Below are 65,068 nucleotides of genomic sequence, written 5' to 3'. Positions count from 1 at the left end.
TTTTGGACCAATGACCCCCTTTTGAAACTGCGTGAACAGTGTCAAAACCACGGCCTACTACATTAAAGCGTCCGCCGCGCCACGGATAATCGTGGCGGCAGCCATAGGAACTAGTTGTGTGAGTCCGCTCGGTTCTCGAGGGCTATTCCTACGCTGTTCGTACGCTTTCAATCGTCACCTTGCTTCGGTGACGCCGTGCCTGAATTGATGGCTGCTAAAAGTAATGCCGTTCCGCACAAACTGTTGCGTCGTTGGGTGCACAAATACGTATGAGAATGCCGGGTGTAGGAAGAAATGGTCCCTGATTCAATGGTTCCTGCATCTTTTCCTGTTTATGGACAATAAAAGCTGTCGCCTTCTCATTCATTGTTTTATTGGCTTTCCAACTCCGCTTGTGCTGAAGATACGGTTCATCGACATAGAAAGTATGACAGAACAATTGTAAAACCTGTCTGACCAGCAATAGGAAGACACTGACATCCAGATTGAATTGGGGACGACCCCCCCCCCCCCCCCCCCCCCCGTACAGCGAGTGGGAGGTGGGAGCCAGGCTAGTGAGCACAGTGCAAAGCGTTTATGTGTGTTTTATTTTATTGGTACGAATACAGAACGTAATGTTCCGCATTGCTTAGTCCTCTGTAATCTGTCGTGTTATAAAAGAACGCGTGCCGTGCAGTTTTTATTGTTCATTAACATCAATGTTAATTTAAAAGCCTAGGTCTCCCAATTTTAATAAATCAGGAGGGCGAATGATAGCACTTGGTCGGCAAGGATCCGTTTCATCGGTTCTCCAGAACGGCTGCTGTATTTTTGGGCGCACGGAATCCCGCGGGACCATTATTTCCGCCCACGCAACCAGGGACCATTTTTTTCGGGACCCGAGAGTGCCCCACTGAGTACAAGGTTCTGCAGTTTCCCGCCAAATCCACACGAAGTGGACAGGAGAAGAAGATGGGTGTCGGCCGTCAAACGTACGTGTCACAAGATAAGCTAGTCCGTGAACTCTATCTGTCTTTTTTGGGCCAACGATCCTAATTGGTTGCCGTAATCAGACCGTATATCGTTCGTGTTGTGTTGAGTGATGTGACGTGTTCTCAATGCAGACATGAACTTCCAACTAGCTTGGACCTTATAGCTTTGTCCGACTCAGGTAATGAGACTTCTGCATCTCTGTGGGGTAGGTGCAACCTTTGAAGGTTGTTGTAAAAAGTATAAAAGACAACACACGCAAGTGTGGTGCACACGAAGAAAAGCTCAAAGAATTGTAATAACGCTGACATGCCTGCTTCTGCATATAGTCTTATGCTTTATTGACCGCTGAGGACAGAAATTAGTCGTTCGGAGTTTAAAGTGATTGAAATCGGCAAAGTTACACAACCGATTCACACATTTTTGATTTTCATGACGCCCGCCACATACACTTTTCACTGGTTTCGATATCGGACGACTCACACAAAAAGTTCGCTCTCCCATCGCTACGTGGCCTCGCAAAGCGCCACCTTTAGTCTGTGCACGAGGCGTATAACGACCATGTCATAGACACTAAAGTCCCTGGATCGCTCTTTGGGAAGTAGCGACAACCCTTCCCTCGCCCTCTTTATTTTTCTCTCTTTCACTCCTCCGCCCGCCATGTTCTTCCCAGGTATCGAAGCCGGTTCGGTTCGCTGATACATCGTCTTGCTAGCCGCCTGCTAATTTCACTTCAGCAGACCGAAATTTTGTGTATGTGCATGCGTTTTGAATGCTAAACGTCCTTGGCTTGCTTTTGAACTCCCAAATCAGAAGTAGGAGCATGCCGCTTAGTGTTACAGCATGATGAAGAACCATTTGGCTGTGCAGTGAAACGCTTGAATGAAAACCAAACGAAAACGTCTTCGAAGGAAGGCTTCTTATCTATTTCTCGGAAGTGCTGTTTGCCAGTCCTGCACGACTCTGTTTGCTTGTTATGAAGATAAAAAGACAAAACATCTGCACAAGCATGACCGATAGTGACTCTCTGTAATGCGTCTGCTAGGGAATTATAGGGAACCTATAGCCTTTTCGTTCGTTTTTTCCAGAATCAAACAGACTTCAACCTCAACTACGCCAAACTTATTTCATTTTCTGCACAGCGTCTTGTAAGGAGGTAGCTGTTCCAAGTAATGCCCCGGTTTACCGTAATTTTTCCCACTAATGTCCCTATGCCTGGCTACTATAATTTTCCCACCCTCAAGTATGAGGAAAAAAACACACTTATTTGGGTTTCCTGATAACACAGCTGCAAGCCTCATGCTAATTGGCTTTCATTTTTGAGTAGTGCGCTGGATTTATGCACTCCTTCGTCAGGCGTGGAGCAAGCTTTAGTTCACTTTCTTCGTCAATTTCGATGAGTTCTTCAACGCATGAAAGGGAAACTTTGTTTGTGGGAAGGCTGTTCTTGATGACCACATCACTCAGTATATATATCTGTTGGCCGCGTGATAAATGGTTTCTCAAATTCTTTAACAGGTGGGGAACGTCAGTAGAGAAGTAGAGACGGCGGCTTGGACCACAAGGATGAAGACAATGACACTGGTGCTTTTCATTGGCTTGAAGTTTTTTCGTCCAATCTTGTGCAGCCACGCCTTCCCCTTGCTACTTCTTTACTGCTTTTCCCCATTGGAACGGCAAACATTGCCTGTCCTGTTTCAGGACGACTATTGCACCGGAAGGCACAGCAGCCGGTCATTTTCAGTCGGATGTGACAGGCGATTCAACGCGATAGTTCGGCCTTCAAAAACTACGCGCAAAGAGCACGAACGCGCGAACTGAGCGAGGAGCGAACTTGGGAAGATCATGGCGGACGGAAGCAAAGCGACACGGCGGAAGTGGCGCAAAACTACCACGTGAGCGCCTTCGACCAACGAACGCTCCCTGTCGGCGCCGCAAGGGTTGTCGCTACTTCTCAAAGAGCGATCGAGGGACTTTAATAGACACCCCTTCCCAGCGCCGTATTTCGAAGCTAGCGGAGGCGCTACTCATCGTCCCGGTAATTGCTTCCTCAATTTCTACAATACTTTGTACTTCGGCTTACTTAACCCTTCCAGCCCTGGAATTATTTATTTTGAGCCAATTTTTTAAAATGCACTTTTTGTTACTACTGTGCACCCATATAGTATGCTTACATCAAAAAAATATTCAGTTCATAGTTATTTCGTAAAATGGCTACGTGTCGTAAAAACAGGACATCAGGGCTCAATGGTTGTTGACTGCGGGGGCATATGGGAGACGAAGGCTGCGAGTCTAGTGAATGGTAGGACTGACTGAACGCGCGTTTAATGACGATAGTATTCGAATACAAGCAGCATGAACATATGAAGTCGAAACAGTCTTCACGTGATACATATTTGAGGACACTGGTACGAAATCAAATGTCTTCGTATGGTTTACTTGATTGCGTCGTTTTCGTAGAGTTTACCTACAACGATTAGGATTTCTGTCGACGCTTTCTATGCTGCACTTATATACTCACGACAACTGGGCAATATGGGTCTTGCATAGCATTTGTCAAGCTTGCTCCACCGACATTGTGTAACGTATTCTTCCCAGAACAGACAGCAGGGTGCTGTGGTTTATCCAAGATCCCAAGCATGGGCGTCTTGCAAAAAACTTGGTCCGAACATTGGATAATTTATTCCATGAGCAACACGCTTTTTGGTATGCAGCCAGAAAAGAAATGCATCGATATGGTGCGTCACTCTTGTAGATTGTTGCAAGCTGTCAGCTGAGAAGAGCTGTGACACTGGCGCACATTTCTTCTCATTATCACGATGGTTCACTACGCGTACCTTCGTACACTTCTGTGCTCTTTTCGGTGCCTTCGCTGCTTTATCTTTGCTCAATCGTCCGTTCGCCTCGCCCCGACCTAATCCAGCAATAAGGCATGTCCGTACCCATCCCCCTCATGTACGTCCTTCGAGAAAGAGCCGTCCTCCACCCAGAGTGATGGTCTCGAAGGCAACTATTTGAAAATCATGAGAAAGTACCCAAATGAACAAGATGATCGCAAGTTATGTGACAAGTGCTGCATGAACCATCGACATACGCGCCCTACATGCACAAGCACTGAGCCCTGATAATGTCAAAATCGCCCAAGTAGTTAACACCCCGGAATACAAAATGTAAGCGCGCACCGATCAGTTTCTCAATGCAGTGATGTTTCATAGGTCTCACTTTATGTCATAGGTCATAGAAAAAGATCAATGTCGTTAACCCGTAGAGAAAGGCACAATAAAATGACAAAGGTCACCCATTCCGCGTTCACAACCACGGCCCTGCTCCGCCATGTTTAGCGATTCGCCTTCGTCTCGGCACGCGGCTAACGAAAGAAAATTGATGCTGTCGACGAGTGGTATGCCCAACATAGTTATATGTCGGTTCCAGTGGTTTCGGTTCTGTTCTTCGGCCGCACGAGCACTTTTTCTGACCTGTCCGATTTTGACGACGCCAGGGCCGAAAGGGTTAAGTATGTTTGTACAAGCGGTGGATGTCCCACGGCAGATGCTTCTTTCTAAAGTTGATTATCATCATCATTCTACGCGCTTTCATATGAGCTTGTAGAGCGCAGTACACAAGACTAGGTAGACGATGGAACTGGATTTTAATGATTGCTGACGAGCGCCTATCAAAAACGAAACCTCGTGTGCACCGGCAGGCGCGCCCGAACGTTGATGGCAGATGACGATATCGGCACCGGTGACGGACAGTGCGGCTGCTACAGGGCTTCCCCCGGTCAGGAAAAGCTGCGGTGGCTGTTGGAGACAGAAGGGTTCCAGTGGACACGGCGAAGACGCCAGCGACGGGGCGGGGGAGGGGACGGCGGAGCAAGCGGCCCAGGCGCGGACGTGTCTCCCCATTTCGCCTAATGCTTTTTAGCGGATTATCTCGCCGTCCCTCAGCAGGTTCACCGACCTTGAACTACAGGGGGTCTCATTTGGCCTAATGTATGCTGCAGACAGTCCCACTTCGCCTACTAATCCGTGGCACGTGAGGATAGAAGGCTGTCCCCTCACTTGCTGCCAAATGTCACTTTCGCATCCTCATATAGCTCTACAACCTTGTTGGATTTACTCCAGCATAGCCTTGCGTTGACTTTTTTTTTTCTTTTTTCTTACAGAAAAGTCAATGTGAGAAATTCGTTATTCTATACCGGAAGTCGAAGTTAATGAACCTTTTCCATATTCGCGTCGCCCCTGGCGGTGGAATGTCGAACGTCGTGTCTTTCCCCTCTATAATGGTGACGCTTTACGAACTGGCACGTACGTTGCGTGGGAAAGTAGCAAAAGAAGATTGGAAGAAAAATGCAGAAAGAGTGAAAGCGTATTGTACTCATTACCAGACCTCAAACGTCCGCGTAACCTTGAAACGGATTACCTCCCCACAATGAACGTGACAGTTGCCCGCAGGTGGGTCCATGGCGATGTTTTCCGCTCAAAGATGGCGGACTCAAGGGCTGGGCATGCGCATACGCGTTGTCAGAAATGGTCCATTACGCATCTCCACATAACAACTTTATCCCTTTGCTATAGTTAATCATGGACGATGAACTTGTAACGGAAATACCTTTTCGATACCGATTTTTGAAAAAAAGTATCGCGATCCGTACTCCGATACCTAAAACGTATCGATTACTGCAACGGCTGTACTGTACGGATTACGGAACGGATTACTATAACGGATTATTTACGTGCCTTTCTTCTCGTAAGTTAGGTGTCGTGGTTTGCAGCACAGTATAAATAAATAAATGTTTGCCACAGGCGAACATACCTTGTTGTGGCTTGGGGGGGTACTGCTGGGACCCGAGAAACATCAAATTTATGCGTCATGCTTTCAGTTCTAAGAGAGGAATCGCAGTGAGGGATCCCAGACGAATCCAGGATGAAGACGGAATGGCGATAGACGATGAACCATTGCACCACAGCAGTGGTTCATCCCCCACTGCTATTCCTATCTTAGAATGTCCTACCAACAAGTCCAAGTACTTACCCTCCATGTCTTCAATCACGCGCATTGTTGTAGCTGTATAACAGCAAAATAATTCATAAGCGTGCACAAGCATAGAAGCAATGTAGGACTCACGTGGCGCCAGTTTCTCCTTTTGTTTTTCTTTTTGTCACAAACACTCATTCACGCACGCATGTGCGCTATATCGGCGAAGGTGGTGTATGAGTGGTGGGCATATGCTTATTGGAAAGTGAAAGGGAGGGAAGGCTAGTCAAGCGTAGGCCAACTTGCTATTCATTAAAAAAAAAATGAAAAAAGGGGGCCTTAGAGGCTGGTCAAGAGGCTGGAGGCATGAAGACAGTGAAAGGGAATAAAGATAATGTGTATCGGTGCTGCTTTTACGAAATGCTGTGAGAATAATATATAAGGTTCAGCGCTAAGTAGACTACAGTCCAGCCACAGACCTGAGCCCTGACTTCGCGAATGCACGAGGCGCGCATATAATCCGTGTGGTCGTGTCATGAAAATTTGGAGCCAAAATTAGAGCCTCGAAATGATTTTTTTAATACAGCTACTGCAAGGGATGGAAACTCCCTGGGTACCTAAACGTTAGAAAGGTCTCTTGGTACTTCATAACTCAGTTTTCTCGTTTCTTGAAAATCAGTACCACACAACTGTCGACTAAAATTTTGTGTTCAGTACCTCCAAAGAACAAAGAAAAGCGAGCTATGGCCACGGCTATAAATGGCCAAAACGACTGACAGCATCTAAGATTGTCATAATTTGCGTTATCGATGTCATTACTTCCACCAAGGGAAGACCGAAACTGTCTGTTTTATATATAAATATCAGCTGTCGGACGATGCTGTCGTTTCTAAAACGTTCGAAAAATAAAATTTATCTGGAAAGTACAACACTTACTATAATTCACTGTTTTACACAGAAGGAAAAGGTGACGATAAAGATTATGCAACTGTCAGGGTGGGCTCATGGTAAAAGAGAACGGGGTGAGCAAATGTCCGGTCTCAGCTCTGAACTGGTGAGCAAACGTCCGGTGAGCAATTGCCCGCTTTCCATCGCGCACACCTTCATTTGCAATGTAAAGGGTCTTTGTTTCGGGCGGCATAAGGTTGTTGTCGGACGAGCGCATTCATTTATTACAGACGTCACCATCGGGGTGGGTCGTGTAAGTAACGCCCACCTGCAGACAGTCCCGTTTCGCCTAACGCATGTCACCCCTCCGACCTCTTTAATCCGATAATCCGGACTAGGTGAAATGGGAATAGGCGAAGTGGGATGTAACCGGCGCGGAAGCAGAGGTAGAGTCGACATACGCCGGCTTGAGGCGGTCGATGGCGATGGAGTCGGGGCCACGGGGAAGTTGCAGGCGAAAAGTTTTCGGGTGCCGAGCCAGGACCCGGAACAGGCCGTCGTAAAAGGCCTGAAGAGGAGGGCGGACAGCATCTTGTTGTTGTTGTTTATGGGGTGAGGAAGGTTAGCCATCCTGGGTGGAGGCTTACGAATGAACACGTGGGGAGCGGTGGCCATCCGGGGTCCGGGCTCCGAAAAGCGTAGCGGCGGGGCGAGGAGCGGGGTGTAGAGGGCCGAAGGTCTGCGAGCGTAGAGCGGAGGCGGGCCAAGTAGGAGACCCGGTCGGGCACGGCGTCACGGCGCGTGGGGATGAAGAAGGCGCCCGAGAGACGAAAACAGGAGCCGTAGACAAGCTCTGCCGGAGAACAGTTCAGGTCCTGCTTGGCGGCGCTGCGGAGGCCGAGGAGTACCAGTGGCCACCGGTCTAGCTCGGGAAGCTGGGAAGGCCGGCATAACCACGCAGTACTTCGCGTCATGCTTCCAGCTTCTGAGACGCAAGAACCAGGTTAGAAACCTGTAAGCTGGAGTCCTTCATCAAAAATACGGAGGAACACGGAAGCATCTACGCATTTTATCGAAATATTTTATGTGGCGTTTTTACGCATGATAATGAATCACGGAACAGACATTTTATTTTAATCTCTGTACAACATCCTTTTCCTGGAAATTATTTACCAGAGTGACAGATCATGGGAACAGATGTCTCCAGACAACCTGGATATGAGTTATTTTATTTGGGGAATTTAGAGCATGCTAAGCACAACCTTACAGTACATTTTACTATGAACACTACAACAGGTACTGCCCTTGCTGAGGGGCGACCATTTGAAGGCATGCGAATATGTTTTTGTGGTATCCAATTATAGCCAGTGACTATGACAATGACAAAGAAGCCAAATTAAAATGAGTTCATTCCAATCATTTTTTCTTTGTGCTCTATGATGTTTGCATATGATACAGTACATTATATGCATTACATACATTATATTAACATTATATTAACCTGCTGTTGTCCAACAGTCACCAACACCATGAACATGAACATGAAAAGCCAAATAAATGCATGTTTACAACACTGTACAGAAAGGCCTCCATAAAAGTGAACTAATGAAAACTAGGCTTATGTTTCAAATTACAGCAAGCAGTAAGGGAGCGCACTACTGTTACATAGTGGACTTCATAGCTGAACCTTTTACTGTCCTTCAGGTTCCAGTGTGGCATAATCAACTGAGCACTCCACAGAGGTCAGTGCAGTAGAAGAAACGCATGAACTGCATCAATTCTGTTTGCATATGATTCTGATAATTGCATATGCAACGTAATTCTGAGTTTGACTGCAGAAATCTGTTTGAAGTGCTTGTGCAAGGTTATTCCCCTAACGTGTCAAAAACTGTATTAAAAAATCTACTTGTCTGAGAATTATGGGATCAACTTTGTTTACCTTCAAACTTTTGCCGTGACATACAAGCACTTTGATCAATTTTCGGTCACAAGAAATAGAATTTTCTGAATGGAACTCGGAGATTTGCCAAGCTATTATCATGTTTTTGCCAGAAGCTGAAAGTGTATGTCGGACGTACTCCATTCCGACACAGAATACATTCTCAACTAGAATGGTAACAGCTGGGAAAAAGTTGTAAAAAGCTTTGTTTCGAGAGGTGCAAATTGTTGGCCATGCTCAGTTCTCCGCCAAGTTAATGCAACAACCAGCGAGAAAAAGAAAAAAATGGTGGTTCCCACCTATTCCTGTTTTCTCCTCAGTGTTGTTTCAGACGACTGTGGCACTTGGACCCTGCTGCTGTTGTCAGCAGAAGCAGGAAAAAGGAAACTGAAGTGGAGGGTCACCGTTTTCTTCTACTCCTTGCATTAATTTGACGATGTACTGAATTTAGTCTACAATTTGTGCGTCTGGGTTTGTGCGTGTGCGTCACAGTATTTTTCCAAATATTGCCATTGTAGTAAGGAATGCATTTTGTGATGGAGTGGACCAAAACCAACATGTGCTTTTCATTCATGGCAAGAAAAGAGACATCTGCATTGGGTTGGCAAATTTCAGAGTTCAATTCAGAAAAATCAATTTCCTCCGATGGAAAATTAATCAAAGTGCTTGTATGTCACACTAAAAATGCATTGAACACAAACACTATTGGCCCTATAATTTTCAGACAAGTAGATTTTTAAATAGTACATTTTTGTGACACATTAGGTGAAGTGCCCTGTATTGACACAATTAATTTAATGTCCTGTTTTCAGATCACTATACTCTGCAACTTCTGATAATTATAGTTCAAGACAGCTTAACACCAAATTGCCAGAATTTAAATACATCTTTTCTACCTTGCTCGGTGCTTAAGACGCCTTCTGCATTCTTCATCAGCAATAATTCTCAATACCCACCTGCCTCATTTGGGGGGGGGGGGGGGGGGGATATGTTTATGATATTAAAAAAAAAAAAAAAAACGAACTGCAGCTGCAGTACACAAGCACTTATGAGCAGGTTATCACACCATTCACCCAGTGTAGCACAATGTGATGTGCAACACAGCTCCGCTACCACTACTGTGTTTTTTTATCCTGTTGAAATCTAGACGTGGCTTTGACCAGACTGTGTAACGATTCCTGTATACTTTTCTCTTGCAATCATTGCATGGTGAATCCTTTAAGAATACCATCTTCAACACTGTGACATCTTTCACCGTTGTTTGTTTGTCTGTTGTTGTCTGTCATGTTTTGCATGCACCTGGTGGAGCTCAAAGTTGAGCTGGAGTTGAGGTAACAAATATTTTTATGATACAATACCACCAGCAAGACAGGAATTGTTAGGGGACTCTTTTGTAACGCATATGTTTGATGACAACTGAAAAAATATATGAACAGTTTATGCTTGCTGAACCAAATTCTCAAACAGATATCAGTTTGCTTTAGCAGGCAGCAGCACAGAGGTTCCTCATTGTATACAAAAATGGAAGTAATGCTTCGTGATGTGCACCTGGTATGGAGCTATGTGTTTATTGCCCTTATGCTCAACCCTCATTATGATAATGTCATGTCAGGATAGGGAAATGCATTAATTAGGAAGGTAAGCCTCTGAAAACGTGAGATAAGCAGTGGTGCTTACCTTTCAGAAGTGACACTGTACACAACATCATCATGTTCCCTTTCATAAACACCCTGCAGGTGCCAATAACATTCTTTAAGACTGATGAAGTTTTACCTTTCACTGCATCAGCACAGCCTCAAATGAACAAGGTTTCACTATACAGTATCTGGTATACATATTTTTACCTTTCACAGTTTTACCTTTCAATGAAACAGCACAGTTTCAAATGATCAGCATTTCATTGTACAGTATTTGACATACAGATTATGTAGTGTCACAAAACATTGAGTGACGCGGCATGCGAGTCATTAAATATGTTTCGAAGGAAAGGCCAAAGCAAAAATCACACATAATGTATTTACAATGTGATTTTTACTTGTCCTTATAAAATGAAATCATTGGAAGGAACCCAACTTTCAAATATTAAGTACATTATATATGATTAAGCACAGTACTATGGTATAACAATGAAGGACAATTTAGCTTTTTACAATATGTACAGAAAGTTGAGCTTGCACATGTTGACATACAATGACATAACTAGTAAATACCCTCAAATGTATGTAAGCCTTTCAGATGGATAAACATCAAATATTGGATGATCAGATGACAATAGGGTGGCTGCAACCTCACAGAGTGCATTTTGGATTGAACCCAAAGAAAGTATCATCTGCACCTCATCAAGCCTCCTCAAGCAGGCAATCTTCCCAGTTCTCGTTGTTGATTTAGTGAGATGCCACGTATAAAACAGCGCAAGCCCCCCGCAGTGCAATCACCATACTATGTTGCACAATTCACTCCATATGACTATGAGCAATCAACAGACAGCGATGTGCACAAGCCACGCATCACCACAACATCATTCCCAGTTTATAGCAGCCCCAGAACTGGAGCTTTCACTGTAATGAACCGGTTCTGAGTAGCCAACTACGTTCACATTTTGCAGCAAAATGTCTGCGGGATTCTATTACAATACCCAATGCAAATGCAGAGTACACACACTGCTCCACTTTGAAATACATTAATACATGCAACAATATCTATGGCATTGTCAGGCTCGTGTCTACAATGTTTCATTCACATTTTCCTCTCAATCTTTTCCATTAATGCTTTGCTGCTTTAGGCTCCTCACGTATGTGACACTGTGTATACATAGGGCCCTGTGTTTTCGGGGAAAACCCGGTAAAAACCTGGTAAAACCAGTTTTTACCCCCCGATTTGCATTATGATTAGAGCTGGGCAAATAGCAAAATTTCCAATCCGAATAGTTTACAAATATTTTGCTTACACTGCGAATCCAATCAGAATAATTTCTTAAGATGGTGCATCGAATTGAAATAATCAGAAAAGTCCCAATTCAAATAATTTCGAATAGCTCATGGTGAAATATTTTGTGATGTTCTGCTCCAAACATGTGAGCCTTTTCACCCAGCATAATATATCGTGAGAGAAGGGTCCCTCTGTGTTATGTATGGCAGACTGCATTAGTGGGATCAACTGCACTGAGAGTTACTCAACATCTTCCATGCAGCCTGCTTTGTGTGCATCTCCTCATTTCTATGTCTAGCTTGTGAATTCCCTGTACTTTTATTAGAAACTGCACATATTTCCATCTGTTACTGAACATAACTCTGGAAGTTGGGAGTACATCTACTGGAACATGCAATGTCCAGAGTACAGTGTTGACCAGGACCTCTTAGTATTTGTAGACTATAGTGACAGAAAATTGTAAACAGTGTAAATCGGGGCTCACTTAACGCTCAAGTGTAATAAGGTCAAGCCGACTTGCAGAATGCAGCTGCACACCAAAAGGACAATGGTGGTAATGTAAAGCGTGCTTCACCTAACTCTTGGGTGTAATGAGGCGAAGCCAACTTGCAGAATGGCACTAGCAATACCCGCTTCAATACAATTAAAATTTAGTAATTATTATTATTAACTATTAATAGTAAAATATTCGAAAATTTCAAATACTGAAAATAGGTTGCGAATAGCATTCGAATAGCATTAGATATTCGTTTCATATTCGAAATTTTGAATATTTGCACAGCTCTAATTATCATCGGTTAGGGCAAAACCCGAAAATGAACTCTGAAAAGTACCATTTCAGCCACAGACATGGGCAGTGCGGAATACTAAGCATTGGACACTCAGTACAGCTGTTCCGTATCTCGTGTTAATCTAAAATGCGAGAAGCCTTTTTTTTATTTCCCACCCCAAAATCTACTTTTCCACCCGAAATCACCCAATTTTAGCCTGTTTCTGTTTTATGGCTCAAGAAATAAAACCCAATTTTTACCCCCCCCCCCAAATTTCAAGAACAAAAAAAAAAAAAAACGAAAGCACACGGCCCTATGTATAGTACATAATTTTATGTACTTCGTGAGAACAGCATTAGATACCCAATGTATAGCAATGAGACAGCCACATATGTATAATATTACCCCATGTTGCCCCCATATTTACAACTTTTATCAATAACATGTCATTCAGTGTGTAACCATACCTGTAAGGCCAGTCGGACAAGCAGCGCACAGAAGAATGCTCTACTCTATAGTACAGACACAGCCTATAACAATAGTTTCATGAAGGTTAAACACTAGAGCTTTGTGTTTTAGGGTTAAGTCAGTTAAGTCTGTTTTTACCCACCAATTTGCATCATCGTGACTTCAACCCGAAGACAAACTTGCTGAAGTGCAAATTCAGACACCAAAATGGGCACTGGAGAACGCTAAGCACAGCTGCTTGGCATCTTGATGTCACCTGAAATGTGAGAGACGCTGTCCTTTTTTTTTTACTTTTCCACCCGATATTGCCTGACTTTACCCCACTTTACAGCCGCTGAAATGAAACCCATTTATTGCCCCCCCCCCAATTTTCAAAAATCATAAAACCCGAAAACACAAGAGTCTATTAAAGACTCATGGCCCTTTGCACGGACGCACAGGTGAGATGTGCAAGGCACACTGGGGATAGCACACAATTCTGCATGGGAGGAGACATTTTGATATGGTGTGTCATTACAACTGAAAACCATGAAACTTAAGACAAGCAAAGCCGATGAGAAGTGTCCACCTTCCTCAGAAGAGGGCAATTTGCATGAGTATGCTTCTGAGCATGCCACATGTGGGGCCAGGTGTGTTACCTCTTTGCAGTGACATAGTCTCTTGGTAAAGCTCTTTCCCTCAGGGAAGCTGCTCAAAATGATTACTGCAGTGAGCAATTCTCATCACTTGTCTTTACGGTGCTTCTTTTTCTTCTTCTTGGCAAGTGCTCCCTGTCTCCTTGCAATGCAGCGGTTGCAAAACCAACTCTCCTCTTCCTTCGGTGGCACCACTATACCGACGCACACCCTGCAGAAGCAGCGTACATTGCGTTGACAGGCTTCACCTCTTATTACTAAGTGGCACTAATTGTGGAGTCAAAAGTGTCACCCGAAAGCGGCAACTTTACAATACTTTTCAGACGGTCATAGTCTGGTCTGGATTACACATAGACTGGATAGTAATTTCTGTATAAGTGAATTCAAGAACTTTCTAGATAAGAAACCCAGTATGTAGTCCTTTAACCAAGGCCTATTACTGTTTACAGCCCAACGGGGGGTCCTCTGCCCGGCCACTCCTCCCATGAAGGCATTCTGTCATCTGTGAGGACACCGAGTAATACTGCACACTTTCGCAACAAAACTTTTGACCAATCTGCGACAAACACAACTTGTGCTTTTTAACGCTCTTGTTCTGTGTAAACTCTCTTACACTCCAATTTATGGTTCAAGAATTATGCTTAAAGTATGCAAAATGTGAATGGCAATGCAATGCTGAAACAGAAACTTACCAGTGGTACCAATCGTCACACTCATCACAGCCAATCATTGGGCTACCATCATCTGGACGCGCACAAGCAGGGCAGATCCAGATCTTGTTGCCGCGTTCATCCTGGAATAGGACATTTCCTGCATCAGCAACATCCTTATACCTCCAAACAAACAAGTACTGATGTATCCATGTCACAATCCATGGCCGATCAAACACCCCGTTGCAGTTGCAGTACAATTTCCAAATTTGAATTTACAGTAATTTCACTGGTGTTCACGAAACACAAGAACCATAGACAACGTAGAAAGATGAGTCTATTTGACAACGTGACACTGCTTTTACCCCTCCCCAAATTGAGAAGAAAGTAATGGCTCATGTGACATCCACAAAATTTCTCTGAGCTCAGCCATTCACATCTCCGTTACATATGATTTAGCCTTTCCTTGAGATGCAAATAGTCAAGCCGATTAACGAGACAAGTGATACACTGAACTACAACAATGCAAACTTCGCACGCATGAATAGACACTGGCGCTCAGGCACGCAACCTGGTGTCTGATGAATAAGACCGTAAAATGCACTTGTGTCTAGTGGACTTATAAATGAATCCATCCCCAGCACTTGCTTATCAGTCATTTCTGTATGTGGCACTCCTCACAAGGCAACAGTCTTAAGTGTTGTAAAGGCATGACAAAAGCAGCAGTCACAGCCCTAGGGGGGCAGGACAGGCATCCCTACGATGGTCTACTTGATATTGTCGTTTGATGATGCAAACAACAACTTTATATTACTCCAAATTTTGCCCAATACTTTACCTGCCATAAACTTTTAATGAAGAGCTGTTGTGTCAATGTTATCTGTTCTTCTTGGACACAATCTGTCTTGGGACGCATGCGTTAACACTCTCTCCACTTTTGATAAAAAGACCGCAACTGTTGAACCGGGTGTTCAAGTGTCTTTGTCTAGCATCGATTCCTGATGTACAGTCATGTGTAGTAAAAGTTACAAACGTAACAAAAGCATTGTTAGGGTTGGCGTTCACATCAATGGCATCACCCTGCAGACAAACAAAAGCCTTGGTTCACGGATATGGAGTGGCAATGGCCTGTGATGTGAAGTATTTGATATATGATACCTGTATACTGTTGTGGATATGTTTTTCACTCTACAAAAGTGTGGTACAGGACAAAGGAAAAAGCTTCCTGACTGAAGACCTCTGAAAGGTCTGGAGTCAGCTACAACTGCTACTGTGCACCCGAGAAATATTACGAATATGCCACATTATGTTTTCTGCAAATACCTTGGGTACTAGAAGTGGTTTTCTCAAGTGCTCTGCTCAATTCAAGTCTGCATCATTCCAATGTTCACTATTCTAACAACCCTACCAGTTTTATTGGATTCAGTTTATCAAACATCATGACTTTAGCAAAATCCACAAATAGTAACTTACATACAACATATGGTCATGCCATATCATGATGATGCAACAAACCAGATAAGAATGTGACCTCACACTAGTCCAAAAAAATTGGAGAAGTAAAGGGCAATTGTTTTCTAGCACACTCTGCGATACCTATCCTTCACGCACCAAAGTAAATACATAGGTATACCAAACAGGAACATCACAAAATGGGGAGCAAACTACATATACCATAGGATCAGGGGCGGATCTAGAGGGGGGGACCGGATGTCCTGACCCCCTCCTCAATTTCTGTCTTCACATAGTGTTTAAGTGAACCCTAGATCGCGTATATAGCATGTTGTCCATGGCTGGACCCCCTCCTCAGAAAAATCCTGGATCCGACCTTGCATACGATGAATGCACATACATCACAAAAGGGCTGTAGTAACCACGAATTGTGTAGGAAATAGGTTAGCCTGCCTAATAAGTGCCTAAAATAACTCAGGCATAAATCATACTACAGTCGAACCTCTGAATAACGAACGTCTATTTAACGAAATCCTCTATTTAACGTACATATTTCGTGACATTTACGCGTCCCCATAGACCTCAATGCATTTCTAAAGTCTATTTAATGAAATGCCTTCATTTTGTTGTCTCCATTTAACGAAAGCCGCGGGCAACAGAAAGCCGCGGGCAACAGAAAGCCGCGGGCAACAGAAAGCCGCGGGCAACAGAAAGCTTCCACACGGGTCGCTTCCCCCGTCGCGCAGGAGAAGGGAGGAGTTTTGACTCTGACCTCACGTGAGTTCTCATTGGTTATTGGCGTTTCCACGTGGTGTAGGCATGGCATTCTATTGTGGTGTGCGATAGCGAAAGGAAAAAGACACGTGGTTACCCATTTTATGACATTTCGTCGTCTGTGCTGTGTCGAGGTGGTTGCGTCGTTGCGTGTTGTCATGAGTGCAAGTAAGAAACGCAAAGTTTTGACACTGGATGACAAAGTCGCGATGATTGATGCGGTGTCCAAAGGGGAAAAGAAAAAGGATGTTGCAATTCGTTTCAACGCCCCTCCAAGCACGCTGTCCACGATACTGAAGTCCAAGGAAGATGTTCTGAAAGCTGTGCGTTCCGGGTCGTGCAGCGGCCAGCGCAAGAAGTTGAAGGCAGCGACCTACGGGGACGTTGACAAGGCTGTCTTCAAGTGGTTCACGGACATACGTGCGAAGAACATTCCAGTCAGCGGTGCCGTCCTCCAGCAAAAGGCAAGAGACTTCGCATGCTTGCTTGGATGCGATGATTTCAAAGCAAGCACCGGGTGGTTGCAGAAATTCAAAATGCGGCATATGATCGTTGGAAAGACCGCAAGTGGAGAGTGCCACGCCGCGGACACTGAACAGGCATCGGCATGGCGTAAAGATCGCTTGCCAGAAATTATGGCGACTTACAAGCCATCTGACATCTACAATGCCGACGAAACAGGCCTGTTTTTTCAAATGTTACCGAAAAAGACTCTGGCGCTTAAGGGTGACCGCTGCCATGGTGGAAAACAAAGCAAGCTGCGTCTCACGGTTTTGCTCTGCACTAACATGGACGGCAGCGACAAGCGCATCCCGCTTGTTATCGGGAAAAGTGCAAGACCACGATCGTTCAAAAATGCTGCGAGAATCCCCGTAAAGTACGTGGCGAACTCTAAAGCGTGGATGACGCGCAGCATTTTCGTAGAATGGCTGAACGAGCTCAACAGCGACATGAAGAACCAGAGAAGAAATGTGTGCCTGCTTGTGGACAATTGTTCGGCGCACCACATTCAGGGTCTGGAACTAAGCAATGTGCAAGTGCACTTCTTTCCCGCAAACTGCACATCGTTGATTCAGCCTTTGGACCAAGGCATAATAAACAGTGTGAAGTTCGCGTTCCGGCGTCGCCTGATCGACAGGCTCCTCCTAAACCTGAGGTTAAACTTGCCCACAAAAGTGGAAGTCTCCCATGCGGTGGAGATGCTGTCAGCTGCGTGGCAGTCAACGGGAGCGGTGATCATCGCGAACTGCTTTCGAAAGGCCGGGCTTGGCCTCTGCGAGCAGGAAACAGCAGCAGAAACTGAAACTGTGCAACCTGGGCTCATTCAGGCATGGGAATCTCTGATGGATTGGGAAGGTGCAGTGCCGGCGGGCGTGGAACTATCCGACTACATCAACAGTGACAGTTGTGTTGTAGCTACCGAGGACCTCGACGACGACGACATCGTGGACTCAGTGCGTGACACGGGGGACGCCGGGGACACTGTCGAAAGCGATGGACCGGACGAAGAGCCGCCGCCTACAGCTGCTGATGTCCTCAAATCCATCGACACACTGCGCCGTTACGCGACAGCGCAAGAGAACCAGGAAAGAGCAGTGGAGGCGATCTGGACTTATGAACGTTGCGTGCTTCCGACGTGAACAAGGACGGTCCAGGCAAAGCTCACGGATTACTTTGTACGGCCATGAGTGACATCTGCATTCAGTTGTAAATAAAGTACGTGTTATTTGCTAATGTGACTCCCTAATTTGCCATTTGTTTGTCCTTCAGTGTGGAGGACTGTTTTATGGCGACTTACGCATTCTACTACGCGTATCGGTGGATCGGCCGTGCTTTTTTTTTTTTTTGCGTGATCGGTTTAACGAAGTCCTCTATTTAACGAATTAAAATGCAAACATTTGCAATTTCGTTATATAGAGGTTCGACTGTATGACAACACATTGTACCAATCATGGTATCATCATGGTACGGTATCATTCACGGTTGACCGAGACTTGTATTTCTTTAAATACAATGGAAAATTCATGATGCACCAAACTGTGTCAATTTTTCAAAGTATTCACCATGCACATCTAGACAGCACTGCCATTGCTGTGGTAACTCTCTGATGCCTTTGGCGTAGAAAAAAGTGAGCTGCTGTCGCAGTCACTGCAGGACATCAATCTGGAGGGCTTCATCTGTGTGGAACGTATTTTGTCCAAGGAGCTCTTTATGGGGCCCAAACAAATGGTAATCACTTGGGGCCATAAATGGGCTGTAGGGAGCATGGGGCAAAGGCACCCAGTGCCTATCGGCCACGGTTGCTACTGTCAAATTCGCCATGTGAGGCCGGGCATTGTCATGATGAAGAATGACCCTCCTGGACAACATGACAGGCCTTTTCTTGCGAACTGCATTTCACACGGCACCCTTTGTTAACATGTAGTAGTACTGGGCATCAATCGTGACCCCTTGCTCCAAGAAATCTACATGGATGACACCCAGCATGTCTCAGGAGACATGGACTTGCTATGGATCTCCCAACAGACGGCTGCATCTTGCTTTTCTTTGGTGGTGGAGAAGCCTTATGTTTCCATTCCCTGGTGCTTCTTTTTGTCTCTGGGGTGAAAATGATGCATTCAGGTTTTATCACATGCGATGATTGATTGCAAACATTCGTCCCACTCAGACTGATACCGGTTCAGCAGCTGCTCGGAGACTGCCGTGCACACTCCCTTCTGGTCACAAGTGATGTGTAGGGGAACCCATCTTGCACAGACTTTGCATAACAGTAAGTGCTCGTGAATGATTGCCTCCACACTGCAGACACTAACATTACGCTGGGCTGCAATGTCTTCAACTGTTACTTGCCGGTTCTCGAGGATGGCTTGCTCAATGTGATGTTCACTGGCGCTACTGGAGTCGGACGAATATGCCCATGTGGTTCATTCGTCACCATATCCTGTCCTTCGCAAAACTGTCTGCACCCTTCGTACACTCTTCCCCTTCATATTGTTTGTTCCCACACTGTGTCTGTAATCTTTGCATAATCTCTGCTGATTGGACATTCTCTTTCACAAGGAATTTGATTATGGATCGCTGTTCACCAGCTACACACACACTGCTCTCCCCCATGATAGCTGCCGCTGCTGCGCGTGCACTGCTGCATGTGCCCCTGACCAGAGAATGATTGCGCTTTCTCCTCTGAAAGTTTTATTCTATTACATTCATTCACTGATTTTTTTCAAGCTAAAGTCTCTGTCAACCTTGAACAACCCTTGTATTAAGACACACAAAAGCATTGGGTCATCTCATGTGTAATGATGTTTTCTAGCACCCTCAAGGGAAGAACGCAAATGTACAAGAACACAATCCTCAGTCAGCATAATCGTTGTCACCTGATGACACCACCACCTGTCAACCAGTTGCTGAATCCCTCTCTGGATTTTGATGTGAAAAGCTCGGACGCTGTTTGCCGGATGTCCTCCACGTTTCGCAGTGTTTTCCCGGTGAATAAGCTGGGTGGGCAATTTTCTCCCATTGAAATTCTTGTAATTTCGTGCAGGTCATCCTTGCCGTTGCAGTTATCAGGCATTGTATCCATGGATCCACACAGATTTATCAGTGCAGGGCATTTCTCCAGCAATGCGACCTGTGGTCGTTCCAACTGCTTACAGTGGACATCCATTGCAACTGTCTGGTTCGATGGCAAAAATTCAAGATGGATGGTAGTGTGCATATTTCACCAAACACATAGCATCACTTTCTGTGGGTGGAGCAGAGTCGTAGCAATGAGAGGGGCGAGAGGGGCAGCCGCCCCGGGCGCCCTCGCCAGCGAGGGCCCTGAACAGCAGGTCCTGGCAGGTTGGTTGAACAGTATAAAGCGGGAACGAAAAGAATATGAATTTACAATCTCGGCAGTGCAAATAAGCGTTTTCTTTTCTTTGTCTACTGAGCTTCTGACAGCAGTGAGGGGGGGGGGGCTTCACGTTTACCCTGCCCTGGGCGCAAACTCGCCTCGCGACGACTCTAGGGTGGAGTTCTTGTCTTGCCACTGCCCACCACACCACCTGTAGGCACCCACTGGCATTTCTGTTTAACGTTGCAGATCCATTTTTCGTCTCCCATCACCATTCTGTCCAGAACTGGCTCCCTTCTGTGACAAGTCAATAGGGAACTGAAAACGTCCACACGCTAATGCTTCAGCTATGGTGTCAACTCATCCATTTTCCCAAGTTGGATACATGACCAAGGTCCTGCGGATGCCAGTGAATGACTGAAGAGGTCGAATGGGGTACTGTGGCTGCAGTGAATTCTCCCCAACAGCTGCTCACAGAAGGTCGTTATCCAGCTCGACCTGTCTTCCGTCCCATAGGATATATCAATAAGGCTAGTGTTCCCTGCCCGAAATATTTTTAACCATCTTTGACATTTAGGAACATCAAGGGTCCTCTGTCTATGTACAGCACTGATGTTTTTTGCCGCTACGGTCGCTGAATGTCCCTGATGGAACTTATAAAGCATAACATGCTGAATGTGTCCTTCAGACACTACCATATGTAAACTCGTGCCACTGGCACACAACTTGCTGTAGACTGATCTTGCTCCATGCGTTGGTACACAATGAACAATCTTATCCAGCACGAGCATCAAAACCTTTGTGTAGTTCGCAATCGGCAATCGTATGGCGTCGGTTACACGAACATGCGAAAAACGACGTTACTTATGGGATTACACTGAAGGAAGGTAAAACGGGTAGGAACACTTTATTACAATTAAGATGAACAAGGCTTTCGTGCAGAGCCTGCACTGCAGGCTCTTCACGAATCTGCACATTCTGCACGAATGTAATCACAGTTAATTGGACTTTGGCATTGCTTTTTACTTTGTATTGTATTGTTACTTATGGGATGACCGGACAGATATGCTAGCTTGTGCAAGTGCAAAAGTACAACAGATAGATAAAAAAAAAGCTAACAAAGTGTTCTCCCCAGTTTTCAGTCCTGCCCCACAGCAATCTTCAATTTTGCAGTACTGGATGCCGCCCTAATTAATGTACAGTGAAACTGCACTTGTCCTAATTAGAGAGGTGTCCAAATTAGAGAATCAACCGTAATAAACCAGTAAAAGAACATGTCATGTTGCCACAACATGCATGCTTGATGAATTTTCTTGAGAAATTTATATAAAATTGGGCCATTTTTACACAAAGAATGCTGAGATCTTACTTTAGACCATGGTTTGTATTGCAAGTTTAACCAAAGCACTTTCAAATGCACACTCGAAAGCACAGCAGTTGACACTGCACTGTGGTGTCATAGATGCAGTCACCGCAGTTAATGAGATTTAATATGCAATCACACTAAATCAAGTTTTTATACTGTTAGCAAGATATCCATCAACAGCGCATACGACATTACTCAGAATTCACTACGTATCTGTATGCTATGATATCCACATAAGGCCCAGCCACACGAGCCATTTTCTCAGCGTTGAACTGTCACGTGTGTCTTGCGGCAAGCTCAGCGGCAAAGAACAACAGAGACGCGTCGCTGCCGAAGTCAGCGACGAGCAGGTCTCGATGGCAAGCGATTGAAGTGGCACGCACAAGTGGCCAATCAGTGATTAGCCTCAGGAAGGTTCCATCTAGTTGCACCACTTTCTGGGAAAGTCTCTGGCTCTTGAGGTCCAGCCATCTGTTGTAATGGCATAGCAGCACGAAGATTCTTCAAAGATCGAACGTAGTTCGCACTCCACGCGCTCTTTAGCTTTCTCAAACCTTCTCTCAACCCTCTCTGTTATCAAAAGAGTCTGCGAGGAACTCTGTGCTAGTTTCGGTTTGAAACCACTGAATGACGCAATGTCGTCTTGCGCATGCAGCTTCTTCACTGCGGGATGAACGGTTGCCGTTTGCGACTTCAACCTTCGAAGCATTCACACTCAGCAGGATGTCGTCTTAAATGGTTCAGAAGCAGAGTTGTTGTTACTGTCGGCATCTTTAACAAAGCCCCGCACGTTGAGCACTTTGACTCTCCATTACGCCGCAAGAAGAACTTCTAAATGAGGCTCCTTCGAGCCCCATCCGGTTCATCAGTAGCACGAGCAGTTGCCATTCAAGTCAGCAAGAAACCCCCGATCACACGAGGTACAGCGTGCAGGTTGACCGGAGGGTCACTCCATGCCAAACGTCCCAGACATTGCGCTCGACCATCCCCGATTTCTTTCAAATAAATTGTGGCTGATTGTTGCCACGCAGCCAATGCTCTCATGGCTTATTTTTGCATCAAAAAATTTTTTGCACCATGGTCACCGCTTGAAGATTGCGATTTGACATGTAACCTACCTGTTGAAAAAAATTTCTAACAAAATAGCTTTTGCGCAAATGCTAACCAACTCTCTTCCGAGTGAAGGCAAAGCATAGTACAGTGAAACCTTCCTATGTTGGACACCCGCGGTGCAGCCGAAGCGTGTCCTACTTACAGAGGTGTCCGAGTTACAGAACATGAGGGAAACAAAAAATTGAAAGGATCACAGCTCTGTTGCAAGACATGTCCCCCTTCTTCAATTTATGGTCCTTAGTGGCACCTGGTGGTAGTGGTACCTCTACCCACTCTTCACTGATAATTATTACTGATTTTGGTAGATTCAATTCCATTGAGATTCCACTCAATGGCATTACCTCTGGAGCTTTTCGAGCAGCGAGGACTTGTCTCTGAAGCGTCAGCCCGCTTTTCATTGCTTTGGTGCAGTGCGTGTTCAAAGGCTCTAGACAAACCGAAGACAAGTGCTCACACAAAGAATTACAATGTAGACTCACAGCACTTGTTTTTGGACTCGAAAAACTAAAACAACAAAATGCTGAGACCAGTATAGGGGAAAAAAGGGGCGAAAGTCAAGGCCACTGAGTGTGCGGGTGCTCCAGTTCAAAAAAAATTTTTCGCTGCTAAAACAAAGTGTTTTGATGAAACGTTGTAAAATAAATGCTCAAGGGGTGTACCATCAAATGCAAGTTGTCTCATATTTTTAGCAGGACCACCTCAGCATGCAATTGACGGCTCAATAGGTGGTAAAAAGCAATATTTCCGAAATTCATTATTTTTTTCTGCGTACTCTTCCAAGTCTGTGCACCTCAAAATATTTTTAACACGTTCTATGCCTCCTACACAACAGTGCTAAACAGTTTCCATAGCTAGGGAAAAATTGGAGAGTTCCGTAACAAATTCCAAAAGTTCACGAAATTTTACAGTTTTCTCGGGGCATGAACTCTGGATAGAAAGTGTCTATCAACTTTAACTGGTCTTGGCATGAAAGCACTATGCTTTGCCTTCACTCAGAAGGGATTTGGTTGGAATTTGCGCAAAAGCTACCTTGTTAGAATTTTACGTGTCAAATCGCAATTTTCAAGCAGCGACCACGTCACAAAAATGTTTTTTGCTGCAAAAATAAGCCGGGAGAGCATCGGCTGCGTGGGAACAATCAACCACAATTTATTTGAAAGAAATCGGGGATGGTCGACCGCAATGTCTGGTTCGTTTGGCATGGAATGACCCCGGGCACAGACGCAAAGGCAATTTTCAGCAGTCAGTGAGCAGACGCGTGCTCGTCGCCTGACGCGGCGCGTGCACAGCAGTTCTAGCGATGGCAATGAGACCATCTCGGAAAACAGCTTTGGCAGTTGTTCCTTTCAGCGATTTCTCCCCTAAAATTTTGTACGTAAATCGAATGATTGACGTGCGTTTTTCAATTGACGTTACAAAGGCAAACTGATTAAGCGTGCACAGTGGCCATTTTGATAGAAACAACGTGCATTATTCAAAAAACTATCAAATATATTCGAATATCGCTAATCGATTTAGAATCTAATCGAATATACTGTTATTTGATTCAATATTCGAAATATTCGAATATTCGCACAGGCCTAATAGACACACGAGGCGTTCCTGTCGGGACTTTGAAAAAATTAGTACCATCCATCAAGGTTCTACTGTATTTATCTGAATAATGCTTAGCGGTGAGAAAAGATATTCCAAAGGCTTGCACGCTAGAATAGAGCAACCAAGCAGTGCTGAATATTGTGGTCAATTGTAAGAACAATCTTAAAGGGGCACTAAAATGCAAAAGCAACCTGCTCTCAAATGGAAGTCCGTGTTTGAATTAGTATAATGCAAGCAAAATTAGTTCACACAGCACTACCGTTTAGAAGAAAAACGCAATGAAAACACAGCCACGTTTGGCGGCAAGGTATAGGATCCACAGGAGGCAAAGATTGGCGGCATCCAATGAGACAGCAAAAGAAGCGCGCACTTACCTATCGTGGCCGTGTGGATTTTGAACGAGTCCGATCGTAGTGTTCCGTATATGCGCGGCATGATGTGTACTGCTGCGTTTTTCAATACCGATTCACTGAATTGTAGCCCACAACAGTTCTCATGAATGTTCCACTGACAACATTTATCTTCACGTCCTTCGGACAGTGACGCCAGTTCGCTTCGCAAAGCACACTATGTTTTTCACCGGGACTGCTCCACGGTGTGGCACGCGCAGCATGGACTAAAAACACCGATGCACGAGCTCAAACGACGTTCACTGCTTAGCGCCAAAGCAAGAAAGAGTCCAGTAAAATTTCGACTGTAGTGCCGTAACGGAATCAAAGTTTTGAATTTTGATAACAAGTACAAAATTAACATAGCATGTAACGTAATTTGCAGTGAACTTGTTTTTGCATTTTAGTGCCCCTTTAAGAAACAGCATGCTTGCACTATGCATGAACAATCTGTGGAATGCCTACCACAATCGTGCCAACAGTTTCCGTGACGACCATCCTAGCCGCAGGAAGTGAAGAGGGAGGCTCTGGCTGCTCTGTTGGCTGTGGGGTAGGACCCTGCTTGGGCACTGTTGCTTTGGACGTAGAAGCAGAGCTACTGCTGGAGGGGGCCTTTGCTCCCCCTTTGGATCCACTTTTCCCCGAATTAGCTACACTCACAGGAGGGGCTGGAGGTACCGATGGAGGGGGCACAGAGGGAGTAAGCAATGGAGGTGATGGACTTCTGCGTGAGGGGCTTTCTTCAGGGGGCTGGGATGGTTCCTTAACTTGAGTCATGGCTTTCAGCAATCTGCAAACATACCATGATATAACTTAGATGACCGCTTATGGAACAGACAGTTTCTATAATAATTAGCTCAAGCATGCCAATGACCAGTCTACACCCTGTTATTGTGAAGGCTCTCACCACAAAAAACACAGAGTATCTCAGTGAGTGGTGAGTTTCTCACCCTGACGGGAGGACATCACGTTCAACGTGACCTTCCAACGCCACTCGCTCAAACGTCGCCCGCCTACGCATTGCTGATGAAGGCCCAATAAGGCCGAAACAGCTGTCCAATGCTGGTGTGGCGACGTTTGGGACTTATAAACAGAGTATCATTAGTTTCTCAAAGCAAGTTGGAGAACAGTTGGAAAGCACAATGTTCTGCCTAAATGCTGTGGCCTTTCTGTGATGCACTTCTCAGAAACAAAAAGTAGATTGATTCTATTAGTAAAGGCAGTACCAGTGAAGAAGGAAGACTATGCGCTCACTCATAGTGAGCTAAGGAGCACAGTACAACCTCGTTAACGCATATTTTCACTTTAAACGTAGTCAAGCTGAATCCTCGACTAGGCAGCCATTGAACGTTATGCATTTAATGTTCACTTAACCCATAGTGGCTCTTCGCATACTTGTCAGTTCCTGTGATGTCAGTCCTTGCACTCATATTGCTAAGTCCATGGAGAAAGAAAGAGGAGTCAACTTGTCAAACACGTTGCCATTGTTACGATGGAGCTTTATTGTTCCATTGTGCCATTGTTTTTATTGTGTTATTGTTCTCTTATGGCTTCACTTATGTGTTCTCTTTGTGTAGCGAATGAACGAGACACAGACATTTACCACCTAACACACGCTTTGCCTCTGCGTCAGGTTGTGTTGCGCTGAATGACCGGATCCCCCGCAAGCCGCTGCCGCTGCCTCCGAAGGCGCGGCTGCTCATCCCGACGTGCTCGGTGAGCGTCCACATCACTGTTCGAAGGGACAGACTCCATCGTAGTCCACTCATGGTTTTATACTAACATCGTAGCGTATCTGCCACCCTAAACCGAACACAAGTGCAACTGCTTCAGAGGCTGAAGAAGCACACTCAAGATATGTCCGGCCACTTCGAAGAGTGAAGGAGAACTGACGACTGCCGCGCACCGACTCAGCCTAGCCTACTCCACATGCGCGCTTCCATCCTCCTTGCTACTCTCCACTTCTCCGACAGCTTTGCTCCACTCGAGGCCTCAGACAGAGAATAGTCTTTTTTTCAGACATGGGGGTTCTAATGCTAACACATTAAAAGCATGGACGTTCACCATGCAGCTGCAGCATAATGACTTTGTCTGCAGCAATGGATGGCTATCTAGATTAAAGGACTGGTCAGCTTCAGAATCGTGTCCAGAGAAGGCACACAAAGGCACGCAAAAGACAGGGAAAACAAGAGTCCAACTACCATCCACAAGATATCTTCAATGTGGACGAGTCTGAGCTGCCCTACAAAATGCTGCCCATCATAAACCCGAGAATAAAGGAGAGACTTATACCTAAAGCCCCTATACTTCATAAAAGTAGCGTGAACCTTTCAAGATCGCCGCTTTCCTCCTCTCTCACGCAGTCTACAGCATCTTGCCTCTTTCACCGCATAGCCGAATTTTGCGCCCGGTTGGGCCGCTGTAGTGAATTTTTGTTTCTGTTCAGAACCATTTCACGGATTGGTCATGCATATGTGGTCAATGAGCATTGCATACATTTTTGAGAACGTAAAACTGTGCAGAGTATTTGACCATACAGTATACCATTCTCCTGTTTGTAAATCAACCTCACAGAACAGTATCGGTTGTTGAAATTCCTGTTGACGTGTGATGCCCTTTTGACAGATACTTTTCTGTCCCCAACCACTTCACTTTACTGAACCAAGTTGAACCAATTCGTTTGAACCAAGCAAGGGCACTGCTTGAATTGAGCGACTTTTCAATACGATAAAAACATGGCAGGCCGTACAAAATTTCAAGATTGCTTGAATTAACCCGAAGACTTATTGGAGCTTTAACAAAGGACAGCCTAATTAATTGCTTAAGCAATGCACTATGACAGCTAGTCCTACATCTACCCTTATGCCACCGATATATCTCTACTATAGGAAAGAGATGTTTTTTACCACAGCATATGCTTTCTGAAACGACAAACTGAGAAGCAAAATAGAAAAAGCAAATGTGTATAAGGGCGTTCTTCCAACCAGATTCTTCAATGAGGAGGAATTTGTAAAAATTGATAAATAATAATCCATCCAGCGGTCATCATCTACAATGCATGTGATGTCTCACTCCAATGCATCTACTCAATGCCACAAACACGTGGGTGCTTTATTTAATGTGATTAATTATTTTTCCCTTGACACTTCAGTTTTCATCGTGGGACTAAATTTCATGAGTACATTCGATGAAAACATATCCAGAATGTACAAAACTAATGTTTCGGCAGTAAACAAGCAGTAATGTTCTGCTTGTCTGAACACGGCAACAACACGGCTGCCGTCTGCTACGGTGCAGCCATCCAGGTGGCGCCACTGTCGAGGCCAAGGCAGAAAAGAGTGTGTGTGGGGGAGGGAAGGAGGAGTTGTCGCTACTTTTAGTATTCAGGGGGTTTAGTTATACCAGCGGCAAACATGTCAAAGACAAGATTTCTGTGGCTTTTGGTGTTAAACATGACTAGGAATGAAAAGCTTCAACTTGTGATTATCGCAAAATCCGCAAACTCAAGGTGTTTCAAAGGTGGGTGACTGCCATCGAGTACCATCTACCAGAGCAACAGGAAAGCTTACATATATACATAGATTTTCGAAGCGTACACACACATCATGGACTGTCATTTCACCATCAAGCAAAGCAGTGTTGTTGTTGTGTTCGACAATGCGTCATCTCACAGTAATGTGCAAAACCTATCTGCCAGAAACTAGTGTTCCTAGTGCCCAAACACTGTGGTGCCTCCACAACCCCTAGACCAGGGAGCAATTCTGATTGTTAAAGGACTGTACAAAAAGGATCTCCTTCATAGAATTCTCCTTGCCATTGAGAAGAAAAAGTCTCATTCCACTGACCTACTGAGCCCGATACACTTGCTCCAATACTCATAGAGCCAAGCTGTACCGACAATGGCGCAAAATCGAGGTTCGTCATGAAGGCAGAGGGCATTTGATACCTGCAAGACGCTTCTTGCAGAGGTCCTGGAGTCAGGGAGGTGCTGAAAGTGTACACTTCAGCTTGTCCCGAGATGTGGTCAACGGGTGCGTTAAATAGGCGCCCCTCATTTGGCACACTCAAATTGGGAGTATGAGACACCCGGAGCGGACACTAAACAGTGAAAAGCAACTTTGGAGCACTACACTGCTCGCTCGCTGATGCCACTTCTTGTTGTCTGCTAATGCAGTGCGCAGACAGAGGACATGTCTGCTTGGTTTGAACCTATAACAACGACGGAGGTTGTGAAGACTTTTCATTGTAACAGCTAACGAAATGGAAAAGATGGGAATTTGTAGCTGTTTTCTGTGAAGATGACTGGATGGTACGAAGATGTCTGCATTAAAGCACTGCATTTCCCGCGAATAACCACCAGTATCCACGTGGAAGTTGTCCACTAATAAAAAAGCATGTAACAGTTATAAAGATACTACAGTTTAATGAAATCGTCGTATTTTGCTTCTGCCAGCGCTCAACAAAAAGTATGTAATGAAAAATCTCAAGCACCTGGATGCTTGCTGTCTGCTTCCATGCACCCAAATGAAATGGGAGTGCAAAAAGCAGCTCGGAGTCTCTCACTCCCGGGTGCGCAAGTGGCGCTTATGTCACGTTATGTGAGAAAAGTCTGAAACACTCCCCCCACAAGGCGCCTACTTAACACACCCAATGATGTCACTGTCGCAACATTGCTGTGGTGGTGGGGCAGCAATACAGTCGCCGACCGATTTTTCGGACTTTTAAAATCCACAAAAACAGTCTGAATTATTGAGCAGTCCGAATTTTCAGTCAATGACACAAATCTCTCCCAAAATGATTTTTTTATTAAAGAAAACTCAAAAGGGCACAAAAAAACTATCACTCCGCGTTTGTTTTGTTGTGCGTATGCGAGAAATGGTGTTGCGACGTCTTTCGGCTAATATGTGATGTCGTCACGGTAGACATTTCCGAGCGTATCGACGGCCGCAAGTATTGGTGTCGTTGAAGGAGTAGAAATAGCACTCGCGTCATCGTCGTCGTCGGAGCCCTCCGCTGGCAGGTCGGGGACTTGTGAAACGATTTTCCCATCAGTCATTTCGGCACAAAATTCTGCACATTCATCCACTTCGGCGTAAATTTCAAATGTTACATTTACCTGAGCTTCGGAGGCCCTCTACCAGTGCCCGGCCGTCCACCGATCCGTCGTCCATAGCGATACCAACTGTGCTCGTACTCCGTACTTGCGTACTGTCCTTACAAAATCCGGCTTGATGAAAACTGTTTGCTATAGTACTCCCTTTCAGTGCTTCCCACGACTCCCACGAGTCGGCAAGAACATGAAGTGTGGCGACAAGCGTAACGTTATAATTAGTCTTGTTTTCGTAGCAGTGCGCAGCACGCGAGAGTGGGCGGGACCAGTAGAGAACCTTGAGATTTTTTACGATTCTTTGGTCCGTGGGCTGCAGGACACTTGTTGTATTCGGAGGCAAGAACTCTAAACGCATCGCTTGGAGGTTCTGTACTGCGCCATGTGCTGTGCAGTCATCGATGAACATAACGCTCCTCTTGCCGACGTGCTCGCGTCTTCATCGCATTCGTCAGTATCCACGAAGTCGATGGCGCCACCCTCAGAATCACTTGAAGGCACGGACATCATTTTGTGGTTTCATTTCTTTTCTCCAACAATAGCATGTTTATGGGTGCTTGTGGCGTGTGTGCATAACCTCATCAGTTGTCCGCACACGTAAACTCCGCCTCCGCGAGCGCTTCCTGTGCACGCTGAGGCACGCCGGTAGCAAAGGCGCAAGAAAAAAAAAAAAAGGAGGGGAATATGTACGAAAAATCGAACCGTACCTGCGAAAAACGGTCCGAATCTTCGGACATCAAAATACATTGGCTCAATAGGGCGTCTGATAAAGCCACAACTTTTGTCCTAAATATTGGAAAGTCTGAATTTTGGGAGTCCGAAAAATCGGTCGGTGACTGTATGTCAGTGCTGTCGCTCTTGAAGCGTCATCCAATGCAAGTGATGACACGGACAACACAGACATGGAAGAGGACATTTGGCGCCTGATGGTTGCAGAAACCACGCCGGCATTGGTTGTCGTGCGACTGTTTGCATAGAAAAGGGGATTGATGGAGCAGCTGGTTTCAGGTTTAAAACAATTTGAATCGAGACTCCTCGCTGTGAGGTCGGCATATTGGCAGACCGAGATCACAGACTTCTGTCAAACAGCATGAAAGAGAGAGTTGGGCTCCTGCTTCTTTCACAAAATGCCTCTCATTTTGTTTGTTTCATTTTTAGTGCGTTGGTAGGTGTCATAATTAACATCCGCTTATCCCACAGTACTGCTTTGTATGTACTTTTCCTGTGTCCGTGCGAGGTATGTGCTAACGAGGTTCTACTGTAGTATAAGTGACATACGTATCTCAACACTGCCGTTGACCCAAAAAGTACAAAGAGGAGAAAAATGAGGACCGAGCACGTGGATTTGGGGTACACGCTGAACAACATTCATGCAGATCATTCTTTCCTTTTGTTTCTCACCACCTGTTGCACCAATCTCAGCTAACAGCTCCACTCCTGCAAGTTCGAGGGTGGTTCCATAAGTTTCCGGCCCGAGGTACAAAATGCGCGCGAATTTGAACATGCGATTAAGGACGCATGGCGCCATCTGCTGAAGGGCCGGAGCACCACCCTCAACCCTCTCCATGCTTTTGTCGGTTGGAGAGCGGCATTTCAAACAGCCAGTTAAAATGGAAAAAATCGAGTACCGCGCTGTGATAAAATTCTTGACAAAAGAGGGACTTTCGCCTACAGAAATTAAAGCGCGACAGGACAACGTGTACAGGGAAGCCTCTCCGTCGTACACCACGGTAAATCACTGGGGTTAGCAGTTTCGACTGGGGCGAGAGTCCATTGAAGATGATCCACGCGATGGTCATCCAGTGGAATTAGTGACACAAGAAAATTTGTCTCTTGTCGAGTTGGAAGTGCTGAGGAAGTGCGGAGCAACCGGCGTCTGAAGGTGAAGGAAATCTCAGAAAGTAATTGTACTTTGTTTGTTTTTTTCACCTATGTCAGTCTATCACTTATTAGCGTTCATTATATTTACAAATGATTTTACAGCCAATCATGGATGCTGTCATTCTAATTGTCATGCATGCAGTGACATTGATAACGATGTACGACACCCTTTCGGTTTTGTGCACAGAAAGGATTTCTGCAAAGTTCTGACCGATACGATAACATTGTGCATGTATGCAGAAATGTAAAATAGAGCTAGGAAATAAAGCTAAAATTCCATTATGGCATGCCAGCTTAAGATCTTACTGGAATCTGGAACCTTACTGGAATTGTGTATAAATAGAGCCTGAAGTTTTAGGGTTTAACCCGATTCTTCCCTGAATGTGCACCCCGAATTGAAGGTTGCCTCTTCAGGGTGAAACCCCATTTTTACCCGGCAAATTGCCCTCACTGAGAAATCCGTAGGAATGCACACTTAGCTTGTTTGGCAGCAAATGCAGTTACATCACAGTTTGTACCTAACGAGTACAGTTAGTTTGAGTAACTGAGCCCGGTTTCTCCCCGAATTTAGCATACTGGAAGTTTTTCCACCCGAATTTTCATGAATTTAGAGCACATGTTTATTTACCCGATTTTTACCCTCCGAATTTAGAAAAAAATATTTGCCAAAAACTTCAGGCTCTATGTATAAATGTACTTACAGTTTGGTAGCACTCGGCTTCGATGCTAGTTTGACTGTGATCTTGGGTATGCTGTCATCTTTCTGCAAAAGAAACCTCTGTTTAAGGATACAAGGACACAATCTTTTTTTGGAATATCTCAATGAACATCAGCCTACAGTATCGCAGCCAACTTGTTTGTGGTATTTTCACCATGGACATTAGTTTCATGCTGCAGCAAATTCTATGTCCAAAATACGCACTGATCATCACCGTTTCAGCAAAAGATGGATGCTATCATTTTGATTGCAATGCTAACTTGGTCATATGCTCAAAATTAGAGATGGGACGAATCCAGAATTTTCCAAATCCGAATCCGAGGAAGGTTCTCAGAATCCACGAACCTTACGAATCTCGAATCTTTTGTATTCTTTCTTTAAAAAGAGTTTAAAAAGCCAGAAATAAAACTTCTACTGAAAAGTGCTTTGAAGCAGCATATGATATATTTGTTTAACGAAAAACAAATCAAATAATAGTTCAGTTTCAGGAGAAAATATCCAAATATAGTTCTTCTTAAATGTAATTTATTTAACATGTAATTCATCGACTACAAGAAATACATAAATTATCGAGTCTCAATTATTTCCATAAAGCTAGCAACTATCAAAAGCAAAACCATGTTACTTTTAAACTTGCAATGTAACAGCTCCTGCCTGAACCCTTTCAGTCCAGAGCAATGTAAACAAACAAACTAGTCCGCGGAAAACACCCTTCGGTCAATAAGGCTTTCGGTGGACTCCGGAGGCGCCAATTTGAAAAAGAAACAAACAAACGTGGTTGGTGGATTCGAAAGATTCAATTCGCCATTTTCGGCACTGGGATTCGGATTCCCGAATCCCTGCCCAGGATTCAAGGATTCACGGATTCAGTTTGCACATCCCTACTAAAATTGATAATTTGATGTCAGAAAAGAAAGAGGTTACAGTTACAGGCTCATATTTCATTCAAATAGGAAAGAGCTCACATTAGAATCCTCCTTTTCAGATTTACATTTGTAATTAGAACATTTGCACAGTGAGAGACTGCACTTAGGGTAACTTATGCTGTAGTATTAGTATCTTGATAAATAAACTTAACACGACAGCAGTTGTGGTGTAGCGGTAGAATATCTGACCGTAATCAGAAGGCCCAGGTTCCAATCCTGGCATCAGCATCTTTTTTCTTAGTTATTTTATTTCATTGATTCTTGGGCGTTTCAAGGCTTACATGTTGTGTTTGTCCTTAAATTTGGCTGCCTCGGCCAATTCCCGTTGTTTACGTTGCATGGTGGAATTATATCCCCTGTAAATACCTCGGGGTACACATGCAGACCAATCTTTTGTCGAACAAACATAGAGGGCCTATTCACACGGTGCAACTTTAGCCGCCAGTTGCGCTACTAGGTTGTGCCATATGAACAGTGAAACTATGGTGATGCAATTCGGTTGCAGAAGTTGCAGGTTGGGATCACATCTACAAGCGATTCTTGCCACAACTTTCAGGTGCAATCTGTCAATCACCTGGCTGCCTCCCCGAAGACATCCAATCACTATGGCTGGCCTCCTTCAAGTGGCTTCCTGTGAGAAGCTTCCGCTGCTTCTATGGCCGGCACCACCCTCGCGATTGTGAGGTACGAGGATGCAGGAGGCACACAATTTCCACAGTAGTAGTTTAGGTAAAACACCTCGTGACAATGTATCTTTATGTTACCTCAATGCAAGCTGTCAAGTTAATTTACAGCTCCCCTAAACAAGTGAAAAGATATTGTGGTTGATCACCTTTTCGGAAAATCAACTTAAGAAGATGCTGTGGCAACAATAGCTCAAAATTTGGGAAATCATCCATATACGGGCACATGTGAAGCTGGGGCGTTATGGAGAGATTTTAGGTGGAAAAAATCGTTTTGAGAAAAGAGTTCGTCAACGAACGCAACAGTGTAGCAGTATGCAAAGCTGCAGTTACGATGCACCGAGTTGCGCGCTGTGTGAAAGGAACCCATGTGGTGAAAGTTTAATTGCACGCAACTCCCGTAGGAGAAAAATTGCAGCTATAGTTGCGCCGGATGAATAAACCCATAGAATGCACAACTCACAAAGCAAACCATACGCTCGGCTACCTCAGGCAGACCCTACACCTTGCACGTAAGCACATAAAGTGTCTAGCATACATAACATTTGTTTGTCCACAACAAAGTTCTGCGCCAATGCCAACTGTTTGGGTCCCAAACACAAGACATTAATTAACGACCCTGAAGTAATGCAAACCCATGCATCTCGTTTCATTGCCCCAACAGAGTCTTCTCTTCATTACAGTGATTCAACCATTAAAAGCATTGTTTCCCTTCTTCGTAGTCAAAGACAAGTCACCGGCCTCATACTTTTTCAGAAAATGTACCAATCAACCCGCTTTGACCATCCTGCATGACCAACAACATATCCCCGAAGCGACCCTTTCAAGGTTACGCGGATCGCAACTAGAACTGTGTTCTTCTCAAATTATGTATTTTCTTGTACAAACCATAGTGGAATGGAATTGGTTTCCTCAGACCATTGTGACTTTAAAGTAGCTTGGAAGGCAGCTCCAACGTATATTTTTCAATCACGTGATGTGAACATACTACCTTCAGGAACTGTCACACAAAGCATTTCTTTTGGGAAGCATGCATTTTCTGAGAACATTCGTTTACGAGAGTAGATGTAGAGCCACTCCTTCTGGCATGTTGAGACATCAGATCAGTGGAACACTCTTACTGATGATGAAGGAAACAAACGCAATGGATCGAGTCCTCTACTCCCCACATGGGATGGGTGGTACCAAATACAAGTGCAAAAATAAACAAACAGAAGTCATGCTTCACTATTGGGTGACTGACATGACGTTGCAAACTGGCAGCCAAGGGAAGCGGCTTTTCTGACCGGCAAGATTAATAGCTCTCTTGCATAACAGAACTGCACCCCGCACTCGTACTTTTTGTGTGAATATGTATCCCAGGGCTTCTAATTCAAACTTGTACTTCTCCTGACGTTTTTGTTTGTTTTTTAACCCTGCCATGCTTCTTTCACCAGTGTTGGGGTAACTACGTTACTTTTCTTGGTAACTTTTATCTTAACTTGTTGCATTTGAGCTCCAGTAACTTCTTGAGGAACTTGTTCCTTCTTTCGGTATCTTTGTCAAAGTAACTTGGGGTAAGATCCAAGTTCCTTTTGTTTGACTGTGGTATACGAATATCGCAAGCTGCATCCTCCCTCTTTAATGAGACGACGGCCGCGGTAAACACTACAAATTTGATGCCGCTTAGCAAGCGACGAGCTTTTGAAAGGATGAAGTACCTTCATTTAATTGTCAACAAGCAAACAATTTGAATTCCTCATGGTACTTTAATTTTGCGAGACCTCATCTACTGCAAAGTGCGCACGTTCTGAATAGTGTGCCCTTGAGCCCGCGCATGAATGTGTTGGATAAATGTTTGTGGAATTCAATTCCTGGTGCTAACAGGACTTTTTCCGCAAAGAATTTTCTGTACTATGCGAGCCTATGCTCCTGCCATAGCCTTAGCAAGGCTGCAGTATGTATAAATACAGCCCTGTCTCGCTTATCCGGAGTTCAGATATCTGGAAAACTCGTTATCCGGACTACATTACAGAGAACTAACCTGCTACCATTGGATTTTGTCTGGGTTATCCGGAAATTGTTATCCGTATCTGGACAACAAGTATGGGGACCAACCTTCCAGGACCTAGGTCTTCTGATTCACTTATCCGGAAAAGTGTCAACATCCTCTGTCCCCGGCATATGCTGTGTTTGTATTGTTCCGGAAAAGGGTCACATCTCACAGGGGCATTCTGTACTGTTTGACTCCCCTTTCTTCAAAGGTCACTCTGTTTTCGTGTGGAAAAGCAGGTGACTTACGCACTAGGTGAACGGGTCGACCTGAGCATGCGGCAATTCCTCCTGGCATCTAGCACGAGTATCATTCTGCCTTAGAAAGCTAGTTTTCAGCTGACTGTTAAAATCGGAACATTTTCTTTCAAAGGAGGTCTAAACATTGTTCACGAATAAGCATAACAAAGCAAGAAAGACACCTTTTCCTCTTTGCTTTTCTTCTCTTTGCCAGTTTTAGTCTTGCTTTTCTTATTGCTTTTACCTTCTTTCGCCTTCTTCTTCGGTGGTGATATTTTTTCCTTCTGTTCAACTACTTTGCTCTGAATGAACAAAAAATACACGTTAAGCACAAAACCTACACATATCACCTTCAAAAAGAAAGTACAGTAGAACCTCGTTAAACTGTACCCACTTAAGCCGTAGCTGAATTGGATATGCGAGGAAATTATCAAAAAGCGTATGCGAGAAAATTACCAAAAAGCGTAATGTATCTTATGTCTGCTTAAACAAGAGTGGCTTTTTTGCGTACCAGTTGGACAATGAGTAGTGTTTTCACATTCAGACCCGGTATGGTTTAAAGGGGTTCCACCGTATAGTGTGTATAGCAGCATAGTATTACAGTTGAACATGTGAAGCATCCCATGATATGACGTCTCCTCAACTGTAGAACAGTGAATTAAATAAGCAAATTAAGGAGGAGTCCTTCTGTAAGCCAGCATTCGTGATTATTACGTGATTCATCAGTGTAGAGCACTTCACAGAGAGCAGCCATTCTTGACCAACCATAATTATTCTCGAAACTGCTATGTGCTCAGGATAATGCCACCAAAATGTAGAACGAGAATGGCTGTGCACTCGAAATAAAGACTTCTCTTTTATAGACCAAGAAATGAAAATCGGCATGCAATTTCAAATTATACAATCTGAGTCTGTATATTTGTAAAAGAAATATTTATTCTAAAGGGGCACTAAAATACAAAAATCTCTCATCATAGAATGAAAGATGCCATTAACTTTGACAGCAATACAAATGCAACAGGATTCATCTGTTGTGTCATTCATAATTGAGCCTCTGAATGCAATAAGGGGATAAGTCGAAAAATCACAAACCGAGAAAACTGCAAGTGAATATTTGGTCAAGTAATTGCGGATGAGTTTCCTCGGATAACCCAAATGCAAAATGTGTAACATCTATGCATGTGTCTACTCTACATGCATGTCCTGTTAGCATCATTTCTGGGCGTGTGACTTAGCAGAAATTGAACAAAACACCGCAGCATGATATATCCCCTTTTTCTATATAACGCCGCACGGACAGGGTTTTTGTGCAGGAAAAAACAGTTTTCACGAGTCGGACTTTTATGGTGACGTCAGGACGGGCGAAGTTACCTTTGTGCAGTGGAGCAGCCTAGATCGTGATTATCGTGCTGCTAAACGGGCACAATGTTGGAAATAATGTTCTGTATGGCCAGCAAAATATGACTTATTAGTATAGTGCGCATGTGTTTGCTTTTTTTTCGATTACAACGCTCAGCAGCATTGCTGGCACGGTCACGTGAGGTAGGAAGAACATGTTTTTCGAGTGGAAGACGAAGTTCATTTCCGCATTGTAGCAAAATATAAGCTACACAATTTGTATGCGTGTGTAGAAAAGGGGCATGATCTGGCCGTCCCTCCCATTGACACACATGCATTTCCCGTTTCTTACCCTCATATAGTGGGTCAATAAATTGCAATACGGCCCTAAATTTTCTTTGGCAGGTACATACTGGTACGTAGATGTCATTGCAACAAAAATACTAAAAATGAGATAATTTGACTTATCCCCTTATTGCATACAGAGGTTCAATTTAAGCATCAAACAAACCACAATATCTATTGCTGTCAAGGTAACTGCATTTCTCATTTCACGAGGAGGAATTTTTGCATTGTACACCAATGTACATCAAAATTTTATGTCGAAAGGCATGGCGATGCAGTCGGAGGAAGGAGATTTTCTGACCACGAGATTGAAAGCTCTACTGTGCACAAGGATTGTGCGCTGCACTCGTACCTTATGTATGAATATGTATCCCAGAGTTTGCAATTCTAATTTTTACTCCTATTTGCTTAGACTCCTTCCACGCTCCTTTAATGCACCAGGAAATCTACAGCACACTCTAATTTGACACTGAAAATTAATCTGCGATAGACACAGCGCAGCGCTAACCATGTGCACTTTGGCAGCTACTCTTGTCCCAGGAGTTGTGGCACCTCATTGGCATTTAGTAGAGCTGTGCGAATAGCAAAATTTCCATTGCGAATAGTTTACGAATATTTTACTGGCGAATCGAATCCAAATAATTTCTTCAGGCGGCGAATCGAATTCGAATAATCAGGAAAAGCCCAATTTGAATCATTTGGAATACCTCATGGTGAAATATTTTGTGGTGTTGATGATGTTCTGCTCCAAACTTGTGAGCCTTTTCACCCAGCATAATATATCGTGAGAGAAGGGTTTCTTAGGCAATTTGAGGCTTTGTTTTTATCTGTCCCTTCTATGTTGTTCGAGCCTCCGAACATCAGTTTCTCTCTTGTCTCTCTTCATCCTTCATCGAGAGAAGGGTCCCTCTGTGTTATGTATGGTAGACTGCATTAGTGGGATGAACTCCATTGAGTGAACATGTTGCAGTCAACATGCAGTCAACATGTTCCATGTAGTCTGCTTTGTGTGCATCGCCCCATTTCTATGTTTACATTGTGAATTTCCTGTACATTTTTTAGAAACAGCACATATTTCCATCTGTTACTGAACATAAAGCGCTAACCGCATACGACGAATTCTCGACGGAAAAACGGCCACCGTCACCGTTTTTCCGGTGAGCCGACGCGAGCAATGGGAACTTCACCGATTTCTCGACGACAGCGGTGGACAGAAAAAATCGGCGAAGAGCGGAAGCGGCCGCTCGACGGCAGCCAATAGAATCGCTCCACGCGCTGTCGTTCCACGAGCGGATATGCCGGACCAGTGGCGGGCAATTCGGATGCCCGTATGGCTAACCTGGAAAGTGGGAAGGATGCTGTCGTCCGCTCGCTGCTGTCTGAGGGCGCTTTTGTAGCGCTTGCTTCGAGAGTATGCATTGACCGCAAGAACTATTCTGTGTGTCACTATAACTTTTCTACGTGTAGCAAAATATTTGTCAGTTAATTTGAAGTCAAACTTTAACACGGACTAACGAAACGCCCGCTAGGAAAGCCACCGTCCACCGCAGTGGAAATCTGTGCATGCGGTTCAACCCGCCGTTTTTCCGTCGAGTTGTCGTGCCGGTGGGGAAGTTGGCCGTTTTTTCGTCGAGAAATCGTCGTATGCGGTTACCGCTTAACTCTGACAGCTGGCAGTACATTTACTGGAACATGCCATGCCCAGAGTACAGTGTTGGTCATGAGCTCACACAAGTTGTAGACTTTCATGACAGAATATTGTAAACAGTGTAAAGCGGACTGCAGCTAACACTTGAGTGTAAGAGGTGAAGCCGACTTGGTGAATGGATGATGATGATGATGATTAAGGTTTTTTTGGCGCATTAGCGACGTAGGCCATAGGCTTGGTGAATGGAGCCGCACACCAAAAGAACAATGGCGGTAATGTGAAATAGGCTTCACCTAGCTCTTGGATGTAATGAGGTGAAGTCCACATGCAGAATAACGATAGCGATACCTTGCTTCAGTTCTCTTTGCAAAATATTCGGAAATTTAGAATACTGAAATTAAGTTGCAAATAGCATTCAAATCGCATCAGATATTCCTCTCATATTCAAAATTTTGAATATTCTCACAGCTCTAGCATTTAGAGAAACTGGAGTTTATGATGAGGGTGAACAAAAACCTTTATAAAATTTAGGTTGAATGAAGCCTGAATTCTATTCACAACAGACAGTGATGTAAGGTAACATGTTCGTGTGCACCAGTCACCATAAATGACTCACCTTTTCTGTGTCTCCATGACTTTTTGGGGCAACTGCTGGCTCTTTGCTCAACTTTGGTGGAACTGGAGATAAAGAAGGAACACCCTTCTTCTCTGCAACTGTTTTAACGGTGGGGAATGCACTGCTTGACAGATTCATCGGCGGAGAAGAGCCAGGAGACGTAACGTCGTTGGAAGGACCTCTCGAAGTCGGAGGTACAAACAGAGGAGGTGTCGGAAATGCTGTTCCACACCTTCCCATGTGGGAGAAAGGAAATGTTGGAAGGAAACCACCTTGCTGCTGAGGTCCAAGAGGAGAGCCCATCACACCACTTCCCGGGAACCTTGGTGAGAAGAGACCTCCGTGTTGAGAGAAGGGGAACACTCCTGAGAAGCTTGGACCCCGTTCGGGACTTTCAGCACGCTGCGACAGTGCAACTAACGGGGAGCCTCGTAGCTCAGGAGTCTTTGGCAAGCCCTTCTTGGGTGACGGCGTGCCAGATTTTGCTTTGCTGCCGGACCTCTTTTTCGACTTTCCTCCTTCCTTCTTTTTATGTTCACTGACAACTACCTCAGGGGGTGTTTTCGCTTCTTTCTTGGGGTTTGGAGAGCCTGCAAGGTCAGGGGTTTTTGGTGTTGGTGGCATTGACGAGTCCGAGTCTGAATCGGTGAAGTCATACACATCCCGAGGTTCCAACTTCCGTGGCATCATGGCACCATGGACAAGCAATGCTTCAGCAGCACTCTCCCTCTTCTCATCCTCTATCATCTCTTCTCTCGCCTTCTGAATGACCGCATCTATGCACTGTTCTATATCAGCAAGACGACTTTCCCTTTCTTGCCTGCTAATCATCTCTGGTGAATCGTCAATGATCAGACGAGGCTCGGGTGATTCCTCACGTGATGGAATCTCGTAAGGTTCGTCTTTCATAATGGGTTCCGGTGGTGGAGGAACTTGCTGAGTAGCAGCAGTGGCAGCATTCAGGCGAATACGTTCTTCTTCAGCTTTACAAGCCATAACTTGCAGTGGGGTCATATTGGAAATTGTAAAAGGCGGCACAGGTGGGGACAAAGGAGGTGCCGCAGGTGGAGGGACAACAGGGGCCGCTGCAACTGTTTTTTTTTTCTCCCCCTTTGGGCTTTTTGATCTTGCCGGGCTCTTTGCTTTCATGGGCGACTTTCCCTTGGACAATTTTGGAGAATGTCCAGGAGTCACAGCACTGCTTGTCCCAGGTAGTGCAGCATCGCCTTTGTTCTTCTTTGACTTGCTCTTCACCTTCACTTTGCCTTCTTTACTTTTTCCTTCCTTACTCTTTCCTTCTTTCTTCTCTTCTTTCACTTTGCTTCCTTTACTTTTCGATTTAGCTTCCTTGATTTTAAGTTTAGGGGCAATAAGGTCTTTCTGGAATTTGGCCTTTTTGTTCAGTTTCTTTTTTAGTTTGAAGATAGAGTGTGTACCTTTCCCCACTGGTAAGAAAAGTGCCTTCTTGAGGTCAGAGTTTTCCTTGTCTTTTTTCGAAGGCTTTACTTTTTTTGACTCCTTTTTGAGTGCTTTTTTGGCATCTTTCAGTTTAATTTCCTTGCATGGGAAGTCAGTGGAGTCCAAAGAATCAGAGGCCACTTCGTCAACCGCTATCAGCTTCGAGGGCATCGTAGCCTCTGGTAGCTTCCCTTCTCTAGCTGGAGAAATGAGTCCGGAGGGTGTCATGAACACGCTTGTCACTTCACGCATCGGCTGACCTTCTTCTTCAACACAGAGCCTGTGCACAATGAAAAAGTATAACATGGGAATGCAGAACAATTACTCTCAGAAGCATGATGTGCTAGTTGACACCTTGACTTAACATCATGTTCAACATTAAATGCTTAATGGTTCACACAGAAGCAACAACCTATACTTCATGTAATGACCTAATTGTAAGAATTTTTCTCACGTAAATCAGCAGAATGTTATGCAGGTACCCTAAACATTTGTACTTACACAGGATCTGCTTCAAGTACAAAAAGTGAACTGAAGCAAACCGAAGAGCCAAGCAACTGTTCAGCAAAAATTATACTGGCAGCTTACAGCTGGCTTACAGCCCGAGGAAGTACAATATTATGTCATATTTCCGAGCAATTTATTAATTGGAAGTTTTAGATAATTCGAAGTCACGCTTGGATCCCCTCAAAGTCATGTGCATTTCAAGAGGAAAATCACCAGTAATTCAAACACGTAAACGTGTGCGATGGTTTATTAGAACGAGATTGTCAGGACACGGACGGCTTCCAACTACACACTGACTCGGAAGCTCAACCCACACGCCTGCCAGCGCACTGCTGGCACCTCAGGGACACGTATGTTTGAAGCAATACAGAGGGCCATCCAAAAAATTATATTAAGACGTCTGATGAAAGTGTGTGTGTCATTTTACCGAATAGCATGAAAGGTTTTGATGTGTGCAATTTGTTTCCAAAAAAAAACTCACATAAACATGGCTCCGCACATTCACCACTTAACTCGCCACTCCAGGTATAACGAGGAGAAGGTTATGATGCCACATCACCGATGACGTTACAGAGGGAACTTGTTCTGGTTTTCGCCGGTCAGTGGGGGTCAGCGCCCTGTCCCTTTGCCACCGTAAATCAGTTTTTTCCAGTTCTCCCAGAGTACTTGGGCTAGAAGGAGCGGCCGAATCATGACCGAGCCAGAAGCAAAGCTTCGTCAGAATCCCGAACAGCCGAGTAGCAGACGACAGCGGAGCAGCAGACAACATTTCTCTGGACCAATCAGCGAGCGTACACCCTGTAGCGTCAGCGCAAGGTCCCAGGCCGATCACAGGCTGGTATGGTACTGCTCTCCACCGCCGTTGCACATGGTCGCTTTTTGTGGCGTACTTTAAATTCAATTTATGCGATAATTATGACTCGGTGATGTGAATTACTCCTCATGGTGCATCTTACTGGCCTACTTAACAGTGCTATAGGAAGAAAGCAGGGTGTTAAAAATGACTTCTGCGCTACTTTAATTAAAGGGGTTGCGACAGGTCATCCCAGGTTATCCCTAAAGTCCCTAGATATTGGAAAGTACTGACATTTCCAGATCTTTGCTGAATAAGTGCGACCTCGTCTCTTGCCTCCTCTAACCCCCTCGACAATCATTAGCTCTGTTCAAACATGTTCTGTTTAGTTTTCGTTGGCGCCATTTTCCCGCTCTTTGCAGCATTGGAGTGCTATTGGTATGGCATGGTGCTGTGCATTTCAGTGCAGTACCCGGTTCAAAAAGGGATTTGTGCTGTTCGTGATTCCGCAAGGGAAACGTGATACCATCCAAAGAAATAAATGTCTCAATAACATCAGTCAAAAGGTCTTCACTCAAACAAAAGTGAGTTTTAGTGCATCGGAAGAATTGTACAAAAAGGATACGATAAAGGAAGATATCAAATCGAAGCTTAGCAATGTGATGTCACTCGCTCCAATGAAAGAGGATGATTGGCTAGTCATATTTTCGGAACTGTTATCATGAACAGCTTAGATGTACTAAACCTCTCTAAAGAGCATAGTTCTCTGCGAGGTACTGTGCTTGTCCTACTGCTCATGCAATTGCTACTATTACCGTAGTTGGTCGAATGCAAGACAATGTCAATTGCAAGACGACCCCCTAAAAATGATCGCAAAAATAGGAAGAAAACCTACATACCATCACCTAACATACTGTAGAAGTGTTTTTTTTTTGTGCGGAATTATTTTTCACGTTTTTCGCGCACACCTCCAAAATCGCGAATTTAAGTTCCCACGAGTAACTCTGGCCATATGAGGTCGAAAATCGTTCGGCGTTCGACGCTATACCGCGACTACCTGGCCCTTTCTACTCCATGTAGCGTAGGCAGTTTAAGCAAGCGCAGAAGATTGTTTATCCCATTAGGCAAGATGAAAAGAAATGAAAATTCATGCTTTTGTTACTCCTATAAATGCTTTGCACTATGCATGCAATATACCACTATACCACGAAGCCAGGACATGCCTTTCCCCGCATTCTCAAAATCAGCTTGAATGATAGTACCACATCTCAAACGAACTGGTCCGTGCCCCGAGTCATAATTAATAAGAACTGTTAAAATAAACTGGCTAACTTGCACACGGCCAGTACTATGGCCTCCTACAGGGTCCCTAAAGGTCATTTGACAGGACCTTTCCTCCCATCTCTGTGAGGAGAAGAAAGGAATAGACCTAGAATGTGCAATCCACGTGAACAACGGATGTCTTAGTACGTGCCGAAATATGCCCGAGTAATGACGGCGGCACGATATGCAAGAGCAAAGCACTCCCGGAAACCTGTGTCGTGAATTTAAGTTCTCGTGAATCAATCCTCAAAGCATCTCTGCTCGAAAACGCTAAAATATTTTCCACGTGGAAAAAAACACTTCTACAGTACTTTATTAAGAACACTCGATTTCATCGGAATGTCAGAATCACTGCTGTTCTCCTTGTCTGATTCTTCCCACAGCAAGTCGTCTTCAGTCCCGTCCATCGGGTTCGTGATGCTGCATTTCTTAAACGCGCGCACTACGATGTTCTCGGGGATTGCCCTCCACGTGTCCAAAATCCATGTGAGTAGTTGGCACAGGGGGGCACGTTTCAGACATCCGGTAGTCCAGTAGGGGTTAGCTCCTTCTTGATGTTAGCTTGACGTCCACTCTTCCGCCCACTGAAGGCTTTCCTCATGCTGGAACAGTCGAAGCTTTATTTCCGTTGTCTAAGACATCTTCATACATTTATCTCTGAAACTTCGAAACTGTGGCCAATTTGAATGTTGCTGTTCGTGGTTTCAGCTGATTCCATCACTTTCTGCTTGAACGCGGCAGAGTAGAAAACATTCTTTGGGGCCATCATGAAACGCACGTGCAGATGCAAAACGAAACCAACTAGCGGCGAAAGACAAAACTCGCGAGACACAGTGACACAGCTGACAAGTGAGGAAGAAGTAAGTCACGTGGGCTCGCCTTTCGCTCTCCCCCTTTTGTCTGGGGTTTGCGCTTGCTCCCTCGTGTGGTTATGGTTTCGATTGCAAGACGACCCCCATTTTCGAGACGCCATTTCTTTTGTAAAAGACTTGTCTTGCAATTGTGCAAATACGGTATAAAGCTTGTTGTCTACTGCACGGATGTACATCACGTATTGCTACATTATATGTTGAACCTTCCTGTGGTTCTTTTGGTGAAAGCGTTCTGGAAGTCGTGATGTGTGGGTAACAGTGTCACAGTATGTCACAGAGGTGCTTACTCGTTCGTAATATATTTCCTTGTGAGGAGCGATTTTCCGAGCACCCTGCCCCTACTGCCCCAAAATTGCACTTGCCAAAAAGGCAAAAAGCAGCCTATCAGATACTGGTGTCACACACACGATATGAAATTCCAACACTTGCTAAAATGGAAATGGTGCGATTCCAAAGCAAACCTCAGATATACATACTACGGAAATATTAGTGCTGTCGAGTCTTATAAATCAAAGGCATGTTTCTGGGCGCATGTGCTTTTACTATCACATTGTGCCACGCCGGCTTCACTTTACTCCCGATCAGTTTGAGCTGCGAATACCAAAAGTGTACAGAAAGAAGAAATTAAGGTCAAATGTTCTTACAACCCTCTTTATAGTGCAATACAAAGATACACTGCAAGTATGCACTGCTTAGGTTACCCCCCGTCGCATCCATTTCCAAAAAAAAAGCCCTTTTCTAGGAACATCCAAGAAATTACAAAGCTCACGGCACCCTAAGCGGTCACCCGTCGGCACTTCCTAAAGGCTTTTAACTTGCCTAGTATTGCAATGCTGCAGATAAAGTTATCGTAAATGTCACCCGTGGCATAGCCAAAGCTGTCACACCATTTTTCTCATACTATTTCATTTCAAATATTCCAGCGTAAAATCAGTGCAAACGGACACCGTATTCATCTATGCCTGGGATTTCTACTGCCAGGGAGCGCGCCGAGGTGGGAAAAAGGTGCCGTGCGCAGCGCAGGCGAATCGAGGAGGAAAGTGGGCACATGGAAAAGAGTGACGCTACTTTCCAATATCTAGGGGCTTTAGTTATCCGACGTAAATGCAAAAGATGGTTCTTTGCAGCAATCTGTAACCTGCACAGGAAGTTTCATAGCGAAGAGGATAATAGAAGCGGAGAAAATGGGCTCCGTGAATACCAAATCCCATGCAGCTCTGACATCGCAGCCCTTGTCGCCGCAAGTGAGGCAGCGCACGAGAAGTCACGTGCTTTCGGCTGTCAATGGGAATGGACGCAACTCTGTGCTGTGTGATGTCTGCGCTTTGCTCGGGAGTGTGTGTGAGGGACTGTATTCTTTCTTTTTTCTACAGTATTCTGGCGCGCAGTACAATATGTCCATTATGTAACGGACTACGTGTATGAAAATGTCCCAACCCCTTTAAGTGTTGAGTCTGCTTAGACCATTCCTCTTAAATGTGATATTTGTGCCAAAGAAAAGAAGGGCAAAGAACCAACCACTGTAATGGTGTGTGCAAACGAGACCAAGAGGGAACTATGCATCTTACCCATGACCGGCAGAGCAACTAAGCCTCGGCACTTTAAGGGGATCAAGACCATTCCTGTTGACTACACAGACAACAAAGACGTGACGCAGTGACGTCACGCACGACAGGACAGCATCGTTCCTAACAGTAATGCTTAGTTTGGAAGTTCAGCACATTCATTAGTGCTGTAAACGGCGAGCTTCAGCGATGCCTAAGGCCATTGGTTTTCTGCTGCGGCACAGACTTGTAAATTACATGATTTTCCGCGGCAAGCAGTCAACGGCTGCTTGAAATGGGAAAACCTTTATTTTCTTGGATAATGTGGGAACAAAAATACTTTATAAATTTACAGACTGTAAGGACTGTTCTGGCTCAGCATTACATACATAGTATCTTGTGTTCTACAAAGGTCTACAACAAAGACAAAGGTCTGTCACCTGCAATCATTTTATACCTGAAAATCATTTTATGCTGGAAGTTCTTTCAGCATCTACAGAGTTTATAGGAAATTAATAGGAAGATTATAGGAAGGAGCTCACAACACATGCCCTGTGGAAGTTACAGAACACCCTTTTTTTTCTCAGCTGTAGGCATTATTTAAGAGTCTTTAAAGGCAAGCTTCCAGACATTAAGTCAAAGTCCCCACTGCCACCGCTAAACTGCACACGGGAGGGACACCATCCCTTCCTCAGGCGAAGTGCTATGCACAATGAACTTGGGCTAACGTTATCTTAAAGTAGCACAGAATTTATTTTTAACACCCAGTTTTCTTCCTATAAAACTGTTAAGTTTGCCAGTAAGATGCACCATGCGAAGTAATTTACACCACAGAGTCATAATTATCGCGGAAATTGAATTTAAAATACGCCGCAAAAAGCCAAACCGTGCGTAATGGTGGTGAAGAGCAGTACCAGCCTGTGATCTGCCTGGAACCTCGCGCCGTCGCTATAAGGAGAACGCTCGCTGATTGGCCTAGAGAAATATTGTCTGCTACTCCGCTGTCGTCTGTTACTCAGCTGTTCAGGGTCCTGATAAAGCCTTTCTCCTTGCTCGGTAATGCTTCGACCGCTCCTTCTATCACCAATTCTCCGGGAAAACTTGCAAAACAGGTTTACGGTGGCAAAGGGACAATGCGCTGACCCCCACTGACCGGCGAACCAGAACGAGTCTCCTTATGCCGTCATCGGTGACGTGCCATCATACCTCCTCATCCTCGTTATAGCTGGAGTGGTGAGTTAAGGGTGAAGGCGCGGAGCTATGTTTATGCGAGTTTTTTTCTGGGAAACAAATTGCACACATCAAAACCTTTCGCGCTATTCAGTATAATGACACACACACTTTCATCAGATGTCTTAATCTGAAATTTTTTTGGATGGCCCTCTGTACTCCTTTAAGCTAAACTACAATCTGTCTGTTCTGGTCCTGCAGCATGAGCAGTTTTGTAAAGCAGCCTCATGCAGGGAAGCTTCAGGTGAAACCCACTTTCGGGAGGTGTTGTTCGTATTCGGATATTCAGAAATCTGAATATTGGGTATTCGATTCACGAGTGAAATAGTTCATGTGATTGATATTTGATTCGAATTCGAGAACTCGAATATCCGCACACCCCTAAAAATAAGGGATTCCATGAAATTCCATGCAAAACAAAGGATTCCGCGATATTTCGCGGAAAACCTGGGGCCTCAGCGATACTCTGTTTGTCACGTGCGATCATTTTCCGCGACGTTCGTGTTCAGCACTGTTTTCATTTCATCTAAAGCCATATATGTCTTGCTATCATCTGTAGCAACAGTGAGTGCAGTCTCAAATGATTCTGCAGCATTATCGTCGTCCTAGTTGGGTCATTCCACGCCAAACGTGGAAGTAAAAAATTTGATCATCGCAGATATTGTTTTAAAAAATCAGGCAGTGTTGTTATGATAAGAAAACATTACTGATCAACTTTCTGCACGTTAAAAAATTTTTTCGCCTTTAAATTTGAATATGAAATTTATGGAATTGCGCAGAACCGCACCTTCCAAAAACTAATCGCGCTGCGTAATGGAGAATGAAATTGGGCATATTTTTGGACGGGATGGCAGCTGAGATAATGATGCTAGCACCTGAAGTCTCAAAACGCACTGTGGACATGTTCCGTGCAATTTCAATGGCATGCAAAACACTGCCAAAATTGCAAACTTTGCCATTTTATTTCACGCACATGCTGAACACAAGAACGTTGAAAATAATTTACAGGCAAGATATTGTGGGCAAGTACAACGTTAAACATTGCCGTCCAGAAAAACAAAGGATAAGTTGGCGAAAAAAATACGTTAAATTGTCATTTTTTCAGAAAAACGGTAAGTTTGGCTCTAAATATCGAAAATGGTGGGCCGCGGAAAAATATGAGGGAAGTTCACTGAGATAGTATCAGGTGCATTGAGCGGTCTGAGAAAGTTTCAGAAAGGTATTTTTTGTTTCCAAAAAAATAATTTTTGAAGGTTGGCATGTGGAGCGGCCTGTGCCGCCGAACGAACGTCACAGAGAGCTCCGGCGATGCAGCCGATCGACGGCGCATCAACACTTCAGTCGTCTGCTAAGAGTCGTCTGCTACACGAAAGTGGGCTTCGTAATGCAGTTTCGGCATCTGGGTTTCGGATCTTGATGTTCAGAAAGCAAGTGAATTCCTACAGCACTGGTATCAAAATGCGTCGCCGATTCCAGGCACACGCCGCTATCACAGCTTTGAACCAGTTGATAAGCACACAATCAATGTTGGACTGACGTCGTATTCTAACAAGCAACGGTTCCCGGCACTACGAGGACCTGTACCGGACGACTGAAATAATGATGCGCCATCGATCCTCTGCGGCGCTGGAGCTCTCCGCGATGTTCGTTCGGCCGCACAGGGCGCTCCACGTGCCAACCTTCAAAAATTACTTTTTCAGAAACAAAAAATGCCTTTTTGAAACTTTATCAGCTTGTTCAACGCAACTGATACTATCTCTGTGAGCTTCCCTCATCTTTTTCTGCGGCCCACCATTTTTGATATTTAACAAAAAGGTTACCGTTTTTGCGAAAAAATGACAAATTAACGTGTTTTTTTCACCAACTTATCCTCCGCTTTTCTGGACGGCAATTTTTAATCTTGCACAGCCCTACAGTATCTTGCCGATGAAGTATTTCCAGCATTCTTGTGTTCAGTATGTGCGTGCAATAAAATGTCAAAGTTTGCAATTTTGGCCGGGTTTCGCATGCCATTAAAATTGCACGAAACATGTCCAGAGTACATTTTGAGTTCTCAGATGTAAGTATTATTGTTTCAACTTCCATCCAGTCTAAAACTGTGTGCAATTTCATTAGCCATTACGCAGCGCGATTTGGTTTTTGAAGGTGCGGTTTTGCGCAATTTCGTAAATTTCAAATTCAAAGTTCAAGACGGAATTTTTTTTTAATGAGTTGAAACTTCATCAGTGATGTTTTCTTTCATAACAACACCGCCTGATTTTTTAAAGCAAAATCTGCGATGGTCAAATCTTTCACTCGGACGTTTAGCGTGGAATGACCCAGTTGGTATTTTTAACATGCAGTCATACAACGCCCAGGTTAGAGAAACTACTATGGTGAAATATCACCACATTCCGGTAAAATTAGGCAATATCGAGTAAAAAAGCATATTTTCGAGTGGAAAATAAAACAAACAGCATTTATCACATTTCAGATGAAGATAAGGTGCGGAACAGCCATGCTGAATGTGCAATGGTTGGTGTTCTCCGTATTGGTGGCTGAGTTTGCATTTTGGCAGGTTCATTTTTAGGGTCTTACCCTAGATGACAATGATGCAAGTAACCCCTAAAATAACCCTAAACATTAATTTCAATAATTTTATTAAAAATAATGTAATAATTAACCCTAACAAACAAGGCCCTCTGTATATACAATTCGACTGCAGAAAGCAAGTTGCTTGCTTTGGCGTATGTTGCCACCACAACTGCTCTCAGTGGGCCTCATGGGGGCACACTTTTAATGACCTATGCTGCTGTTCCCATTTAACAGCCACTTGATTCACCTTCTTGCATCGTACTTCTTGTGCTGGATACTTTGTCCCAGCTGTTTTGCTTGTACTAGCTTTACCTTTTCATTTTGAGTTGCAATGCATCACTGTCTTCCAGGGGTGTCTAGACCACACTTTATCATCATTACGTTCAATTACTACAGAATGAAGCAACATTACACCTGCTGACTGTCATGAGTTGAGAGGAAGGAGACAGTGCGGGCAGGTGGGACAGCGGCAGAGAATGTGCACCGATCTTCGCGAAGATATTCTGTGGCAGATGAGAGCAATCTTGGACCTGACAAGATGCAAACACTGGGCATCCTTAACATCACCTCCTTCAGACCTTCTTGACCGCTTCGACTTATTTCTCAGGCATCCTTTCAACCACTGAGCCCCGCTGTCTCAAGTCTTAGTACTTCACTCTGTTTCTATTCTTGTTTCGATCTGTCATCATCTCTGCAATGCCCGGATTCCGCTCGACTATAACATGAGTTCATCTACGTTGCCATCTTTTCATCACTCACTAGAATTAAACCCATCTATGACTGTTCCTGCGTCGTCATTCCTCATCGTGTCACGCTAGTACCTCATCCCAACCTTCAGCGATGGTCGCTTTGACTGACCACACTACACAGTAATATTGCACCCACTAAGAGAGCTGAGGAGGCATGAAGCAAGCTCATCATGCGACCACACCATAGTGATAAAAGAAGGTGTGAAGGGCGACAAAAGCAAGCTGTGTCACATGGTACTGCCACATGCAAACAGAAACATGTTTTGTCTGACTCAATACCTCTACTGAAGGAACGACACCGTGACTTAATCATGATGTTGGTAGACATGAGACATAGTGAAACCAAGACAGCTCGGATTGAGAACACCGCCATTTCACAAAGCTGCATTCCTTCACGAAGGTCAAGGGTCACTTCTTTGTATTAGTGGTACACACAAATGAGGTCACGTTTTTGTCGCTTTGGTGTCTTCATTCGCGTTCCCGGTCCAACGCGGAAAGAAAAGAAGGCTCCACTTAACAGTTGGCTGCATCGTCTCGAAAGTCAACGTCGTAATCCAGTGCGGAATGTGGTTTGTTTGTTATTATGACTTAGTTAGCGCTTCCTTTGTATAGAGATACCACGTACACAGTGCACTCCACGAGAAACGCGTGCCCTTCAGGCTCCTGAAGATGGAAAAGTGTGGTAGCCATCTTTAGAAAGGGCTACCGAAAAGATAGGGTTACCGGTAGAATGCAGCACAACAAGGTCGTACAATTAATAATATGCAAGAAATTGCATAAAACTTTGCAATATGAAAAACTATATTTGAATGTAGATGGGTAGAAATCCAGCGAACCGGTAGAGATGTAGGAAGGGAGTTGCCTCAGGACAGAAGCCGCCGATATTTCGAACAGAGACTGTTCTTCTTCTGGGCACCGTCCTCATCATTGGCATGGTATTTAAAGGGTTAGGTGTGACGTGTTTAAAGGTTCATGCGAATTGTGGGTCAACAGCCCAGAGGGAAGAAAGGTCCGTACGGGTTTTTACGGCGGGAGTGAATGGCTGCTTTGTTAGAGTGTGGAGGGGATTATGTGAACGTAGTGATCTAGGCTACAGACCGGTTGCAGAAAAATGGAAGGTTCACGAACACGTGGACGAAACGGGACAACAGGCAAGAATTCGCAAGCATAGCGAAAGATAAGGAGGTTAGTGGTTACGTGGGGAAAATTCCAGAACGAGCAATTTTTTTTGTTTTTTAAATATATATTTGTAATACAAAGTTGTGGCATGCAATAAAGACAGCAGAAAGCAGTGGCCATGCAGAACATAACAGATGATAATGGAGGTAGATGGGAAAAGCATATTTTATTTGTGAAGTGTTTCTAGGGTGCCTTGTGATTTGTTGATACCGGACGGGTGAAGAGCGTTGAACTTGTATATGAGATAAGACTCCCTATCACGTCTGTCACGTGTGGATCTAAACCCGGTTTCTAGAATATATAGTTTAATGTTGTCAAAATTGTGACCAGGAACGTTAAAGTGTTCGGCGACTGCTTTGGGGAGTTTGTTGGACGTGTCGGTTCTGTGTCCGGTAAGGCGGTTGTTCATTTGTTGGCCGGTTTCACCAATGTATTGCATAGAGCAGTCGCCGCATTCAATGCAGTATATAACATTGGAGCTTGTGCATGTGAATGCGTGGTTAACGGGGTGGGTGTAATTGCTCGCAGTGCTTTTGATGGAGTTAGCGTGTTGAACGTGCTTGCATGTTTTGCAGCGCGGGAGGTTGCAGGGTTGTGTTCCCGTGTACGGGGCGCTCGTTTTGCTGATTTTGGCATTGACCAAGGAGTCTGCCAGGTTTCTTGCACGTCGGTATGTCACCTGTATGGGATTTGTGAATATGTTGTTAAGTCGGTCACTGCTTTGGAAACTTTTTGGAAACTTTGGAAGCTTAACAACATATTCACAAATCCCATACAGGTGACATACCGACGCGCAAGAAACCTGGCAGTATATACCTACAAATATATATTTAAAAAAAAAAATTGCTCGTTCTGGAATTTTCCCCACGTAACCACTAACCTCCTTATCTTTCGCTATGCTTGCGAATTCTTGCCTGTTGTCCCGTTTCGTCCATGTGTTCGTGAACCTTCCATTTTTCTGCAACCGGTCTGTAGCCTAGATCACTACGTTCACATAATCCCCTCCACACTCTAACAAAGCAGCCATTCACTCCCACCGTAAAAACCCGTACGGACCTTTCTTCCCTCTGGGCTGTTGACCCACAATTCGCATGAACCTTTAAACACGTCACACCTAACCCTTTAAATACCATGCCAATGATGAGGACGGTGCCCAGAAGAAGAACAGTCTCTGTTCGAAATATCGGCGGCTTCTGTCCTGAGGCAACTCCCTTCCTATATTTGAATGTGGCTTTCTTGTGACTTATTGATTTTTGGCTATAGTAGTTCCAGTCTACCAAGGTGGCAGCACTGTTGCACCATATGATGTATATGAAGTAATTTGTTTGTAAACAGGGAGAGGTCTATTTGTAGAATGCATTCTGCATTGAAAGGTGTTCACAAGGTATGGAATGTAAATGCTCAAACCGGAAGCGCTTGGGTGTCGGGGTTTCACCCCCATCAGAGGCCCTCTTGCTTGGTTGAGGGCTGGCATCAGGAGATCCAATCATTTCCTCTCCTGCACTATTGGTGGCACCAGCAGCTCCTTCTTTCCGAGGAGAAGGGCCACCTCCATCAGGAGCACCAGGTGACATAGCCAATTCTTCTTCTTCTGAAACAGGATAATGTTATGGACACATCGTGGACTGTTAGCCAATAAGGCAGCGAATGTGGTGAAGAATGCCGTTTCCCTACACTTCCGTACTTGTGCAGCATAACGGGGGGGATTGCCTCCAACATTGCCTTTTGAAAGTGAACAGTTACCAACACAGAAGCCAGTTCTTGTAAATATCTATCAGTTTTTGTTAGTCCATAGAAAAGTAGTCATGTAGCTCAGGGGCAATGCCTGACAATACCCACAGTCAATAATGCAATGCTTTGCAATGTGGAAGACAAAATGTAACTCAATGCTGCAGGAAGTATGGAAATGACAAAATATACAAGGAATTAGTCATCTCAGGACAATCTTAATTGCTGACGAGCTTCTGCGCAGCGTCAGCACTTCATTAGATGACAAAATTAAAGGAGCATGGAAGTGACATTTAACATGGCTCAAAACCCTGCTTCATCTGTGAAGCTGTCTACCAGGAGTCACCATGCAAAATATTTTCGCTCTGCGGTGTATTGTCACTGCACACTAAAATTTACAAAAGACAGTGGGAGAAAGTAGCCGCGGACGAGACACAAGCCCCGCGTGACGTAGAAACCGCTCAGTGCCTTTTTTCTTTGTTTTTTCTTCTCGGCTCACGCACCACTTATACATGCTTGAGCTGTGCCGTTAGACGTCACTGGTCACATGCCGGAGCCTGTGATACGTCACGACGTCTTCTCGTTCGCCGATGCGCTCTTTGCACGTGGAGAGGATTTTTTAAAGATGCACGGAACAGAGCCTTGTGCATACTCTGTAGGTCACCTGCGCTCATCCTTCTTTGTCAGGAGCTCATTTTAATCGTTGCAGAAGATGCCGCAGCGAAAAACAAAAAATGTTTTTGGGGTCACTTCCATCCTCCTTTAAGTATACAGCAAAATATGTATAGCAAACAAGAGGGAGAATGAGGCGATGATACAACTTGGGCTGAGGAACAATCAGAAGAATACAAAACCATAAACGTACAAACGAGCAAGAAACTTTAGAACATGTAATAACAGGAGAAAAGCCATGCTTTTTGTCCTAATGTTTGTTTAGCTTTTTTCCTGAGGTTTTGCAGTTTTTGTTGTTTCAAACCCACAAAATCTGTCAAATAATAGTAGCCCATAGCGCACACCAAGCATGCCTACCTTCTAGGTCAGTGGAATGAGTAGGAAATTCGTGCACCCAATGGTGAAGCTTGTTTCCACTGTTGCTGGTGGAACTCCGAGACACAGGGTAGTGAGGCAGACGACTTTCCACAAACTGTACAGGCTCCACGTTGCTCACGTACTCTTCGAGCTCGCTCACCAGAATCCCAAGGTCCCCAAATGCCATTGAGAGGTCATCCAGGTTCGGCTCTGTGCTGCCATCTGGGCAAATTTACGTGCTTTGCTTATTACTATGCCAATGGTTTGCTGCCAGGAATGAAATTCATGGCATGCACCTTCATCCGTGAGGCAGTGCATAAGTGCACCAGTGAAAGTACACTAGACAAAACCTGGGGCAGAATACTGGGGAAGTGTGTAAATAATCTCACAACGTGCAGCAATTTAAACATGAATTTCCGATAGTACTTCATACTACAACGCCATGATGTGCACTATATGGGACAAAGAACAGAAAGAGGACAACTGGCTATCCAGCTATGGACTTTGTGCTACTACGTAAGGAGTCACACCTGACAGCCACATACTTCGACCGCAGAGCTGCAGTGTGCTAACAAAATCATTATGTGAGGTACTGCCCACTGAATATGGGTATGTTTTCCATCCTATCTATGAACAGAATTTTACAAAATAGGCGAATGCCCTTTTCTAGATTACAATAGATGGTGAGCTCAAGTTGGCCACCTCATGGCTGTGCTAGAGACCTTTTTAATTACGAAATATATAAATTCGACACAATGACAACATCTGTTATGTTTGGTGTGCTGATGCAGTTTTCAAATTAGTTGTTTCCAATTAGTTGTAAGAAAATGGCCCTTGAAAACATGGCAGATTTGAAAGTCATTTTTGTTGCCCCACTGGAAACAAGCTTTCCCCCTTGACCATAACTGTGAGGGAGAAAAAGCCAGCAGCTCTTATTCAAAAAACGAGCCTCGCAGCCTCACTGTATGAAATGATGCTTACAAAGGATTGAACATGAGAGAGGAGCGAGATTCGGTTCTTGGATCTCCTTATGTAAGCAAATCTAGCAAGGGGACAGAAAACTTGCTACTGTGTTACGACAGCGCCCGCTGAAGGTTGGTGAAGGTTGGCTATTTCGTTCTCCGGTTCGCTGTGAGGTGCTCGTGTTGCCATTACGTTTTCAATATGCTCTTGTTTTTCCATCTGCAATACTCATGAGTACGGATACCCAGAGTAGAGATTTTCAGGAAATGTGGTACGAAAGTGCATGGTGAAGTAAAAGTTCAGAAGAGGCCTAGAAGGGAAGGAGACAAAAAGAATACAACCACTATCACACACTATCATCGTGTTTCATACAAATTCAGGAAAGTTGGCAAGTCAATTTGTTGTGAAAGTTGTGTTTGTGCGCTATAAACTATCCAAGCTTCGTAAACAGCCCAAAGAAGTTCTGTCAGAAGAATCGTGAGAACAAGGTTAGTGAAACCTGCGAGACTGTTTATTTAACAGGCGACTTGGAAAAATGGTACTAGCTCCATCGTCTGTGTATATTATGAGAGCCTGTGGGAATCATGGGAAATACATTCTTTCGTACATGATGTTCCGGGCAAGAGCCATATAGACTGTGATTTGCTTTTTCGTATAATTTCATTTCTATTACAGTCAACCCTCGAATTATGAACCTTCAATTTATGAATTCCCTCGTTTTATGAACACGAGCACGGGGAACCAAACTTTTTTCATTCATTTTTCTCTCGTTTTATGAACCTCGATATTCGAATAATGAACGGAATTTCTGGGAACCAACTAGAAGTTGCCCAGCGTTTTTGCCCTCAATTTATGAACGGATCGTTCCGAGGTCAACAGAAACCTTCAAAGGGATTATTCCGTGGTCTTATGAATGACGCCTGAACGGACAAAACGTTTTCCAGATATTGCATTGCACCCTCGGTTCTTAACCCCTCGAAATCCGGACAACAAACGGGTTTTCCGGGGTCGCACAAGGTGCGAGCAAGTGTTCCTGACCTCAGTTGATGAATAAGGTGGTCGCTGTCACCCGGAGATTAATAAACGGAGGTTAAAAATCCCGGAGGAAATCCGAGAGCAGTCCAGTGCGAATGTGGTGACATCTCTTCTTTCCAAGATTGACACAGCGGAAGGCATGGTCCAAAGCAAAATTAAACAATTTAGTATTGCATAATAAACAGAGTGTGAATGCGCTAACGTCTGTTCCTTGTGAGATTGATACAGCAGAAGGCATGGTCAAAAGCAAAATTACACAATATATGGCATTATAAATACAATCCCAACTCGGAAATACTGTTCCATTTGCTCGATAGCACTCAGTTAACGGAATTTTCGATTTATGAATCCCTCGATTTATGAACGATTTTTCGGAGAACCGAGGGTGTTCATAAATCGAGGGTTGACTGTATATGTGAATTGATAACTGGCATGGCATTATAACAACTATTCGATTATTTTGCGCATTATTTCTTCTCTACACTAAAAGTTGTTGTACACTGCACCACATGACCATCAGCGAACAATGCTGTTACACAGTATCGTGTTCTTTCTTAGTCATGTTGGGTACAAAATTCACGACATGGTCATTGGACTATTTTACTGTTTTAGAACTGTTTATTTCCCCACTTTGTTGAGTTGTCAGGGAAGTTACCAGACTTACACTTGTGAGTTGAAACAGTTGGGTGCGTTTGAAAGATGAAAATGTGGAATGTGATCCTTTGCTGCTAAGTGTGGTCCGCTGAATGTTGTATCCACTGAACTTAAAACCAACTTAAAACTGACATATGCAGCAAGAGCTGCGAGGATCCTTCTAACGGCTTAACTGCAATGGTGTGATTTGCAAATGCAAGACTTGGAGGACTCAGAGGCTTTGTTTACCCTGATAGTCCTGCTCTAGCAATTGTCTCTAATTCATAATATTAAAATATAACAATTTTCTCCAATCTTGGATGAACTGTGCCAGCTTTTTATTGTTTACCTAGATAGTAAATTGTTCTGAACTCATTATTGTGGTGCTTCAACATTGGGTCTCTCTAGCAGCATTATTTCACTCACTCAGTTAGCCTGTCCCTGCCAATTCCCAGAACTGAATTCTGCGAGGAACCCAATCCTAACATTTTTCCACTAAGTGTGGACCTCTATGTATATTCATCTCTTCTTGCGGTCAGCGAATATGTAAAAATAGATGTCTTGGCATTCTCACTTTTTTTTTCCCCGGATCCCGAATAGAGTTGAATGGGGAAGAACAATACACTGAACTGCAGCTGGCAAGAGTCAAAGTTTTTGTTACCCATGTATTCTAGATCTGAATATGCAAGTCTGCCTGCAATACTTGCGTATCCTGGTGTGCCAAGTCCTGGTCATCATGCCTGGTCCTTTTATGTTACAACTTGGTTGTAGCCCCATGCCGAAATGCCTTAGATAATTTCAAACAGATGTCGCAGGCCCCTGATGGCATCTTCCTACGTATTTTTTCTGCAACTTACTGTAACCTTATGTGCATTTAGTTGCACAGTAGTCATCAGGGGCAGCGCAACGTCCTGAATTCAGGGTGAATTTGGGTGGTCATTTCATGGCAGCACGGCGTGGCATCCGGAAATTGTTCAAGAATTGCCGGCGTTGGATCACATGACCGTTGCAACCCGAACATGAGCGCCAGGAATATAGCAGTTTTAGTCACTTGGACCGTGCTGGACGATCACGGTCGCTCGTGTTTGGGTTTTGTCATCTAACCCACGTGAATGTCAACGTGCCAACCAGTGCAGGCCCTTGCCACCCTTGTAATGTGGATGTGACGACACCGGATATAGTTGAGCAACCTGCTGCTCTGTCATTTTGAGACCGGGCAAAAAAAGTGCTGGCTGGCAAATTCCGGGTGCTCGGAAAGTGCCACGTGAACATGCGAGATTGCTTCACTTGCGCCACGAAATGACCACCCAAATTCGCCATAGCATGGTGTCATTCTCCTCATGACATTCCCAAACTCGACCACAACAGTGAATTCCGTCCCCCCCTTCCCCCCCTGGTTGAGAACCCCTGATGTAGACAGTCTCTGACTGGACGACACTACATTTTCGAATTATAAATCAGGCGCGTAAGTAACGAAAAATCCTCGTTTGGTGTGTCTCGTCCGTTTTATGTTTTCTTCCCAAAGCTCAGGCTTCCTCGGTACGGAAGCCCTTCGTAATACGGTCGTTTTCTCTCTGTTGCGACACCAACCCCTTCGCTTACGTTCTCAAACACCTATGAGCGCCACACATGACTGTACGGGTCGGACCACACCTGATTTGTATTTCTCGATCAATTAGTGCTTAAAAGGTGCTGTTGAAAAGAGCAGGTACATTCCACGCCTGCTTCACTAGTACAGGAATGTAAGCTATGTCAATCTGAAGTCACTGATTGATTCACGAATAAAGGTCGCCTGAATAAACGACCTGAGACAATAACTTACAATGATTGGAGTAGGCTTGAGCAGACTTCGCAACCTCGACCATATAACGATGTAGGATATCAACAAGCAACTCGAGCGTCGACTGATGCACCGCATGCCACCCAACGTTTTGACAGATTTGGGCAACAGATACCTTAAGTATGCTTCGGCTAAACTGCGCTGCCATTATCTCGAAGGCGTCGCTGTGCACTACCAAGACCCACAAATATTTCACCACAGTTGCGCGCTTCCAGAGATGAAGCAGTGCACTCGTTCATCTCTATTTGGCACAAATCACAACAATCACCCAAACGAAGAACATTCGTCTGAGGTACATGATGGCTGTGAAGGCACTCGGAGAGATAACACTAACACCTTCGAGTTCATTCAACTACACTACGGAAAGCAACAACCACATAACGAGAGCCGCCACAACACAGCCGCCATGCTTAACCGCTGCACAGGCAGGGTTGCCAGAGCCAGATGGCAGCAAGCAGCAAAAAGGCAAATGCTGCACTAGCCGTACTGCAAGCAAGCCACAAGTGGAAATTTTTTCTGGCGGCGTCGGCGTGCTCACCGTAGTCACGCTGTTGAAATGACATTCCCAGCGAAATACCTGTGGTGCTCACGATGGAGTTGATTTCAGTTGCTTCGTTGGGTACATTTGAAACTGCTGAACAAGGCCTTGTTCGTATGCGTCTGTTTCCAGTCTTACTCTTTTCTTGTTCGCGTGCATCTTACCAATAAAAACGAGGTGGATATCTAAACAAACGGGACAGCAGGCACTGAAATTTACGGAGGTAAATTTGAATGCATATATCACCTATGTACGTGTTTGTTTGGCACCATATATAAGGAGATGAGTGCGGGCACGAATTTTTCATACCCGCGGTCGCACGACCCGCATCCGCAGCAATGCTATTGGTGCAGCCCGCATCCGCTCACATCCCGACCGGTACCCGTATACCCGCAGGTGCACCCACAGCTAGCCCAATGCGTACGCATGTTTCAGTTATGCCACATGATCGTCACAGCACGAAATGATATAATGATACTGGGGACACTATCCGTTAGCGAGCCACTTTTCCAACAGTCAGACAGCGACAGTTGATATAGTGGAGTAGTGAAGTCGGCCCAGGACGCCCCCCCTGTCCCCCACCTTCCTGCTGTGCTCTCTCCATCTGTCCACGTCTGTACGCCGCTCATAGCCGTAGTTGCTTCGCGGCGCTAACACGGAATTTGAAAAAAAAAATTGATATAGTTGCCAGCTTACTATCGCGAAGCGTACCTAGTCGTCGTGTCTAGAGGTAGCCAAAATTATCCCTATGTGGCAAACATAGCCCAAGAGTGACAATAATTTTGAGATGATGAATGGGGAGTTTCATCGACAGGGGCGATACCCTACCCCATTCTTTATTGCCCACACTACCACCCTTCCCGAACCGCACTTTCCGGGTCTCATAATTAGCTGGACTATCGCCTTGCCTCCCTTCTCTCTCAAAGAGTAAGCATAGATAGAACGTGGCGCCAGTAAATGAAAAGCTGTCATCATCTCGCACACGGCACACCACGGAAGGACTGGACATGGAAAGCCTTGGAAATATTTTGGGCACAACATGTTCGCGGTAAATCGGGTTGTACACCAAAAGCCGACAGGCTTGTTTTCTGCTTGCGGGTATTGCGAGTATACCCGCGTAATCAGCGGTTTCAGTGCGGGCCTACCCTAAATAGCCTACCCGCATCTCACCCGCAACCCGCACGTAAATGTGTACCCGCGAAGAACAAACCACGGCGGATACCCGCGGGTATTGGCGGGTATACCCCCGCACCGTACTCACCTTTACCTGTAACGAATATACACAGGGTGTTCCACGAGAGGACGTCATCAATTTTTAAAAATAGGTCTTACTTGAAAAAATTATAAAACTACTTGGAATACACTCATACATACTTTTGCCACAGATTGAGGTCGTTTGAATTCGTGTCACACAATAATTAATCTAATTTGCGTAATTAAACTCGAAACATTTTCAAGCAAAGGCAGCATTTTTCTTCCTGAATTCAAAAGCATATGACCACAACGCACTATTCCAATCAAGATCGAAGGGTTTCAAGCAAGAAGATTTCAACAAAAATTTGACAGCCTAAAATCAGTGAAACGCGCTGGCTGATATTTACGTTTGCGGGGTGCGTTGCTAAACTTCGAGTGGCCCATGAGTCGATAAGCCCCGTTCCTAAACCTACTCCAGTTACTCGATGACCCTAGCGTCATACAGAAGGCCTGCTTATTGCCTCCTCTCCCTGGTGGTGGTGCTGGTGAAAGGGCTCGCCGTTGTCGGCCTAACAAAGGTGGGCAACGTCACGTCTAACGCCCTGGGGGAATGTGCGTCCTGGGCCGACTTCTAAGGGAACTGTGCCGACATATGTCTAAAAGCGTCTGAGGAAAACCCAGGAAAAACCCCAGTTCAGTTTCGGTTACCACCATTGTTGCTTTCGTTTCCGTTTCGGTTCTCGGTACCGCACCACCTCCAGCTTTTTGTTTTCCTTCTTTCTTTTCTTTCCTTTAAAAAAAAAGACAATTGAGACCGCGAAAAAACTTAATCACTCTACGTTCTGAAGTCTATTTTGGGGACTCCAGGGATACATGCATACAATCCCCAACAACACAGAAGGGTCCTGCGATCGTCCCCAGGATGTCAACCCCGGACGACGATGACATCCTCAGGAAGTTATCAACTGGTCCTCCCAGTGTTACCTCCGTGTTAAAGTGGGACTCCCGATCATATCACCCGCACATCCTCAGGGTGTCAACCTGGAACACGCGCAGGACCTTATGAGGACGACTTCACCTGCACCTCATTTTTCTGCGTATAATTTATACGAAACCAGACGCAGTCCTGATAACTTCTCTTTTTCCATACATCTTGATTAACTTCCGCAATACAATCTCGCTGTTTGTTTCTAGTACAATTCATAACGGACAACGACCGCAGCGGTTTAAAGAGAAATATAAAAGACGCAAAAAAATTACTGTCAGGGGCACGAAGTCCGAGAAACCCACTCCGAAAGGTACTAGAATTCTCTTCCGAAGCCAAAACAGACACTGTTCATTGCTTATAACGCGATCCTCCGTACATTTGAGAGTCCTGTTCGCCTGTGACACAAAACTAAGGGTGTGCTATCCATGTTTCTTTCGATTTCGCAAAGAAAGAATAATCAAAGTGAGGAATTCATTGAAGTATTAGGTCCAGATCAATGCAAAGTCTATGTTTCTTACTCCTTTTGGTTAGAGACGTACAGGTAGGAGCTTTGAAAGTCAAAAGCAGTGCGACAGAATCGCGCGTTTCTCTCCATTCCACGAGTAATGCGCTCCATTTCTCATAGACAGTCATCCTTTTTAGATGCAGATAATGTTACCCTGGACCACCCTTTATTTGAGAAAAATGCCAGTCAGGTCCCAAGTTCGGCCCAAAAAGAAAACAAATGTGTTTTGGAAGTCTGAACAGGTAAACTGCACAAAGTAATATTTCTCGTCCCACTAGCTACCCACAGCGACGGGCACAGGACGTACCTGAATGACTCTTCACGGACAGTCCGGCTGTGTTACCCTCAGGACGTCCTGAGGATAACCTCAAAGGACGAGGACACGATGACACTGTGGGGACGTCCTGAGGACCGCGTGTGTTCTTTGGGAAGAGACAAGGTTTATCCAAAATACACATATGGGTACGTGATTTCTGTGAACAGCGCGTGTGATTGGCGCGCATTTTGGAGGCGGATCCTCCCTTGCTCTTCGTCAGCAAAGTGTGGCACCCTTGTCTGGATTACCTCTATGACCCTTGTGGTGTCCGCCCTGATACAAAAGGGATTAGGCGAACCTGAACTTGAATCAAGTATAGTCGGTTCCCCTACAGACTGGACACGGAAATGGATGTGCTACTACCAGTGTTGTTGATTTGAAATATCGGATTTGATTTAAACCCGTATTTAACTCCACAAAAGAGACCGGTAGATTTGATTTGGTTTGATTGGCGGCTTCATTATGATCATAACTTAGATTGAGTCAATTTTTGCTTAGCGATTTGGATTTGGATTGAATCACGTCTTTTCTCAAAGAATTGGATTTGGATTCGGATGTAAGCTCGCGCGACCGTGGTCGCTTGCTCCTGCTCTGGCAGTCTCTCTATGCCCTGTAATGTAATGCTGGCACTACGTCCAATACAGTTCAGCATTTGGCAAACAAGTCGCTCAGAAAACCTCGGTGACTCTTCATAGGATCCCAAAGAACACACGCGGTTCTCAGGACGTCCCCACAGTGTCATCGTGTCCTCGTCCTTCGAGGTTATGCTCAGGACGTCCTGAGGACAACACATTCGGACTGTCCGTGAAGAGTCATTCAGGTAGGTCCTGTGCCCGTACCTGTGGGTAACTAGCGGAACGAGAAATATTACTTTGTTTAGTTTACGTGTTCAGACTTTCTAAACACATTTGTTTTCTTTTTGGGCCGATCCTGGGACCTGATTGACATTTTTCTAAAATAAAGGGTGGTCTAGGGTAAAATTCTCTGCATCTAAAAAGGATGACTGTCTATGATAAATGGAGCGCATTACTTGTGGAATGGAGAGAAACGCGCGATTCTGTCGCACTGCTTTTGACTTTCAAATCTCCTACCTGAACGTCTCAAACCAAAAGGAGTAAGAAACATAGACTTTGCATTGATGTGGACCTAGTACTTCAATCAATTCCTCACTTTGAGTATTCTTTCTTTGCGTAATCGAAAGAAACATGGATAGCTCACCCTTCGTTTTGTGTCACACGCGAGCAGGAATCTCGAATGTACGGAGGATCCAAGGTAAATATAAATGGTAACGAAGGCGGGAAAAAATACGAAATCTGTGTTAGCAACCCTGCGCCCCTCATGATACACATGCGAGCGTGGTTGTTGAGGGGCAAACTACGAAGGTAAACAAAAATAATTTAATCGGAGGCGCGAATAATGTCTGTACTAATACAATATGCATGTTTTTAATGAGCAATTCGCGCGGTCTGCCAGTAATACGTAAGATTATTGACAGAGCCGAGTACTCTTCCGGTTCCTGTCGCTCTCCATGTTGTTAGCTACGAGTTTGCTGTACGTTGACTGCGCACTTTGTGACTGTTCATAGCTTCTTCTTCATCGTCGTCTTTTCAATTTCGAACCACCAAGTCCAACTCGGGGGAAGGCCATATTTCAGAACAGTAGCCAGCTATTGCTTTATTTGTGTGTCAAGAATGTAGACAGTACTGACTTTGGAGCTGTCGGTTCCTCTTCCTGCCTTTGCGACGTTTGTGGGTGCGTGTGAGGAAGCCTTCAAAGCCAACGTTA

General features: G+C 44.6%; 1 protein-coding gene across 2 annotated transcripts; it reads right to left on the bottom strand.

Moving 5' to 3' along the window:
- Positions 1-8,034: 8,034 nt before the first annotated feature.
- Positions 8,035-60,171, bottom strand: LOC135388515 (transcription initiation factor TFIID subunit 3-like). 2 transcript variants are annotated; one of them, XM_064618100.1, is made up of 9 exons: positions 59,725-60,171; positions 55,272-55,493; positions 53,922-54,105; positions 40,286-42,023; positions 36,521-36,640; positions 32,442-32,503; positions 25,218-25,542; positions 14,267-14,367; positions 8,035-13,785 (listed from the first exon to the last, which is right to left on the bottom strand). In XM_064618100.1, exons 1-9 carry the CDS (start codon positions 59,888-59,890, stop codon positions 13,662-13,664), a joined length of 3,042 nt encoding a protein of 1,013 aa, XP_064474170.1. In that variant the 5' UTR covers positions 59,891-60,171; the 3' UTR covers positions 8,035-13,661. The 2 variants fall into 2 exon arrangements, with proteins under 2 accessions (XP_064474170.1, XP_064474171.1); XM_064618101.1 differs by having other exon boundaries at positions 53,922-54,102.
- Between the last annotated feature and the right edge of the window lie 4,897 nt (positions 60,172-65,068).

The sequence above is a fragment of the Ornithodoros turicata genome, chromosome 3, assembly GCF_037126465.1.
Source record: "Ornithodoros turicata isolate Travis chromosome 3, ASM3712646v1, whole genome shotgun sequence".
Lineage (NCBI taxonomy): Eukaryota > Metazoa > Arthropoda > Arachnida > Ixodida > Argasidae > Ornithodoros > Ornithodoros turicata.
This window is presented reverse-complemented; position numbering and strand designations above follow the sequence as displayed.

What these genes read in the sequence shown, in the direction of transcription:
- LOC135388515 (XM_064618100.1), bottom strand. Translation starts at nt 59,890, where the DNA reads ATGGCAGCGCAGTTTAGCCGAAGCATACTTAAGGTATCTGTTGCCCAA. An exon ending in GTCATGGAGACACAGAAAAG is followed by an intron (nt 36,641 to 40,285) that starts GTGAGTCATTTA and finishes TTGTTCATTCAG; the next exon opens with AGCAAAGTAGTTGAACAGAA. An exon ending in TGTGACGATTGGTACCACTG is followed by an intron (nt 13,786 to 14,266) that starts GTAAGTTTCTGT and finishes CTGCTTCTGCAG; the next exon opens with GGTGTGCGTCGGTATAGTGG.